This window comes from Hyperolius riggenbachi, chromosome 10 (genome assembly GCF_040937935.1).
Source record: "Hyperolius riggenbachi isolate aHypRig1 chromosome 10, aHypRig1.pri, whole genome shotgun sequence".
NCBI lineage: Eukaryota > Metazoa > Chordata > Amphibia > Anura > Hyperoliidae > Hyperolius > Hyperolius riggenbachi.
Genome location: NC_090655.1, coordinates 127,006,586 through 127,078,674, shown reverse-complemented (window position 1 = coordinate 127,078,674; position 72,089 = coordinate 127,006,586). Strand labels below are relative to the sequence as shown.

The 72,089-nt window shown below is 45.1% G+C and overlaps 1 protein-coding gene across 1 annotated transcript; it reads left to right on the top strand.

Moving 5' to 3' along the window:
• The first annotated feature begins 25,970 nt into the window (after window positions 1-25,970).
• Window positions 25,971-63,171, top strand: ELOVL3 (ELOVL fatty acid elongase 3). The gene is made up of 4 exons (XM_068257948.1): window positions 25,971-26,117; window positions 45,246-45,377; window positions 54,336-54,487; window positions 58,939-63,171. Exons 1-4 carry the CDS (start codon window positions 26,020-26,022, stop codon window positions 59,346-59,348), a joined length of 792 nt encoding a protein of 263 aa, XP_068114049.1. The 5' UTR covers window positions 25,971-26,019; the 3' UTR covers window positions 59,349-63,171.
• The last annotated feature ends 8,918 nt before the right edge of the window (window positions 63,172-72,089 follow it).

Genomic DNA, 72,089 nt, shown 5'->3' with positions numbered 1-72,089 from the left:
CCCCTCAATGTATTCCAAATTCTTGTGATCAGTGTAAACTGTAATCGTATGTTCTGCTCCTTCTAGCCAATGACGCCATTCTTCAAAGGCCAACTTAATGGCTAGGAGCTCCCTGTTGCCTATATTGTAGTTTTTCTCTGCTGGTAAAAACCTACGAGAAAAATAGGCACACGGGTGCAATCTTCCCTGCAACCCAGAGCGCTGAGACAGCACAGCCCCTACTCCGACCTCCGAGGCGTCTACCTCTACAATGAAAGGATAAGAGGTGTCCACGTGCCTCAAAATGGGTGCAGAGCAAAATAATTCTTTTAAAGTGGAAAAAGCAGCCAGAGCTTCGGGGGACCAGTGGTTAGTATCTGCCCCTTTCTTCGTGAGACTGGTGAGGGGTGCTATGACTGTGGAATACCCCTTTATGAACCTTCTATAGTAATTAGCAAGCCCTAAAAATCTCTGGAGAGATTTTAGTCCTACAGGCTGAGGCCATTCCAGAACAGCAGAGACTTTGGCAGGATCCATAGAAAGGCCCGAGGTGGAAATTATGTATCCCAGAAAAGCGACAGATGTCACCTCAAAAATGCATTTCTCCAATTTAGCATAGAGCCTGTTCTGTCTAAGCTTGTGCAGCACGAATTTGACATGAGCCCTGTGCTCAGAGAGGTTGTCTGAGAAGATTAGTATATCGTCCAGATATACCAGGACAAATTTACCCAACACCTCCCTGAAAACTTCATTAATGAGTTCCTGAAAGACGGCCGGGGCGTTACACAACCCGAAGGGCATCACCAAGTACTCGTAATGCCCGTCGGGTGTGTTAAAGGCCGTCTTCCACTCATCGCCCTCTCTGATCCGCACCAGGTTGTATGCACCTTGCAAATCTAATTTCGAGAAAATCTTAGCATGAGTGACTTGAGTGAATAAACCATCTATCAAAGGTAATGGATAGCGATTTTTAACTGTGATTTTATTCAGTCCCCGGTAATCAATGCATGGCCGAAGGCCTCCGTCTTTTTTTTTTTACAAAAAAGAAACCTGCTCCGGCAGGTGACCGGGAAGGGCGGATGAAACCTTCAGCTAAGTTTTCACGGATGTACTCCTGCATAGCCACTTTTTCTGGCCCAGATAAGTTGTAGAAATGACCTCTAGGGGGCATACAACCAGATCGGAGATCAATGGGGCAATCGAAAGGGCGATGTGGAGGTAGTTTATCGGCAGCTTTGGGACAAAACACGTTCGAAAACTCAGAATATTGTTCCGGGACTCCATCCAAATGAATCCTGGTCTGGCCCAAAGTCACCTTCACTAAACAATGACGAAAACAGTGGGCTGACCAGCTCATTAGCTGACCAGTGGCCCAACTTATCTGAGGGGAGTGAAGGTGTAACCACGGCATGCCAAGGATGACTGTGGAGGTTGCCATGCGCAACACAAAAAACTGCAATTTCTCTCGATGCAGCACCCCTATAGTGACTTCCACCTCTGGTGTCTGGGACAGAGGGCGGTTACGCTGCAGGGGGGAATCATCCACTGCCGTAACCTGGATGGGTGGTTGTACCGGGGTGAGCGGAATACCCAATTTCTTTGCAAATTTGTAATCTATAAAATTAGCCGCTGAGCCTCAATCAGCGAAGGCCTCAGAGACTTCAGATTTATCATCCCATGTAATCGTACAAGGAAGAAGTAACCGTTTATCCTCTAGGGGTAAGAGTTGTACGCCTAGGGTATTACCCCCAACTACTCCTAGGCAGTAGCATTTCCCGACTTCTTAGGGCAATTTCGTACTCTATGACCCCCCTCTGCACAATAAAGACACAACTGCTCAGAGATCCTGCGTCTCCGCTCCACTTGAGACAGTTTTGACTAACCAATCTGCTTGGCTCGGGTGGAGGTGAAACGGGAGGAGGTGGAGTCACAGGAGGCGCAGCGTAAGACACCATTTTAACATTGTTTCTACCCCGGGTCTGCCTTTGATAACGTAATCTGCGATCAATCCTGATGGCCGATGAAATGGCCTCATCGACGGTTTTTGGTTCAGGCTGACTTAACATAAGATCAGAGACTTCATCTGATAACCCTGATAAGAAACAGTCTAAAAGGGCATAGGTGTCCCACCTGGCTGAAACTGACCACCTCCTAAATTCAGCAGCATACTCCTCGACCGGACTCTTGCCTTGACGCAACAACTTGAGCTTCCGCTCAGAAGTCGAGGCAATGTCTGGGTCGTCGTAAATTATTGCCATAGCTTTAAAAAATTCCTCTACGGAGGTTAAGGCTAAATCTCCGGCGGGTAGACTGTACGCCCAGGTCTGAGAATCGCCTGACAACAAAGTCTTTCTAAACGTGACCCTTTGGGCCATAGTTCCTGATGATCTAGGTCTCAACTCAAAGTATGACAACACTCTACTCCTAAAATTTTGAAAGTCAGATCTGTGACCAGAGAATTTTTCAGGTACAGGCATATGTATGTCTGTACTAGGAGGGGATCGCACCTCATCCACAGCCGTCTGGAGGGTTTGTACAGACCCGGACAAAGCGTCAATCAATGCCCGGTGATTACCCAGCACTTGGTTGATGGTCTCCACCGAAGTGGTAAGTGCGCCCAGACGGTCAGTGTGTGCGTCCATTTGCATCTTTTGGGTCTGGCGTTCTGTAACGATCGGTGTAACACAGAGAGGGTCTGATTACCGGTGATCTGCAGTATCACCGAGAATGCAGATATATACCCGATTATTGATGATCTGCAGTATCACCGATAATCAGATATATCTCTAACCTCTGGACACCTGAGTGATAAGAGTGTTTTGGTGCAACAGTAATACTTTGAGGACTGCACCTGGAGAACAGATGCAAGGGCAGTAAGGAGTACTGCACAATAGCAAGTTCCTTCCGTTAGCCTGGACTCTCCTGAGGGAGGAGTCAGGCTGAGAGTGGGAAGGACAGAACGTGAGTGACACCAATAAGGGAGTGTCACTGACAGATCTGTGAACTATCTCTAACTGGGAGATAGTTCTCGAGGTCGGGCAGGCCAGGTCGTTAAAACACAGACAGATAAAGTACAGAGACAGGAGACAGATGCGGAATCCAGAGACTAGCTGAGTTTGGCAACAGAGTATCAGATATAGCGGAGTAATGTATCCGCCGGTTTGAACGCGGGGCCAGCCGCGGCGCTGTCAGAGCATGCGGCGGCTTCCCCGCGTTCAGCCACACTGCTGGTGGTAGACTCATGCGCGGAAACCGCCGCGTCGGACGCGGAATCCGCCGCTTTATTGAACGCGGAATCAGCCGCCTTGTTGAACGCGGAATCCGCCGCCTTACTCTGAGTACTGGCGGCGGCTTTTCCGCGTTTTCTCACAGGTACACTTTAAGAAAGAGGTTTTAAGGTCAGGCATTCAGGGTGGTGGTTAGGGATGGGTTTTGGTGGGGGAGGGTTCTGTGTGAGAGCAGGGTTAGGTTTCCGTTAAAAAGGTCGCCTGAACTGCCTGTATGAAAAGGGCGCCTCCATAGACATCAATGTTATTTCTGCAAATATGGGCTACAAGGTGATGAAAAGGGCGTCCGAGTTTTGATATAGGCTACAAGCGGGCGCTCCTTTGTAGCCCATATTTTTTCGGCTACAAGGTTTTCGGCTACAGTAGGCCGCCCCTTTGTAGCCCATATTTTTGGGGTCTAAAAGGTTTTCGGTTACAGTAGGGCGCCTCTTTGTAGCCCAGATTTTTTTGGGCTGCAAGGTTTTCGGCTACAGTAGGGCACCCCTTTATAGCCCATATTTTTTCCGGCTACAAGGTTTTCGGCTACAGTAGGGCGCCCCTTTGTAGCCCATATTTTTGGGGGCTACAATGTTTTCGGCTACAAGGTTTTTGATTCTGCTACAAAAGGGCGCCCATTTGTAGCCCATATTTTTCATTCAGCTACAGGGTTTTCGGCTACAGGGTTTTTGATTCTGCTACGAAAGGGCACCCTTTTGTTAGACATTACAAGCGGGGGGGGGGGGGGGGGGGTCTTAGGGTTAGGCACCACTAGGGGAGTTTAGGGTTAGGTACCACCAGGGGAGTCTTAGGGTTAGGCACCGCCTCTGGAGTCTTAGGGGTTGGCACCACCAGGGGAGTCTTAGGGTTAGGCACCACCTGGGGGGTCTTAGGGTTAGGCACCACTAGGGGGGTTAGGGTTAGGCACCATCAGGGGAGGGTTCTGTGTGAGAGTAGGGAGAAGTTAGGTCATAGTAATCACTTTTCTCAGCTATATCTAGAGCCTTTTTGTAGCCCAACAAATTTTGCCTATAACAGCATCCTTTTTATAAACTAAAACTATATGGCATATATGGGCTACAACAGGCGCCCTTTGTAGCCGAATTTGACATATATATGGGCTACACCAGGTGCCCTTTGTAGCCTAATTTGGCATATATGGGCTACACTAAGCGTCCTTTGTAGCCGAATTTGAAATATATGGGCTATACCAGGCTCCCTTTGTAGCCAAAGTTGGTATATGGGCTACACCAGGCGGGCTACACCAGGCGCCCTTTTTGTAGCCAACATTTGGCATATATGGGCTACACTAGGCACCCTTTTTTCCAGGGGCCCTTTTCAAATAGACGCGTAGTAAAATATTGGTTATATCTACTGATATTTGACTAATGAAAAAGAACATTCTTAACCTATTTTGGTTCCTGGACGTAGTTTCTACGTCCAGGAACCATGCGCGCTCCCGCGCGCTCCCGCGGCCGATCGCGCGCGTGCACGCGCACTCCCGGCCGCGGATTCGGTAGCCACGGAATCAATGTATCGGGCTATGGAGCCCGATCATTGATTCCTCTCCCCCGCTGAGAAAGCGACAGCTTCTCTCGGAAGCTGTGCCTTTTCTGGCTGTTCCCTACCCGATGCGTCACTCTAAGCGTGGGCTACGCTTAGAGTGACGTCATGGAAACAAACTCATGGCCGCCATCTTGTGGTCAAAAAGTAATACTACACCTGTAAGAAAAAAAAATAAAAATTAACACACATTTACATTATAAATCTATTGTTTACCTCCCACCCTCCCAAAACTACCCAAATAAAATGTTTACTATAAAAAAAAAACCATTACAATAAAAAAAACAAAAAAAAAACATGTAAATATTTACCTAAGGGTCTAAACTTTTTAAATATCAATGTAAAGATGAAATATTTCTATATTTTTTTTTATTTTAAACTTGTAAATAGTGATAGATGCAAAATGGAAAAAATGCACCTTTATTTCCAAATAAAATATTGTCGCCATACATTGTGATAGGGACATAATTTTAACGGTGTAATAACCGGGACATATAGGCAAATACAATACGTGAGTTTTAATTATGGAGGCATGTATTATTTTAAAACTATAATGGCTAAAAACTGAGAAATAATGAATTTTTCCATTTTTTTCTTATTCTTCCTGTTAAAATGCATTTACAGTAAATTGGCTCTTAGCAAAAAGTACCCCGCAAAGAAAGCCTAATTGGTGGCGGAAAAAACAAGATATAGATCAGTGCATTGCGATAAGTAGTGATAAAGTTATAGGCTAATGAATGGGAGGTGAACATTTCTCACGTGAAAACGACGGAACCTGAATGGGTTAAACAGTAGAATATCTGTAACACTTACAGATATTTGACTATCGGCTATATCCCGGTGCCCAAATTTTCCTTTATTTCACATGCACTCTTTTGGTACCATTATCTCATCAGAATCATTTATTCACCAAGTGCGACAGACATCGCACTCGGAATTATTTGTGGACACATGGCAGTTGGCATAGTGCAAATACAATGACAAAAGCATAATTTTAACAACAAAAGCATAGCAACAATAACAACAATGTGCCAGCGACAAAACTAAAATTGCAGATCGTGACCCCCCTGGGCAGAATATGCATAGAATAGCAATGTATGGGATGAGAGTCAGCCTATGGGCAAGCGCTCAGCTTGAGTTGAGGAGGGCGACCACTTGTGGTGTTGGAGGGGATAGACCTATAGTGGCGGCCTGAGGGGAGGGGGTTGAAGAAGCATCTTCCAGGGTGGGAAGGGTCGTGTGTGATCCTATTGGCCCTGGACTTCATTCTCGTTGTGTGGAGGAGGTCCAGAGGGGGTAGGGGTGAACCGATGATCTTGTGGGCGGCATTAATCACTCTCTGGGGTTTTTGTCTGTCCCTTGCATTTGCCCCGAGTACCAAACAATGATGGAGGTGCAAAGAACAGATTCAATTGTAGCAGTATAGAAACTGGCAGGGATGCTCGGATGTGCCTCATCCACGAATTCGGCAATCCGCGTGGTTGCAAAAAAAAATCCGCATTCGGCCCCGCCGCATGCGGATTTTCGTCCGCGTCCACGCAACCACGCGGATTTTCTGCCGTGAATGGCGTAATCACGCGTGGATTCCCGCCCGGAGGCGGATTTTCTTTTAACGTTAATAACAAAGCCCCCATACATGCTACAATCCCCCAAATTGCATGGATTATCGAGGTGATAAGGGGCAACATAACTTCAACATAAAAAATTCCCCCCAATTTTTATTTTTTTTTAATGGCTTTTAAAGACAAATCACCACTGTAAATGGGGCTATTAATTGGTAATACGTGGTTTTAAAAAGGGATATACGCGTTAAGCAGTCAAAGAGGTGAAGGCGAGTTCCAATGGCACTTGGCGGCGAAGGTACCGCTGGAGGAGGATGAGTGGCTGACGCCAAAAAGGCCCCAGAGAGGTTTTTGTAATTTATTTTTTTTTTGCAGCAATTAGCAATGACATCGCAGCAGAGTTGTCAGTGGACACGGGCAGTGTGAACGCAGAGTGCAGTGGTGGTAGCGACTGAGTCAGGAGAAGGACTATGCGGGCGGTCAGTTCAGCAGCACAGAAGGACCACGGCAACATACTGGTAGTAGTAGTAGCAGCACAGCGTCATAGTGCTGGCCAAAAAATTAAATGCACCCGGTGACCTGGGCAGTGTGAACGCAGACAGAGTACATTGGTGGAAGCGAGTGAGTCAGGAGGAGGAGGACAATGCGGGCGGTCAATTCAGCAGTACAGAAGGACCATGGCAACATACTGGTGGTAGTAGTAGCAGCACAGCGTCATAGTGCTGGCCAAAAAATTAAATGCACCCGGTGACCCGGGCAGTGTGAACGCAGACAGAGTACATTGGTGGAAGCGATTGAGTCAGGAGGAGGAGGACAATGCAGGCGGTCAGTTCAGCAGCACAGAACAGAAGGACCATGGCAACATACTGGTGGTAGTAGTAGCACAGTGTCATAGTGCTGGCCAAAAAATTAAATGCACCCAGTGACCCGGGCAGTGTGAACGCAGAGTGCAGCAGCGGGAAGCGACTGATTTAGGAGGAGGAGGACAATGCGGGCGGTCAGTTCAGCAGCAGCAGCACAGAAGGACCATGCCAACATACTGGTGGTAGTAGTAGCAGCACAGTGTCATAGTACTGGCCAAAAAATTAAATGCACCCGGTGACCCGGGCAGTGATAACGCAGACAGAGTACATTGGTGGAAGCGACTGAGTCAGGAGGAGGAGGACAATGCAGGCGGTCAGTTCAGCAGCACAGAAGGACCATGGCAACATACTGGTGGTAGTAGTAGTAGCAGCACAGTGTCATAGTGCTGGCCAAAAAATTAAATGCACCCGGTGACCCGGGCAGTGATAACGCAGACAGAGTGCATTGGTGGTACCGTGGTAGCGACTGAGTCAGGAGGAGGAGGAGGACAAAGCGGGCGTTCAGTTCAGCAGCAGCAGCAGCAGCACAGAAGAAAGGACCATGGCAACATACTGGTGGTAGTAGTAGCAGCACAGCGTCATAGTGCTGGCCAAAAAATTAAATGCACCCGGTGACCCGGGCAGTGTGAACGCAGAGTGCAGCAGCGGGAAGCGACTGAGTCAGGAGGAGGAGGACAATGCGGGCGGTCAGTTCAGCAGCAGCAGCATTTTTTTTTTTTTTTTTGCAGCAATTACCAATGACATCGCAGCAGAGTTGTCAGTGGACACGGGCAGTGTGAACGCAGAGTGCAGTGGTGGTAGCGACTGAGTCAGGAGAAGGACTATGCGGGCGGTCAGTTCAGCAGCACAGAAGGACCACGGCAACATACTGGTAGTAGTAGTAGCAGCACAGTGTCATAGTACTGGCCAAAAAATTAAATGCACCCGGTGACCCGGGCAGTGATAACGCAGACAGAGTACATTGGTGGAAGCGACTGAGTCAGGAGGAGGAGGACAATGCAGGCGGTCAGTTCAGCAGCACAGAAGGACCATGGCAACATACTGGTGGTAGTAGTAGCAGCACAGTGTCATAGTGCTGGCCAAAAAATTAAATGCACCCGGTGACCCGGGCAGTGATAACGCAGACAGAGTGCATTGGTGGTACCGTGGTAGCGACTGAGTCAGGAGGAGGAGGAGGACAAAGCGGGCGTTCAGTTCAGCAGCAGCAGCAGCACAGAAGGAAGGACCATGGCAACATACTGGTGGTAGTAGTAGCAGCACAGCGTCATAGTGCTGGCCAAAAAATTAAATGCACCCGGTGACCCGGGCAGTGTGAACGCAGAGTGCAGCAGCGGGAAGCGACTGAGTCAGGAGGAGGAGGACAATGCGGGCGGTCAGTTCAGCAGCACAGAAGGACCATGGCAACATACTGGTGGTAGTAGTAGCAGCACAGCGTCATAGTGCTGGCCAAAGAATTAAATGCACCCGGTGACCCGGGCAGTGATAACGCAGACAGAGTACATTGGTGGAAGCGACTGAGTCAGGAGGAGGAGGACAATGCGGGCGGTCAGTTCAGCAGCACAGAAGGACCATGGCAACATACTGGTGGTAGTAGTAGTAGCACAGTGTCATAGTGCTGGCCAAAAAAATTAAATGCACCCAGTGACCCGGGCAGTGATAACGCAGACAGAGTACATTGGTGGTACCGTGGTAGCGACTGAGTCAGGAGGAGGAGGAGGAGGACAAAGCGGGCGTTCAGTTCAGCAGCAGCAGCAGCAGCAGCACAGAAGGAAGGACCATGGCAACATACTGGTGGTAGTAGTAGCAGCACAACGTCATAGTGCTGGCCAAAAAATTAAATGCACCCGGTGACCCGGGCAGTGTGAACGCAGAGTGCAGCAGCGGGAAGCGACTGAGTCAGGAGGAGGAGGACAATGCGGGCGGTCAGTTCAGCAGCAGCAGCACAGAAGGACCATGCCAACATACTTGTGGTAGTAGTAGCAGCACAGTGTCATAGTGCTGGCCAAAAAATTAAATGCACCCGGTGACCCGGGCAGTGATAACGCAGACAGAGTACATTGGTGGAAGCGACTGAGTCAGGAGGAGGAGGACAATGCGGGCGGTCAGTTCAGCAGCACAGAAGGACCATGGCAACATACTGGTGGTAGTAGTAGTAGCACAGTGTCATAGTGCTGGCCAAAAAATTAAATGCACCCAGTGACCCGGGCAGTGTGAACGCAGAGTGTAGTAGCGACTGAGTCAGGAGGACAAAGCGGGCGGTCAGTTCAGCAGCTCAGAAGGAGGACCATGGCAACTTACTGGTAGTAGTACCATAACACCAAAATATTAACCAAGGTAGGCACTAGGCAGGTAGTAACTGTCTTTATAAAGGCAGGCATAGTTAACAACAGCACATGCAGCAGCCACTTCATGTCCCACTGTGTCCGACAATAGGGGCCAGGAACTCACCTTCCACCCAAGCCTGGTTGATTTTCAGGAAGGTGAGTTTGTCCACAGAGGCATGGGGGAGCCGAGAGCGCTTCTCTGTGACCACGCCACCGGCCGCACTAAAGCATATCTCTGAGAGGACACTGGAAGGAGGGCAGGATAGGAGTTCCAGGGCGTACTGGGAAAGCTCGCTCCAGATGTCCAGTCTCTTGACCCAGTACTCCAAGGGGTCCACGGGGCTGTCGGTGTCATTGAGCCCGCTGGATGACCCCATATAGTCAGACACCATGGTGGTCAGTCGTTGCTTGTGCTGGTTGGTGGTGGATGCTGTGGCGGGCACTTCTGTTCTGGGCTGCTGCACTGCATACAGGCTCTTGCTTAGGCTCTTCAGGTCTCCGGGGCGCCAGTTGCTGCTGCTGGTGCTGGTGGTTGTTGTTGTGCTGCTAGTGGCAATGGCAGGCACCTCTTGCTGGCTTGGCAGAGCAGTTACAGTGGGGGTGGAAGGCTGGGGGAATGCTTCCAGTAGTCTGCGCACAAGGGCCTCCTTCAACTCCCTTGTGCGTTGCTCAGTGGTGGATGGCGTCATTAAGTCTCCCAGCTTCCCCTTCAGACGGGGATCAAGCATCAAGGTAATCCAGATGTCCTCCCTTGAACGCATCTGGATCACCCGGGGGTCCCTGCGAAGGCAGCGCAACATGTGCACAGCCATGGGAAACAAGTGGGCCCTGCCAGCAAGATCTTCCTCGTCCTCGCCATTGTCCCATAACGCATGCCTGTCCTCTTCCTGTGCCATGTCGTTGTCCTCCTCAAACCGCCATCCACGTACAACGCCTGCTGCACTCTGCTCCTCCTCCTCCTCCTCATTCAGGTTAGGGACCTCCAACTCTTCCACTACCTGCTGTGAGCCCTCCTCTGAGCTGGACTGTGCTGCCATCTGCTCCTGTTCTTCCAACTCCCTCAGGGCTTCATCCCCACGCTCAATTAAATTGTCCATTGCCTGCTCCAGTAGACAAACCAAGGGCACCCACTGGCACACAGAGGCCCGCTCCTCACTGACCATCTTGGTTGCCTCCAGGAAGGGACTCAGCACCAGGCATACTTGCTGCATCAGTGTCCACTGAGTGGCAGTAATCATGGGGACTTGCTGGTTGCTGGGGACACTTGGGTCTAGCATGTAGGCCCTAAGAGCCAGCCTGTGCTGACACAGCCGCTCCAACATGGCCAGAGTCGAATTCCAGCGAACTGGCATGTCGATGATCAGCCGGTGTTGTGGCCTTCCATACTGCTGCTGTAAGGTGGACAAGAGTGCAGAGGCAGTGGCTGACAGGCGGAAAAAGCGTACCACCGCCCGGGCATCCTGCAGCAGCTCGCTCATCCCCTGGTAGGTGCGCAAGAAGCGCTGCACCACAAGATTGAGCACGTAGGCCAAGCAGGGGATGTGCTGGAGGTTTCCCTGCTGCACTGCTGCCACCAGGTTGGCCCCGTTATCAGCTGCCACATACCCCACTTCCAGGCCTCTGGGGGTCAGCCACCTCCTCTCCTGCTTCCTGAGGGCGGCCAGGACATTGGTGGCCGTAAGCCTCTCCTTCCCCAGGGTCACCAATTTTAAAAGGGCTTGGCAGTGCCGAGGCTTGGCGCTGCTGCTGCCGAGGCGGGCTTGCTTTCCGGGTGCAGAGGGAGTGTCGTGACAGGACCCTTCTGCATCCCCCCTGATCCCGCGTGGTGGCACCACTAGCTGGGCTGATGCGCTCTTGTCCTTCCTCCCTTCCATCAGTGTCACCCAGTGGGCCGTAAAGGACAGGTAGCGACCTGTCCCAAATCTGCTACTCCACGAGTCCATGGTCACGTGGACCCGCTTGCCCACAGAGTAGTCCAGGGAACGGGCCACGTTTTCCACCGCAAACTTGTGGAGTGCTGGGATCGCGCTCCTGCTGAAATAGTGGCGACTGGGGACTTGCCACTCGGGGATGCCAAATTGGAGCAGCGTCCGCATGGCGCTCCCCTCCTGCACCAGGGGGTAGGGAAGCAGCTGTGATGCCATGGCCTGGGCCAGCAAGCCATTTAGTTTGCGGATCCGCCTGTGGCTTGGAGGCAGAGGCTTGGTCAGACCCTGAAAGGTGTCGCTCAGCAGGGTCTGACGACGTTGGGATGCAGGGGAGACAGAGGAGAGAGACGAACACTGGCTGCCAGCCTCAATGTCTGTGTCCTGAGTAGCCGAGGTGGAAGAGCGCTTGCGTGCTACTACTGCTGCTGCTGTGGGGGATTCACGACCCTGAGGGAGGGATGATGCTGCTCCGCTGGTGGGCCTTCTGCTCTCAGGAACCCCTGCCAGCAGTGCCTGCTTCCTCTTAAAGTCCGCATACTCGCGGCAGTGGCGGCTTCTCAGGTGGCCCTGGAGGGATGAGGTACCCATCTTGCTCAGACTTTTCCCACGGCTCAATCTTTTGCTGCATAACCTGCACACTGCATACCTTTTGTCATCAGTACATTCGTCAAAGCAATCCCACACTGGTGACTTTAATTTACTGCGGCCCCCACTAGCAGAGGGTGCAGCGGAACAATGTGTGGTAGTAGTTGCCGGGGGTTGCATGGTGGTGGTGCCGGCTGAAGCAGTGTCCTGTCTACTTCCTCCACGCCCACTGCTGCCGATGCCCCTGCCCCTGCCTGACATATGGCGATATCCTTGCCTAGGCCGAGGTGACTCGTCATCCTGCTCTGACCATTCTTCCACGGACTCAGCAGGCTGCACATAGTTAGGGTCCACAACGTCGTCATCATCAGCAGCATCATCATAATCCAGCTCTTCCTCTGACTCCCCCGCCTCCTCTTCTGTCCCTACATCCCCAGACACAGACCCCTCTTCTTCATCACCAGAACTCAACAACGCTTGTGATTGTGGCCCGATCTCAATCTCTGCCACATCAGTCCCCAGTAAGTCCTGAGCTTCTTGCATCAGCAGGTTCCCAGATGCCGGACTGAGGGACAGAACGCTGTCATCCTGGGAGGGCTGCTGACCAGTGGGTGCTGGGGTGGATGTCACAACAAGCATGGGACGTTGGCTGCTGCTGCTTGGAGTGGTGCTCACAGTAGAGGTCTGGGAGGAAGTCATGATGTTCATGAGTACGTCAGGTTCCATTTGCTCAACCACCACACAGGGACCAGAAACTTTAAAATATTTGGACAATGGCGTACGCTGACTCGGCCCAGGCTTTGCTGCCCCCCTTTCTGCTGCATCACGACCACGTACAGCTGGGCGTCCTCTCCCTGCACGTGGAGCAGTCCCAGAAGTGGCTGAGGCAATTGAACTCCCTTTCCTCTCACCCCGCGAAACCCTGCCAAACATGTTGCTAGTAATGAATCACTGGATGCAGTGGGCACAGTACAACGTCACTGAAGGATGCAGTGGGCACAGCAGTGGGCACTGGATATACAACTAGGTCACTGAAGGATGCAGTGGGCACAGTACAAGGTCACTGAAGGATGCAGTGGGCACAGCAGTGGGCACTGGATATACAACTAGGTCACTGAAGGATGCAGTGGGCACAGTACAAGGGTCACTGAAGGATGCAGTGGGCACAGCAGTGGGCACTGAATATACAACTAGGTCACTGAAGGATGCAGTGGGCACAGTACAAGGTCACTGAAGGATGCAGTGGGCACAGCAGTGGGCACTGGATATACACCTGCACGTGGAGCAGTCCCAGAAGTGGCTGAGGCAATTGAACTCCCTTTCCTCTCACCCCGCGAAACCCTGCCAAACATGTTGCTAGTAATGAATCACTGGATGCAGTGGGCACAGTACAACGTCACTGAAGGATGCAGTGGGCACAGCAGTGGGCACTGGATATACAACTAGGTCACTGAAGGATGCAGTGGGCACAGTACAAGGTCACTGAAGGATGCAGTGGGCACAGCAGTGGGCACTGGATATACAACTAGGTCACTGAAGGATGCAGTGGGCACAGTACAAGGGTCACTGAAGGATGCAGTGGGCACAGCAGTGGGCACTGAATATACAACTAGGTCACTGAAGGATGCAGTGGGCACAGTACAAGGTCACTGAAGGATGCAGTGGGCACAGCAGTGGGCACTGGATATACAACTAGGTCACTGAAGGATGCAGTGGGCACAGTACAAGGTCACTGAAGGATGCAGTGGGCACAGCAGTGGGCACTGGATATACAACTAGGTCACTGAAGGATGCAGTGGGCACAGTACAAGGTCACTGAAGGATGCAGTGGGCACAGTACAAGGTCACTGAAGGATGCAGTGGGCACAGCAGTGGGCACTGGGTATACAACTAGGTCACTGAAGGATGCAGTGGGCACAGTACAAGGTCACTGAAGGATGCAGTGGGCACAGCAGTGGGCACTGGGTATACAACTAGGTCACTGAAGGATGCAGTGGGCACAGTACAAGGTCACTGAAGGATGCAGTGGGCACAGCAGTGGGCACTGGATATACAACTAGGTCACTGAAGGATGCAGTGGGCACACAAGGATGTCACACTGTGTAATGAGATGCTTATATGCCAGCGAGCGAGCAGTGGGCACTGGGCACCGCACAAGGTCACTGACAGAATGAATGAACAGCGCTGGCAGAGAGTGGCGGCGCCGGCGGTGTGACTGGCTGCCTGCAAATAGTACAAGTGTATAACTGTCACTGGAATATACAAGTGAACACTGCAGCTGCACTTACCTGCCTGCCTGCACTACACACAGATAATCCCCACTCCCACTACACTGACTACACTGCAGCACTGAACCTGCCTGCACTACACACAGTTAAATAATCACTAGACTCCCACACTTCCACTACACTACACTGACTACAACTAACTACAGCAATCACTCACTGACTAGCTAACTGTGTACAGTATAAGAGCAGTGTTAGCAAAAAAAACGCTTTGTTTTTAACACAATAAATGCACTTGCTCAAACAACAATGGCCTGGAAATAATCCTCTCAGCACCACAGTCTAGCAAGGACAGAGCTTTTCCATCATGGCCGCCGCTTTATATTCAGGAGGGGAGGGCATAGCTCCCCTCCTGTGATTGGTTGCTAGGGCCTGGCTGGGGCCCTCTGATTGGCCTGCAATGTGTCACTTCCGCATAGTTTGACGCATTTCCGCTAACCACGACTTCAGCGCCGGGTTTCACGAGCGTGAATGCGGATTTCTGTCCATATTCACGCGAAGCCGAAGCAGATTTTCGTGGTTGAAAACCTATTCACGGCTTAACGTGTCCGAGGCGGAATGCGTCAAAATGGTCGTGAATCCAGGCGTAAGCGTGATCACGACCTGGCGGTGAGCACCACTGGAAACTGGTCAGTAAATCTCCCTCGGCATTCCAAACTTCCTCAGCTGCCACAGGAAGAACAGCCGTTGCTGGTTTTCTTTTGTATTATTGTGGTATTTAAGTCCCATCTGAGGCATTGTTCAGGACGCCATACAACACATATAGAGGACAAGAAAAACCCTACATCAACCCCACTGAAAATAAAATCAAGGCCATCATCAAGCTGATTGGAGATCTGTGAACTATACTGGATTCCTTAGAATAATGGCTCTGAAAGTGTGGATCACTGCTGGGTCAAAAACATGTCCCAGTAGCCCTCAATATAAAGTTTATTAAGCGAATGAAAACATTGTGTTGGCTTTGGCTGTTCTGTCTGTTTTGTGTCACACAAGTGCCACTATTCACTGTGAAGGGTTGTGGAGTCTCTTGAGTGGCAAATTGGCAAGAAGCTCCTCTTCAACATGTCCTAGGAATGGTCCCCTTCTCTTTTGTTCTGCTCACATATCCTCCATCCTTACAAGATCGGGTATATTGCAGACACAGAATCTAATGACAGTGTTCACATTGATGTTTGTACTTGTAAGTTCAGTCAGAATGGAAAATTGCAGAATTGATGAAGCCCTAACGGTATAGTCGTTGCCAGTGTGAATCCAGCTGAAATGTTTCAGCAGCATAGAGAGGAGCTGGACAGTGATACCTGCTCTCCAGCTGGACAACCCCCACTCTGCAGTCCGCTCTATGCTTATTAGTAGGATCTCTGGGTCACATGACTGATTTCTCCAAAGTAAATTTCTCCAGAATTTCAGGTTCCCAGCCCTGAGGGTGGCTAAGATGTTGGTGTTGCTGTCTGACACCAAACAATATGAACCTGTGGGGGGGTCAGCCACATATTGGCTTGGTCCTGGATGATGGTCAGGATCTAAGGGGGATACTGGGCTTCAACACCAGCTGGTTGCAACAGTGCTGCATGCTGGTGTATGTCCAGGCCCACTTGATAAGATGTTTGGCCACAATGTTGGTGCAGTTTTCATACACTTCATTACCACTTGACTAAGGCCATATGATAGGAAACATATTAGCTATTTTACCATCTGTACCTTCCGTTGTCTTAAAGAAATCTTTTTGGGCTTTTTTACACCCCAGAGTGTGTGGATTCTGAAAAATACCACTTGACATCAGGTCCCTAAAGAAAAAAAAATTAAACATAAAAAATACCCATAGGCCTGAACATGATGTATAATCTAGGTTTAGCACAGAAAACCAGAATTTTACATTGAAAATTCCAGCTTACCATTTTCTGAATCATGAATTCGGGCCGAGGAATCCAGAGAAATGGAATTCCACCATTCATTCCTGGTCTGTGATATGTATCCATTCTCCTTAACCCAAATGCCGTCAATATTTAGAGGCAATACTTTGTTTTACAAGCTTTAACCTCCTGAGCGATAATCCCGAGCTGAGCTTTCCTAATGCTTCCATGGCAGCACCTACGGGTAGTGGTCCCGCCCCTACCTCTCATAGGACAGGTAACTAGATAAGTTTGGAGCACGCCCCCCCACACCTCGTCTATGTTTTTCGTCCTCGCCGTTAGAACAGGTAGCAGATTTGCTGGCACTCCTATCATCACTACCAGGGTGGCCTCTCCTGGTAGGGCTTATAGACTCTAATAGGGTCTCATGGCCGTTCCCCCCGTTCTGCTGGTCTTGGGGGGGGACCGTTCTATGGCGTCCTATGGGGCTGTCAGGTGGAGGGTTAAATACCTCTCCGTTTGGACGCCATAGCTTTTTCTCTAATAGCTGGCTAAATGCTAGTATTATGGCGCAGGAGGGGTACATGTGGTGGTTCTTTCTTATGAGCAACCTACTGCAGTCGGCTCACCTTATGGCCGTTCGCTGCTGTGACTGCCTGATGCAATGACGCTGACGACGTTGCTTCAGGCCGGCTTGCTCCCGGCAGTATCCGGAGCTCAGTGAGAGCGCGTAGGTCACTTCCGGGTGCGCGCGCATCACTTCCGGATTGCGTTCCGGAATCCGGAAGCTCCGCGCTGCTGGGTGGGAGTGGGCGGCCTGGAGGGCTTATTAGAACGCGGACATGGCGTCCAGCTTGTCTTCAGCAGCAGGAGGCGGCAGCCAAGGCAGCAGCAGCCACAGCACCGACCAGGACAGCACAGCGCAGGTCGAGGAGACCTATCAAGCTCTACCCCTCAGGACCCCAGGTTAGTACTCTGCCGATACCTAATAGGCTATCAAGGGGGGAAAGCCTGTGTATTAGGGATACTGATTAGGTCCTATCCTTCCTTGCAGACATACTGCATACGCAGGAATGGAGCAGGAAGCGCCCAACACAGACCAGCAACAGTTTGATAGGTAAGAGTGCCCTAGGTGAGTATATGTTTTAGGTCAACAAATTGAGGCGAAGATCTAAAGGACAATTTATTTGTCTCCTGACAGCCCCAGAAGATCGCAAGAGGGATCATCCAGCAAGTCAAGCTCCCACAAGAGAAGCGAGAGGAGTAAATCTCCCAAAGAAAGACGACACAAGCAACCCAAAAATTGCTGGGCATGTGGAAATAATACACTCCCGGATAAATTAGTATGCGGAAAATGCTTCAGTCAGATGGCCACCGAAAGACAGCCGGTAGAGGTGTCACACCTAATACAACGTGCAGTGCAAGAATCAATGTCCCAATTTATAGCGAATCTGCCTCAACAAGCATCAGACTCATCCACACAACCAGGTCCTTCCACCTTAGGGGAAGATGGAGTTACAATAATAGAGGATGAACCAACTGAAGCGGGGGAAGTCGGATTTGACTTCGCCCTCGTGGAACCATATGTAAGAGCAGTTCGCCAAGCAATAGAATGGGAGGATGAGGATACGGACACAGGGAACGACACTAAACAGAAGAAGACATACTTTAAACATTTAAAGAAAAAGTGTACTACCTTCCCGTTTATGGAAGAAATTAACGAAGTGATACAGGAAGAGTGGACCAAAGCAGAGAGGAAGATGGCCCTGAACAATCGAATCGCAAAACTGTACCCATTAACGGAGGAGCAGGCAAAACCGTTTGACGGTACCGACGGTGGACGCCTCGGTCATGAGGCTCGCAAAGCACGTGACACTACCAATAGAGGACGCCGTCGCCTTCAGAGATCCAATCGAAAGAAAGATGGATCAAGATCTAAAGAAAAATTACACACTTTCAGGAGGAGCCATTAAACCAGCCATAGCACTAACCTCTGTAAGTAGGGCCATTCAAGCATGGACGGAGAACCTGGAGAATGCTATTGCGCAGGATACTGACAAAAAGACGCTCATCGACTCACTACAAGAGTTTAAGTTGACCGCAGACTTTGTAGGAGAGGCCGCGGTAGACATAATTAGGTCAACATCAAGAGCGATGCTACATTCTGTCACGACTCGTCGCGCACTATGGCTAAAATCTTGGGCGGCTGACCCTACCTCCAAACAAAACTGGTGCAAGATACCATTCGACGGAAGAAACTTATTTGGAGAAAAAATGGACTCTGCCATAACCAGGGTGACGGGAGGCAAATCTGGCCTCATTCCCCAAGACAGAAGGAGCAAGAAGCCATATAGCAATCAACAACCGCGATATCAACAAAATAGATTCCGCAACGCAAGATCTTACAGACCAGGAAAGGACTTCAGGAAAAACTGGCAGGGTAGTCAAGTCACCCTCCAGAAATTAAACAAACAAAGAGCTACAACTTCCTCTACAACCCACGCGCCCAAAAGCTTTTGATGGTGCGCCCGCCCAGGGGTGTCCTGTGGGAGGAAGGCTACGCCTTTTCGGACACGTGTGGGCGGAACAGATTCGCAACCCCTGGGTGTTAAAGACAATCAACAATGGACATCGTTGGAGTTTTCGGGAGAGACCACCGAACAACCACTTTGTGCCAACAAGGTTTCCGAAATCAGAAGAAAAACAACATATAGTGATAAACTATGTTCAGGAGCTGATACTGAAGAGGGCAGTAACCGTGGTACCCAAAGAAGAGGAAAAAAGTGGAGTATATTCACCCCTCTTCCTCGTGAAGAAGAAAACTGGAGAATTACGACCAGTACTAGACCTGAGGTTATTAAATCAACACATAAGGTTACAACACTTCAAGATGGAATCACTGCAGACAGTACTCTTGGCTACACAAATATCAGACTGGATGTTGTCCATAGACTTGGAGGACGCATATTTGCATATTCCTATCCACAGAAAATTCCAACGTTTCCTTCGGTTTGCCATAGGGAACCTACATCTCCAGTTCACCTGCCTGCCATTTGGCATAAATACGGCCCCCAGGACGTTTACCAAGATTCTAGTCCAGGTAGTAGCTCTTCTTCGCCTACAGGGCCTAAGACTCCACCACTACCTGGACGACATAATTCTACTAGCACAAAGTCATCACTTGATTCAACAACACAGAGACATTCTCCTGGACAAATTACAGGAACTCGGTTGGCTGATAAGTTGGAAAAAATCTCATCTTCAACCAACCCGGGATATGATATTCCTGGGGGCAAGAATCCAAACACAACTGAATGCAGTGAGACTCCCCGGGGAAAAACTGGAATATATAGTGAAGAAAGTTCAGGGAGCGTTATCCAAGGAATACATGACTGCCAAAGACTGTATGAGTCTGCTGGGCACACTTACTTCCACCATACCCATGGTCAGATGGGCCCAGTGGCACTCGAGAGCGTTTCAGTGGGGGTTCCTGAATCAATACAGCAACACCAACCTATACCAGAGGATCCATATCACAGAGCATATGAGAGAAGGTTTGTCATGGTGGACAAATCCTGTCAACTTGAACAGATGCCTACCCATACTGGAACAGGGGAAGACAGTCATTACGACGGATGCCAGCCAGAAGGGCTGGGGAGCCTACTCACTGACGAAGGTAGTGCAAGGCATCTGGAAAGACAAGACCACGCAGATACCTGCCAATGTGTTGGAGCTGAGAGCAGCATATATGGCGTTGGAGATGTTACTACCGGATATCAAAGACAAAGCTATCATAATCAGAATGGACAACAGAACAGCAGTGGCCTATGTGGCCAAACAAGGTGGAACAAGGAGCTTCACACTTCTGCAGGAGACGGCCAAGATAATGGCGCTAGCAGAAACACATCTACAGAGCCTGACGGCCTGTTATATTCCGGGGGAAACAGAACATCACGGCAGATTATCTGAGCCGGCAAGTGATAGACAACAACGAATGGACACTGAATCACACCACCTACCTCGAGATCTGCAAGAGGTGGGGGTTCCCGGAGATAGATGTGATGGCTTCTCCCCTCAACAGCAAATGCAAAAGATTTATGTCCAGATACCAGCACCACCTGGCGGAATCGGTGGATGCAATTACCTCACCTTGGAACTTCAGCAAGGGTTATGCCTTCCCCCCGATACCGATGATTACCAGGTTCCTGAAACGTCTCAGTCAGGAGCCAGTCGTGATGATAGCAATAATCCCATTCTGGGCACACAGGCCTTGGTTCCCGATGCTATGGGATATGAAAATACAGCCTCCTTGGATACTCACGAAGTCACAGAGCATACTAATACAGGGGCCCATACATCATCCGAATCCAGACAGACTGAATTTAACGGCATGGTTGTTGAGGGGGAGAGATTCAGACAAGCAGGATGTTCAGAGGAAGTAATCAAAACTCTACTAAAAGCAAGGAAAACATCAACAAACCGAACATATCACAGAATATGGGATAGATACATTGAATATGCCAGAGTCAGGAACTTTGACCATAAAGCTCCGCAACCATGCCATATCCTTGCGTTCCTCCAGACTGGATTAGATAAACAACTCAGCTACTCATCACTAAAGGTACAGGTGACAGCCCTATCAGCGCTAACACACGTGAGATGGGCACAGGATCCACTGGTGGTCCAGTTTATGAAAGGGGTGATGAAGCTGAGACCCCCAACAAGAACAGTGTTCCCTAGCTGGGATCTACCAACGGTTCTAAATGCCTTTACAGATGCCCCGTTTGAACCATTAGACTCATGCACAGTATGGGACCTTACCCTAAAAAACTTATTTCTCACAGAAGTTGCTTCGGCAAGAAGGGTTTCTGAATTGCAGGCAATTGGAATCAAAGAACCTTCCCTGGTATTCTTTCCGGACAGAGTCGTAATAAGACCCATGCAACACTTCATACCAAAAGTGGCTACAACATATCACTTTAATCAGGACTGGACGCTCCCAACATTCCAAGATTCTGAATCACAAGACCCTCACAAATTGGACGTTGGTAGAACGTTAAGACAGTACCTAACGGTTACGGAAGCGTTTAGAAAGTCGGATAGACTATTTGTAATACCGGCAGGCTATAAGAAGGGTGAGCCAGCATCAGCAAGAACCATTTCTACATGGATAGTAAAAGCGATTGTCGCAGCATACAGGGCTGTCAAACTGGACCCGCCACAGCAGTTAAGGGCGCACTCTACCAGATCGGTAGCAACATCATGGGCAGCATATGCGAAGGTGTCAGCAGACAAGATCTGTCAGGCCGCGAATTGGAGGACAATACATACCTTCATGCACCATTATAAAGTCGATCCTGCCGTGAATTCAACGGTGGAATTTGGCAAGGCAGTATTAACTGCACAACAGGACTCTTATTGAGTCACATTCTAATAAATGTAAATACATTTTTTGTGTGTTCTGCATCAAATCTTCTCCCTCCCTTCATTTGAAATTTACTAGTTAGATCCCGTAGGTGCTGCCATGGAAGCATTAGGAAAACGGAAAATTGTATACTCACCTACCGGTAATTTTCCTTTCCTGATGCGTCCATGGCAGCACATAGCACCCACCCATGCCTCGGCGAGTCCGAAAAGTACAAGACGAGGTGTGGGGGGGCGTGCTCCAAACTTATCTAGTTACCTGTCCTATGAGAGGTAGGGGCGGGACCACTACCCGTAGGTGCTGCCATGGACGCATCAGAAAAGGAAAATTACCGGTAGGTGAGTATACAATTTTCCGTTATCGCGCAGGAGGATTTCTCAGGCCCTGGTGGGCCGATTTGCATCATTTTTTTTTGTTACACGCAGCTAGCACTTTGCTAGCTGCGTGTAACTTCCGATCGCCGCCGCTCTCCGCCGCTACCCGCCGTGCCGCGCAGCCCCCCCCCCTCCCCGACCCCTTGCGCAGCCTGGCCAATCAGTGCCAGGCAGCGCTGAGGGGTGGATCGGGACTCCCTCTGACGTCACGATGTCCATGACGTCGGTGACGTCATCCCGCCCCGTCGCCATTTCGACCGGGGAAGCCCAGCAGGAAATCCCGTTCTGAACTGGATTTCCTGCTTACTCTGATCGCCGAAGGTGATCGTAGTGGGTGGGGGGATGCCGCTGCGCCTATCATGTAGCGAGCCCTGGGCTCGCTACATGATTTAAAAAAAAAAAAATTTAAAAAATAGTGCTGCGCCACCTCCTGGGCGATATAATTGTATCGCCCAGAGGGTTAAAGGTTTGACAAAAAAGTTTAGGCTGCCCTATTTATTTCCTTTAAAACAATGCAAATGGACTGGCAGTCCTGCTGGTCCTCTGCTTTTAATACTTTAAGTCATAGACCCTGAACAAGTATGCAGATCAGGTTCTCTGACTGAACTATGACTGGATATGCCACACGCTTAATTTAGGTTTGTGATTCAGAAACTACTAATGCATAAAAGATCAGCAAGATGCCAGGCAACTGTTGTTTTAACAGAAATAAGTATGACACTCTCACTTTCAGATGTCCTTTAACATGGATCAATATGGATATAAAAATATTTAACCAATCAGACTAAGCCCACCTTCCACAGTGGATGGGTATGCATTATACCTCTAAACCTTTTTTTTTTGGCAATTAACATCCCACAAAACAAACAATTCGACTAATTTTTATGTTTTTAATCTTATTACTTTTGTTAATGTTAGTGAAAAATGCCTTTACTGGACTCAAAAAAGCTTAAAGAGGAATGTTAACCAAGGACTGAGCTTATTCCAGTCAGTAGCTGTTACCCACTTTCCCATGAGAAATCTTTACCTTTTCTCGAATAGATCATCGGGGGGAGGGGTCTGTATGACTGATATTGTGGTGAAACATTGTGGAAAATAGTGGCTTTTTCCAACTGCCTAGCAAGCAGTGTCTCTCTCTCTCTGCATAGAACCCTCAGTAACAAACATTCCGTACAGATCACCTAGCAGAACTGAAGCTATAACTACCAGTGATAAATTTCTGAATGTAAATCAGCGAGAGAAAAGATTTTACAATGGGCAAACACTGACTAAATAATGTTATTAATGATGTTATTTTCACTACAGTTCCTCTACTTTTTTTGTGTGTGTTGAAGTCAATACATTTGTCCGAAATTGGAAATTAAGCCATAATGTGGTCCAGAAAACCGGAATAGGAACTGAAATCAGATTTTCTTTTCAGTTTTAACCATCCCTAGCAACCATTGTATTGTCAACTGACACTTGGCTTCATGTCTGTGCTCATAAAATATGCCTTTTCTCAAATCAGATAACCATGCTATAATTCTGAATGGCACAGGCATACCACACATGTTATTGTTTCAGGCCTTGTCTCTACAGTACATAGAAACATGGTACAACAGTTGCTTGATCAGCATTGTCTTTCCACAGAAGCACAGCTATATTTATCTACTAAGAAAGGGTATCTGGGATATATTGTCAATGATCCCCTAAGGAAAGAACCCAAAGCAACATGAATGATTGTGTTTGTAAATTTCAGTACAGCTCTTTGCATACAAAGCTGAATGTGTGAGTTCAACCAGTAGAACTACTAATCACACTCTGGTCATCAGGAGCCGCAATTCAGAAGATTGACAGATGAAGACTTTATGGACACCAAGATTGATTCCAATGATTGGGACATTTGTCAGATTAAATTACGATTGTGACACTTGGCTTATATTGACCTTTTGACCTGGTGTATAGTGAAGGGCATAAATTGCACCCCTTCCCCCCTTGTAAGGAAATTCTTCAATGCAGCAAAGTATGTATCTTTGTACAGTACAGGAAGGGGTGGCTGTGTTCTGTCTGATACAGAGAAACCCCACACCATTTTTCCAGTTTTTTATTTAATGTTCATAATGAGAGGGTGGGAAAGCTGTACATTTTTTAAAGCTTTGATGAATCAGTCCCCAACAGCTGAGCCTGTGTGGAGCTGACACTGTGCAGGGCAGACACAAGCACATCATTGCATGGTTGTATGTATGCATTAATGTATATTTCCATCTGTGGCGTAGCTAGTAATCATAGGACCTCAGAGCAAAATTTGCTGCCTTCTATTACTCCATGAATGTGCTGGACATGGCAAAATACAGGCGTACCAATAATTAAGCCGCCGGTAAATTTGGGCACAGGGTAAAGCTGAAACACAGCTCACCCTGCTCCTCCAAAAGTCTCGGCCGTGTTAATTACTATTCCCCCTCCAGGTCGCCGTGGATAGTGGGGAAAGACGTAATTCTGCTTCCAGCTTTTGCTTGGTTTTATAGTAATTTGTGCTCCATCTTCTGACAGCACTAGATTAACTGTCCGAGTGCCACTTTAGCTTTAATTCCCATTATGGCCTATGGTGGCTACGGCTGCGCTGAAATCTCCGGCGCTGTTTTTACATGTTTTACAGGGTGGAGGAATACAAAAGAATGAAAAGCATAGTGAACACATTGAGGACCCCCTGGACTCCCCATGGTCCCGAGAACCATAGCAGCCACTACAACTGATATGGCTGTTACTATGCCCCTGATTTCCATTGAGTGTAGTGCAAGGTGCTGTGCAATATTGTGTGCATACTTCCAGAATTAGAGATATTAATTAGTGGTGAAATGCAGTATATATTTTCATGGATTTTTAAAAATGTTAGTGTTGTGTTTAGAGAAAAAAAAAAGGAAAAGCATCCTGTGTGAATGACCACAATGTCATGAAACCACACTTTCCAACTTTTTGAGATGAGAAAGAGGGACACATAAGCCACGCCCCTGCCACACCTCTAAGCACGCCCCCATCACACCCCTACCGTAAAGATTTTTCAAGCAAAATATAATAATTCAAACCATGCTGGTCCTGTCTATGCTGGTTCATTTTCAATCATATTAACGTTTAAAAATACGAAATATATCCATTTAAAAAATGGGAATAAATTTAGAGTTAATTAAACACATTTACCAGTAGAAAAAATCATATATTTAAACAGATATGTACAGTGGCGTAGCTATGAAGTTGTGGGCCCTGATGCAAGTTTTACAATGGGGCCCCCAAGCACTCTATACACAGCAATTGACACGGCGCACTAAAACCTGCCAATGGCAACTACAGTGTCTGAGGTGCAAGAAGGGGATGGGAAATAGCTTGTTAATAATTACCACTATTCAAAGTATTTATAGAAGTGATTAATTATTATGAGCACAGGACCAATAGAGTGCTAATACTGTAGTTGAGGGTGGGCCCTTTGGGGCCCCTCTGGCCCAAGGGCCCCAATGCGGTGGCTACCTCTGCAACCACTATTGCTACACCCCTGGATCTGTACATCAGTCCTGAAAGAGGTACAGATAAGGAAGAAAGAGGGACAGACAGATTCGGTTCCCAAACAGGGACTGTCCCTCCAAAAGAGGGACAGTTTAGAGCTACATGAAATGTGTAATCGGTTAAACACGTGTTGCACAAACTGAGTCCTGGAGATTCCACAGCAATAGATCAGTTGCCAAAAGGTCACATGATTTTTCATGAATAAAAACTGACTTGGAATTACACATTTCTTAAGACTGATATCTTAACCGTATGGATGGGCGTTGGACTTTAAGCATTGCTGTTGATGCATTACGTTGCTATTTTAGCTTATCTCTTTAAGGGCTGGGAAGCTCACATCATGCCATAGGCAGGTGTAGGCTGTAGTGTGTAAGGGGTGGAGTATCACTATTGTGATACTGGTTAAGCAGGCTTTTCTATAGCGAGTCCTCTCTCATTCAACAGACGGCACAGCAGAGGTACAGGCTCAGCCTGACAGGAGATAATGGGGGAGCACAACCTTTCGGTGATCCTCTTGCAGGAATATGAATTTGAGAAACGATTTGATGTCCAAGAAGCCATCCAGTGGATGCAGGAGAACTGGTGAGTTATAAGAAAAGGCTTGGCAGAAAAAAGAATAGACTTTGTCATAGAATTTCATGCAGTTCTCCTGTTACTGCACTCATTGAGATCTGTATCACTTACAAACTGTACATCTTTATTTCTGGCTTCACCTCTTGTAGATTGTAGATAAGTTGCCTGGTGCAGTAATGGAATTTTCATAAAACTTCATGCTTTAAGCAAAGGCAAAATGCAGGAGAATATCAGTAATGCAGCCATTATGAATGAAAGTTACTTTGAGATACGTTTCTAAGCATCATGCTTGACAATTGTTCTATGCATTTCCATATAACTTGCAGTGGTGATGGCCCCTTATGCTGCACACGTGTTGTCTGATAATGCTACTGTTATCACACAATGCAGGTGTGATGGAAGAACTGCTGGAGAATCGGTTGAGCTGTCCCTATGATGCTAAATTCCCTACCGCAGATTGTCAGCTTTGTTCTTTATAAAAGACAGGGATTTCCAAGTACCACACTGAGTGGATCAGTTTGACTCTAGGTCACTTAAAGAGGAACTTTAATGCAGGATTGCACTTCATTCCAATCAGTTACTGATGCCCCCTTTGCCCCATGAGGAATCTTTAGCTTTTCTCAAATAGATCATGGGGGGGGGGGGGGGGGGGGGGTGACTCTGTGTGGCTGATATTGTGGTGAAACACTTCCCAGAGAGCGATGTCATGACAAGGATCTTGCATTGCATTGTGGGGAAAAAAAAAACTTTTTCCAACTGCTAAGTGAGCAATATCTCCCTTTGTGCATAGAACTCTCAGTAAACAAACATTCCATACAGATCACCCGGCAGAACCAGGTCACCACCAGTGATACATTTCAGAATGTAAATCGGGTGAGGAAAGATTTTACAATGGGCAAATAACTGAATAAATAATCTATACATTTATATTGTAAAAAATTATCAATTTTATTTATTATGTTATTTTCACTACAGGTTCTCTTTAAAAAGTGCCTGGAGGCAGATAAAGAAAAAAAAGATACTTAAAGAGGAACTCCAGCCTAAACAAATATACTGTCATTTAAGGGACACTGTAGGGGGGTCAGGGGAAAATGAGTTGTTATCCGGGGCCCGCTGATGGCACCAGGAGCGTACTGCGCAGGCCCAGTATGGTCTGTGCCTGCGCTGTGCGCTCCTGGTGACATCAGGGGAAGCGAGGACACGACAACTCAGGTGCAGTGGTTTTCAGACTTTAAAGTCTGAAAACTCCAGAAATGAACCGGAGGCGGGGCCGGAGCATCGGTGAGTGGCTGCGCAGGCACATGATGCCTGCGGGGGACCATTAGAAGCCCCAGATAACTTCAACTCATTTTCCCCCGACCCCCCTACAGTATCCCTTTAAGTTACATTAGTTATGTTAATTAAAATAGATAGGTAATATAATCTCTTACCCACACTGTTTTAAAAGAACGGTCAAATGTTTGATTTCATGATGGCAGCCATCTTTTTGGTTGAAAGGAGGTGATAGGGTGCATGAGACACAGTTCCAACTGTCCTGTGTCCTGAGCACCTCTCCCAGTTGCTAGGCAACGTGGTTAACAACATAGGAAATTCCATCATGCTCTGCACAGCTTTAGGGAAAAAAAGCCCGGGTTTTTTTTTCTTTGATGGGTGGAGCTCAGCTAAAAATGCAGCTAAAAATGATGCTTTGGTAAGAAAAACAAAGTTCTGATGCTGTGAAACTGTTAAAGAAACACCAAGCCTTTTCAGTTCTGCTGAGTAGATTTTTAGTCCGGAGGTTCACTTTAACCACAGTTGCGCAAAGCCTCTGGAGAGATCTGCTTCTCCAACCTGCTAGTTCCCTCTAAACATATTAGACTAGAGCTGGGACAAGGTCCTCCAGCACCCAAGGCTGATACACCAAAGTGCACCCCCTCCCCCTCATCCCTCCGAACCCCAGCCATCACACACTGATTGCTATTAGACTAATGCCGGGCATACACGGCAGCGATTATGCGCTGGATCGAGCCGCAGGCTCGATTCCGGTGCATCCCCGCTCGTCCGCACGTGCGGCTGCTAATCAGCCACTCGTTTCTTCTATTGTTCTCCCCGCCGGTATCGAGCACACTATCGATCCGGCGGGGTATCGAACACGTCGGATATTATCAATCGAGCCATCCCAGGAGCCGTGTATGCCCAGCATAAGAGGCGCAGTTACTGCCATGTATCCCCTTTTTCTTATTTATCTATATTTCAAACACAATAGGGGAATGATAGCTGAATGAGTTGTGCACTCCTACACTGCGCCCTGAGGCTGGAGCCTCTCTCGGCCCATTACTGTATTATGCCTCATACTCACGAGGCACATTTGTGGCCTGTCGCTAGCACACGGGAGCGTGTGCGCGACAGGCCAGCGACAGCTCATCGCCAGGTCCCTCCGCATACACACGGCGGAGGGACCTGGCAACTGATGTGGCGGAAGCTGTCGCTGTTGCTCCTCCCCCCGCCGGAAGCCCAAGGTATTTACTTCTCGTTGCTGTCGCTAGTCCGCATACCCACGCGGACTAGCGACAGTTGCGGCGGAGTTGCGGCGGCGACTGTCGCCAGGCAATTGACCACGTCAATCGCCTGGCGACATCAGCGATGAGCGACGGTTCGGGGTGCACGCGCGTGCAACATCGCATACTCACGGGCGACCTGTCGCCGCAACACGCGCGCAATTGTAGCCCGTGAGAATGGGCCATTAGACAAAATTGATGAATATGTTGCTGGTGGCCGAGCTCCCCTCTATGTACAAGCATGGACTTCCTGTGCATGTGGGAATACAGGCTGTGCCTGAGCAATAGTACGAAACCGCTCGTGCATGACTTTTTCCTCTGTGCATGACCGCTGTACTACTGTGCAGTACTCGCATGGACTTGAAGAACAAGAGGGTCCCAGAAGGCCAAAAGGGGGTAAACCAGAGACTTCCCTCTACTGAATTTAACAATTTTCTTTTTTTATTTAACTTCAGATTTGCTTTAAAGTGTAACTGTCGGGCATAAAATCAAAAATCAATTATTTATTTTTATCTGGTAAATAAGTATTAAGGATGCTAACCAGGCAATCCAAAAGTTAAATTCACTATTACTTTTCTTGTTTATGAATGATCATTCCCCAGTTTACCTGACTCTTATTTGGTACACACAAAACTTGGTACACAAAGAGGAAGTTTCAGGGCATGCTGGGTTGTTCTGTTTTGCTTTTCTACTTCCCCTCAGACTTAACTAATGCAGCCTGATTGTCTGAACCATCTTTCCCTCCTGTTTTCCCCTCCCACACCTCTGTTCATCCCTCGATGTCTCATGCTGAGACAATGCACGTTCTACAGTGAAGGGCACAATCAGGCAGAGGAGAGTAAGGGAGGAAATGACATCAGCATTGGCTTCAAAATAGCCACAGTTAAAATGGGAAATGCTAAGGATTTTCTCTTTTTTCACTGTAAAATAATCACTAAAATAAAAACGTGGACAGTGTGTTATGTAAGTAGAGTAAGTATTTATCTACTTATATATGTGTTGTTGTTTTTCTGAGATAGTATGGATGACAGCTCCTCTTTAAAGAGAATCTGTATTGTTAAAATCGCAAAAAAGTAAACATACTAGTGCGTTAGGGAACATCTCCTATTACCCTCTGTCACAATTTCGCCGCTCCCCGCCGCATTAAAAGTGGTTAAAAACAGTTTTAAAAAGTTTGTTTATAAACAAACAAAATGGCCACCAAAACAGGAAGTAGGTTGATGTACAGTATGTCCACACATAGAAAATACATCCATACACAAGCAGGCTGTATACACCCTTCCTTTTGAATCTCAAGAGATCATTTGTGTGTTTCTTTCCCCCTGCATCTCTCATGCACTGAAGTTTCAGGCTGCTCTTTTCTTCCTGCAAACAGCTTTGCCCTAGTCTCAATTTCCTCAGTATGTGAAAGCCCAGCCAGCTCAGAGGACGATTTATCCAGCTTGTAAAAGATAAGAGAGAAGCTGCCCTAATCTAAATAATACACAGGCAGTGTGCATAGAGGGGCCTGGAAGGGGGAGTTCATAGCAGAACCACAACACTGAAGAACTTGGCAGCCTTCCAGACTAAGGCCGACAAGTCTGACAGGGGAAAGATACATTGATTTATTAGAGACTGTGATAGCAGAAAGTGCTGCAGTAAGCCAGAACACATTAGAATAGCTTTTGGAACTTGTAGGATGATAAAAAACAGGATGCAATTTTTGTTACGGAGTCTCTTTAAGGATCTGTTCATAATTAAAACCAGTGGACCATAATGATTATTTTCATAATAATTTCATTTAGGCTTTGTTCACATCTAAAATCGAAATCGATGACGGCAGTGATTTTCATTTTTTTGTATGTTTTTTTCCTCCTCCTGGAGCTTAGCTGCGCACTGTGATTTTGTATAAAGAAGTTTTCAAAGCGCTTTTGCAGAGCAATTTGTTTTTTCACTTCCTGACGCAAGTCAGCAAGTGAACTCTTTGACCTGGAAAAGAATAAATACAATGTATTTATTCTTAAAAGCGCTGGGGAAATCGCTATACAAATCGCTTTTTCAAACGCTTTACGATTTCCCTATACCTTCCATTGAACAAAAACGCTCAGAAAATGGTACAGGCAGCGCTTTGCTGAGCAGATCGGAAACAAACCGCTCAGATGTGAACTCTCTCATAGGGAATCATTGCACAAGCTTTTTTGAGTGATTTTCAAAATCGCAGGCGCTTGAAAAAGGCAAAAACACCCTAGGTGTGAATGAGTCCTTATTTTTGATGGAATATTGAAATAAATTTGGATCACTTTTATATGTAATTTGTTATTGAACAGAAGTGGCTAATATGAATTTACTTTAAAAAGAACCCGAGGTGGGTTTGAAGAATATTATGTGCATACAGAGGCTGGATCTGCCTATACAGCCCAGCCTCTGTTGCTATCCCAAACCCCCCTAAGGTCCCCCTGCACTCTGCAATCCCTCATAAATCACAGCCACGCTGCTGACAAACAGCTTGTCAGAGATGGCTGTGTTTATCTCTATAGTGTCAGTCTGCTGCTCTCCCCGCCTCCTGCAGAACTCCAGTCCCCGCCTGCATTACTTCCCTCCCTACTGATTGGAGGGAAGGGACGGGGGCAGGGACCGGAGCTATGCAGGAGGCGGGGGAGCAGCCGAGACTGACACTACAGATGTAAACACAGCCTCACAACACGGCTGTGATTTATGAGGGATTGCAGAGTGCAGGGGGACCTTAGGGGGGTTTGGGATAGCAACAGAGGCTGGGCTGTATAGGCAGATCCAGCCTCTGTATGCAGATAGCATTCTTTAAAGACACCTCGGGTTCTCTTTAACAAGCACTGAGCCAGTTGGTTGCACCCTCTTAGGTACACATACTACTGGTTTTGTTTGACCTCTGCATATCATAACACTAAAAAAATGATTGTCATGTGGACATCCATAATTGGTTGAGGATCACTGGCTCAGGTGTATACTGTGGGAAAGGAAGTGGAAAGGTGAATCCATGAACAACCAGTCAGTTGATGGCTTTTATTTTAGCTGATTGGTTGCTCTGTGTCTTGCCTCGAGTTAAGTGGAATGGAATTCTGGAATCTGCATCTTGCTAAACGTCTATGACATTTGACAAGGCCTCATTGGTGAGGTCCTGAAAGGACAATACCATCTGTTTAGGCACCCGTGGAGTGAACTCACTCTACCTTGTTAAAGTGGAAACTCCTTTAATGCCTTGATTATTCCCATGAAATATTCCCATTATCTATGCAGAGAGAAATAATATACTCCTGTTACTGAAACTAAACTCATTCATTCAGCTTATAAACCATAAGCCACAGTGTGATCAGTGTGATGATTGAACGATTACATCACACAAGGAAACTGTGGGTGGATGAAGTAGGGTGTGAAAGCATAGTCTGGCACGCATAAGCAAAGAGATGAATATTCATTTCAGATTGAAAATGAATGATATACCCATATTAATCTACTAAAAAAGTACAAATAGCCTGGTAGCCATATTCTATTGTGCAAAGTGTAACATAGACCCTGATACACTAAAGGTTTATCCTGGTTTCACTTCTGTTTTTCTCGCCTTATCTATACAATATCCTTTTCTGAGCATAGCAAGGGAAGTACACATAATAAGATATTACACAAATAAGTATGACATCATTTCCTCATCTGACCAAGTACTAAAAAGGTATTTGGGCCTTCCTCTTGTTTGTCCTATCTAGCAATGAAGAGCCCCCCCCCCCCCATTATACTTACATGGATGTCTCCGGAAGTTCCAGTGATGACATTACTCTGGGGCATCTGTCCAGGTCTCCATTAGCTTCTGAATCAGTGGAATAGAAATCGGGGGAGCAGAGGTTGCTGTCCTCAGTTCACTTCCCTGTGTAAGTCCAGCGTGTCTCCCTTACTGACTAATCAGGGGCTGGAGAGCATGCGCTTAGATTTTATAGTACCCAGACGTCACTCGGTCTGTTATACATGTCCCACTCCTATCACCCTGCTTTGTGATTAGCTCTTTTCCCCTCTGGCTCTCTATCTAGCCCTGACCGTGAATTTCATCAGAGACGTTAAACATTCATCAAATAGATCCACTTCTACTCTGACCAAGTATAAGAATCTGTACCATAGCCCTTTTTCATCATGTTATGAGCTTTAGACATTGCTTTCCTGGTGGCTGCGGCTGTATTTGCGGTGTATCTCCCACCGCATCTATCATACCGCCGTACTTTCCATGACAAAATCATCTTCATGCATGACAATGCACGAGCTCATGCTGCAAGGAATACCTCTACATCATAGGCTGCTATCCGTATAAGAGAAGAGAAACTCTTAGTGTGGCCCTTATCCTTCCCTGACCTCCATCATAGTGAGAACCTTTGGAGGATGCTGAAGCAAAAGATATATGAGGGTGGGAGGAAGTGTACATCCAAACAGCAGCACCTGACATCCTGCAATGAAATTCAAGCAGAAACTCTAAAAAAAAAACAAGTTCAATGGATGTTAATACCTAACTTGGTCTGTTACATGTCTTTGATTGAAATAGTGTTTGATTATAGTAAATATGACCTCCTAATGCTGCATATTCAATAAATGACCATTTTCAGATCTTTCCGGCTATAAATGTTTTAAAACTTTGTTGTGCGTAATAATTTGGAACACTGCATTTTATGTTTTTTTATTTTTGAAAAAATGTTGTTGTCATAAGAAGGTTTGTTCAGTAACATTTGAATTATGGTCTAATGGTTGATGACTAAAAGATGATGCTGACTGCCACTTGCATCCACTATTTAGGAAAATCAGAGGGAAATATAATTTGCATAATAATTTGGAATGTGGTGTATACAACCAGGACGATCTCGCACACAGAGCATTCCTATCATATTTTGTTGTGCACTGTAATTACATAACCGCCTACATCCTCAGTATTACCATATCAATTGCGCAATATACAGTATTTGACAATGGGGTTGATTCACAAAGGTTGCTTATTTTTCTGTAAGAAGTGCTAATGCCTGAGATAAACAAATAAGGAGAGATGATTAATGAGATGTAGATAAGGAGAGAGAGACCCTGGCCCATATGCAATTCCCTTTTCACCTGAGTTTTCTCCCAGGTGATAATTTTAAACTTGTCAATAAAATGCCTTTGAAGCCACCAGAAAGCAAGAAAATACTCAAAATAATATTGATAGCACTTTTTCAGCTACTTTTTGGTATTATTTTAGTTGAAAAGTGCTGGAATGTTATTTTAAATCAAAGATGAAAAATTATCTCCTAGGAGAAAACTCAGGTGAAAAAGTGATTGCATATGGGCCCATGAGTTATGTCAAATAAGGGGCCATATGCAATTCACTTTTTCACCTGAGTTTTCTCCTAGGAGATCATTTTTTCATTTTCCATTTAACCATTTACCAACAAGCATACATATTAAAACGTCATGCTTTAGCCTATTAACGGCAACATGACGTTTTAATACGTCGCGCGATCCCGCTGTCGCTCCGCACGTGTGCGCGCCGCTAGCGCCGACGTTTCCATCGGGATCCCGTGTTAAGTGATTGGGGAGGAGGACCTCTACCCAATCACAATGCCTGGAGTGAATGGACGTGACCGTAAACATCGGCCACCTCCATTCACAAAACAGGAAATTGTTACAATCAAATAAAGTGTAAAAAGAAAAAAGTGATCACTTCCTATAACGGGAGTGTTCACTAGCCCCATCTTGTGGCCAAAAAGTATATTACACACACAAACACATACATATACAAGTACATACACATTATCAATAAAATTACACTTCCAACCCTCCCCCCCCCCCCCCCCCCAAAAAAAAAAAACACTTGTAAAAAAAATCAGCTTGAAATAAATAAATAAATAGTTGCCTTAGGGACTCAGCTTTTTTAATCTATATTTTATGAGGGAAAATTAATTTTAATTTATTACATAGGGGCTTGTAATTATGGGCAGAACAAAAAAAAAACAACAGAAAAATGACACCTATATTTTAAAATAATATATTGTCGCCATACATTGTGATAGGGACATAATTTAAACTGTTGAATAATCGGGACAACTGGGCAAATAAAATGTGTTGGTTTTATCCAAAGGAGAACGTTTAATTTTAAAACTAATGATAATGATTTTCTTTCTATTATTTTTGTATTTTTCCCATTAAAACGCATTTAGAATAAAAAAAATGCTTAGCAAAATGTACTACCCACAGAAAGCCTAATTGGTGGCGAAAAAAAACGAGGTATAGATCATTTTCTTGTGATAAGTCGTAATAAAGTTATTAGGGAATAAAAGGGAGGAGCACTGACAGGTGAAAATTGCTCTGGTCCGTTAGGGTAAAAACCCTTGGGGGTGAACTGTTTAAAATAACTTTTCAGCACTTTGCAACTGAAAAAGTACCAAAAGGTTGGTGAAGATGTATTATCAAAATAATTTTGTGTATTTTCTTGCTTGCTGGTGGTTTAAAGAGTATTATATTGACAATTTTGAAACTATCACCTAGGAGAAAAAGCAGGTGAAAAAATGAATTGCATACGGCCCAAGGAGAGCTAAACCATAAGTTAAGTTAGATAAGGAGAACTAAACCATGAGTTAAGTTAGATAAGGAGAGCTAAACCATGAGTTAAGTTAGATAAGGAGAGCTAAACCATGAGTTAAGTTAGATAAGGAGAACTAAGCCATGAGTTATGTTAGATAAGGAGAGCTAAACCATGAGTTAAGTTAGATAAGGAGAGGTAAACCATGAGTTAAGTTAGATAAGGAGAGCTAAACCATAAGTTAAGTTAGTTAAGGTGAGGCAAATTAAGAGTTAAGTAATTTAAGGAGAGGTAAATTGTGAGTTAAAAAATAAGGTGAGATAATTTAACAGAAAAGCTTTGTGCATTGGGGCAATGTCTCATGGGCTACAAATAATGTGTTAAACCCACACACAGCACATAGATGTCAGTATTCACTCTTATCGATACACATATTGATCTTGATAAAAATCAATTCTAAGATATGTCAGAAAACCAGCTGTACTCACCTATAGTTCTCCACTGGGCTAGAACTACACGCCCACAAAAAAAAAACACACACATATATATATATATATATATATATATATATATATATATATATAAAATCAGTAAGTGGCAAGATAATCAATGGCGTCAATTCACCAGAGGTTACCAACCTATTTATCTCTTGGGAGGTAATTTACCTCCTGTGATATCTCCAAATAGCAATTCTCTAGAAGTATAGGGGAAAATATCGACAGAGAGAAATGCAAGAGATAAATGTGAGATAAGTATGAGATAAATAAGTGATAGTTAGTAGTTAGTTTTTCTCCAAATCACAATTCACCAGGGAAGAAAGGGGGTGTGGCCATTCGTTATTTTCTCATCTCTTTATCCCCTGAATGAACCTGGAGATATCGTGGTTTTCACACAGCAGCTGCTGCTGTGGAAGATGGAGCCTTTTGAGCTTACTCTGTTAGGCCTGGTGCACACCAAAAACCGCTAGCAGATCCGCAAAATGCTAGCAGATTTTGAAACGCTTTTTCTTATTTTTCTGTAGCGTTTCAGCTAGCATTTTGCGGTTTTGTGAAGCGTTTTTGGTGTAGTAGATTTCATGTATTGTTACAGTAAAGCTGTTACTGAACAGCTACTGTAACAAAAACCGCCTGGCAAACCGCTCTGAAGTGCCGTTTTTCAGAGCGGTTTGCGTTTTTCCTATACTTAACATTGAGGCAGAAACGCCTCCGCAATCCAAAATCTGCAGCAGCCCGGGAGTATGCGTTTCTGCAAAACGCCTCCCGCTCTGGTGTGCACCAGCCCATTGAAATACATTACCCAAGCGTATCCGCAGCCGCAAGCGGATCGCAAAACGCAGCCGAACCGCTCTAGTGTGCACTAGGCCTTAGAGCTTGCTTCTATTATGAGGAGACGAAGGCGCAGGAGGAGGGTCTGTTTAATCGAGAGAACAGTTCTTGATAATTTTACTGAGACAGAGGTGGTGAAGAAGTTTAGACTCACTCGTGATATGATTTATGATATGATCCAGCAGTAAAAGGCGGGAATACTCTGGTCACGTAGTGGTAAAACTCCGCCTCCTACCCACAATGCTTCACTTTCAAGCTTACAGAGAGGAAAAGTATCCCATGTAAATCATTAATACCGATTACCTAACTCTCTGCTTTCTCACACTTTCCTCATGCATATCTCTCCATTATCCCCTGCTATCGAACATTTTTCTCTCTGTCCTCTCACACTGGTGAATTGACTCCAGAGTGTTAAAATACCTCATGAGATAAACTACCTACCTTTTTTCTCTTAGTAAATCCTCTCTGGTGAATTGACGCCATAGTGTTTCCCGACACTTTAAGTAAAAACATGCCAGCAATCTGGCAAGTTTGAGTGAATGCGCCATAAAAAAAACTGGAGCCGTGCTGGAGGGGTTGCCATAAACAATGGAAAATCAGCTAAAAGGAAACAAAATGGATCTATACATTGAGGAAACTCAAACCTGAGGGGATGAGCAGAGATATATATATATGAATTGCTTTTTGACCAATGATTAGAGAACAACATGATAGGATAGACTGGATAATATGTAAATGAGTATTGTTAGTACATGTGGTTAGCATGGATTGGAGGTGTAGTAGCATCTAAGTATATCGTTATTGGTATGATTGCTGTGAAGAGTGACTTAACACACACGGTCCACGTATGGTAAATAACTGATTGCACCCCATTGTAAGATATAACATATGCTGACGGTAGTAGTAAACATATGGGATTAGCTCAGTGGAGAACTATAGGTAGGTATGTTTTTCTGACATATCTTAGAATCAATTTTTATTAAGGTCGATACATGTATTGATTAGCGCGAACATAAATGAAGAAAGTGAGAAGGATTATCGGCACTGCCGGTGCTTTATTCCATAGCGAGGCGCAATATGCAGTACACAAATATCGTTGCATAAAAGTTCACATACCATTGTAGTAGAGTGTGGAGGTGCGGTGGGTGCTGGGGACTGGTGCCTGACGGCCATTTCGTGCTAACAATGCGCTTCCACGGAGGCTAGGATCCTCATCCTAGCCTCAGTGGAAGCGCAGTTGGTGATAGATAGAATATGGTAATTTTGCTAGAAATAGGGAGAAGGTGGTATGATAGACACGGTGGGATATACACACCACTAATAAAGCCACATCCGCCAGGAAATCAATGTACAGTATAAAGCGCATAACAAGATGAAAAACGGCTATGGTACAGATTTGTATATTGTGGATGGGGATCTATTTGGTGAATGTTTATATAATTTAACCACTCTGAGGAAATTCCCGGTGTGGGCTAGATAGAGAACCAGGGGGGAAAAGAGCCCATCACAAAGTCGGAGGATAGGGACAGGACATGCATAACAGAATGAGTGATGTCTGGGTACTATAAAATCTAAGCGTATGCTCTCCAGCCCCTGATGAGTCAGTTCGCTGATGAAACCGGGAAGCTAAGGGAGACATGTTGGACTTACACAGGGAAGTGAGCTGAGGACAGCCACAGCCAGTACCGCTTCTGAGGAGACAGTCATATAATTGATATGCAATTTTAAGGATTTTCTCATGTACATATGATGATTTTAGTGCCTGTTAATTAAAACGCTGATTTTACACATGAGAGGCTGTGGCTGAGGTGTGACTGAACGCCTGAGAGGGAGCAACAGCAATCTGATATATTTGATTACAAGGAGCTATCGGATGAGCAGGGAATCAAAGGGGGGGGGGGGGGGGGGGGCTGACCCTGATATCCTGGTGATGGATTTGCACACCCTGGGCTGACTTGCTGCTGCATGCCGTGCGGGTACACGTGTGTGGAGAACTCAGTGGGCTAATACATCTGCACTATGATTTGCTTTTTTAGTCTTATGTTTTAAAGTTGTTTCTGTGATCAAAGGAGTATGTGGTAGTCTGGTGCTACACCACTTGAACAGTGAGCGCTGATAGATTGGATTTTATTTTCTGTTGTGGACTTTGGGTGGCCTGGACTATAGCGCTCCACCAGAGGGTAAGACTCAAAAATAACTACAGCCAAAAGCTCTACATGACAACTATGCAAATGACATTGTTTATAAGAGAATGCAAATGGCAACCTTAATGCTCCTCTCACTTCAGGTTCCCTTTAAAGCCTTGTAGTCAAGTATGAAGAGGGATTGGAACCCAATCCCTCTGTGACAGTTTGGGGCTAGAGGCTAGCAACACAAACTGTGGAGCGGGCAGGAGGTAAGATGCACAACGCATGACGTTCTTTCCAAAAATATGTATATGGTTGAGTTGACCTTTGTCAAATATCCTAATCTTGACATTATACATTTTTCAAACTGCATACAAACAGTATTATATATTGTAAACTTTTTGCGTAACCAACCATAAAATAAAAAATGTTTCCTTGGTCACTGAATTACCACACACACCCACATAAGACAGAACCTTGTAGAATATGAGGCTAAACCTGACAGACATGTGTCTTTTTTCTAACTCTTGAGCTATGTAACTATGCAGTCTTGCAGTGAGTGCGTGCAGCTACTTCCTGGAGCAAAGGGCAACATTCTTCCATTTACAGTACTAACCAACAGCAATTCTGATTCCAGCAGTTTGACTAGGAGGTGTATAATTAAATGCCAATGCTTTTCCTAACTTTTACGAGCTATGACTAAGCAAAAACATGCTGCGGGCAAAAGTTATTATGAACAAGTTGACTTATTTCAGGTGTCTAAACTTACATTTAGAAATGCCTCAATATTTTTCATTTACCAATATGGGGTGAAACAAAAGGAGAGTTGATGCATTTATCTACTCCTGCCTACCAAGAACAAGGATGCAGATGTTTCAGCTTTTGCTGCTTCTGTGCTTATTCTATGTCAATGACTTACCAGGCATTGATTCCAGAATCAGAATGAAGTTTTCATACTTAAAAACAAACTTAGCAAAAACAGGTCTCTTATTTCTTTCTGCACAGGGCACTTGACAGAATAATAAACGTGTCACAACTCCAATAACCTCATAGTTATTGCAGCAGGCAAGATTTTAGTGAATTGATGAACCTTATGGACTAGTTTAAAGTCAATAGGAACCTTTAACAACAACAACAACAAAAAAGCCAGATACTTACCTAGGGAGAGGAAAGGCTCTGGGTCCTATACAGCCTTCCCTCTCCTCTCCCAGTGCCCGTTTCAGCGCTGGCTCACCCATAGCATTATTTGACTAAATTAGTCAAATACTGCTCTCTCCGCTGCCGAAGGTAGGCTTCAGAAGTCTTCAGGAGCCTGAGTGCTCCCAAAGATGGGCCGCCCCATACTGCGCATGTGGGGGCGCCCTCTCTTGCGTGTGCTCAGTATGGAGCCGCCTGTCTTCGGGAGCACTCGGCTCCCGAAGACCTCAGAAGTCCCCCACGGCGGGGGATTTAAACAGGGAGGCCAGTGCTGGTTCGAGGGCACCAGGAGCGGAGAGGGAAGCCTCTATAGGACCCAGAGCTTTTCCTCTCCTAAGGTAAGTATCTGGTTTCTGTAAAAAAAAAGTCTCCCATTAGCTTTAAGTTTAATTTTTTTCCCCCCATTAAGAGAAGTGTGGTTTAATGAAGTATACTGTGGCATTGCTCTTTACTCCAGTTCTGGTTACTAGTAGAGAGAAGGTTAATTTACCCCAATCAGGTTACAACCCAGAACTTGCATAACTGATGTGTACTCTGATATCAGGGAATCTTGCCTTAGCAAATCCCATTTTCCCCACCCCAAGGAAATGCATTGGATTATCCTATCCTCCAGTTTCTGTTAGGAGCTGTGTGGAATCAAACCTTATGTTGTATATACGCATAAAAACAAAGTGATCAACAAGAAATTATGTTTGCTAAGAGGGCTTTTTGTTCTTTTGTAGCCCCTTACATACTCCAAGCACTTCTTGTTCACCATGAGCTAGCTGGGTAGTCTGTAACTTTGGGTATTGTAAGTCTTACCTCATAGAGCCATATTAATCCATGCCATGCACTGATGAGGATCAACCAATCCGAAACAGTCTGTATGCATGTTGGATTATTGTGGCTCTATACAGTTATCAAGCTGACACTTCATTGCATTCCAGCGGTTCTGAAGGTGTGTTTAGCTTTCAGGGACAACAAAGGATGATTTGCATATTCAGCAGTGATGCATCGTGGGTGACATCATATGCTCACTCCAATCTGAATAATCACAAATACCTTCTGTAATAAGAAGGCAAACTTGGAATGTATAGAGCCAAAATGTCTTCACACAAGCCACATTTCCTTTGACTTCTGGCCTATTGTTTGTGTAGGACATGATAGTGTCCACCACTATTGTAGGGACCTCTGAAAGCGATTGGCCTTGTCGCTGAGTAGGGTGCTTCCCATGTATCCATGGATATGGGGAACTCACAAATCTCTTATTATTTTGAAGGTGTGATGTGTGTATGTATGGCTTTTATAGTGAAGGCGTATGTCAAGGGGAGTAGAGTTCCATGGTAACAGTAAAAAAGGGCGCAGGAGGCTAGTGGACACATCGGGCGCCGCCATTCACTCCCATAATAAATATCGTTTAATGGGCGCCCGATAGGAAAAAAGGGCGCCGGAGAAAAATAACGTTTTAAAAGCGGCGCCCGGAGACTTAATGTTTTATTACTGCTTCTCATGATTACACATTATTTAATGATTTATACATTTTTTAATATTATTTTTAAACGAAAAACAGTACAATATTTTTTCAAACATTATTTTTAAACGAAAAACAGTACCATTTTTTTTTTACATTATTTTTAAACGAAAAAAACGCACAATATGTTTTTGAAACGTTATTAATGCTTATCACAGGGGGGTCTTAGGTTTAGGCACCAACAGGGGGGTCTTAGGTTTAGGCACCAACAGGGGGGTCTTAGGTTTAGGCACCAACAGGGGGGGTCTTAGGTTTAGGCACCAACAGGGGGGTCTTAGGTTTAGGCACCAACAGGGGGGTCTTAGGTTTAGGCACCAACAGGGGGGTCTTAGGTTTAGGCACCACCAGGGAGGGTCTTAGGTTTAGGCACCAACAGGGGGTCTTAGGTTTAGGCACCAACAGGGGGGTCTTAGGTTTAGGCACCAACAGGGGGGTCTTAGGTTTAGGCACCAACAGGGGGGTCTTAGGTTTAGGCACCTACAGGGGGGTCTTAGGTTTAGGCACCACCAGGGAGGGTCTTAGGTTTAGGCACCAACAGGGGGTCTTAGGTTTAGGCACCAACAGGGGGGTCTTAGGTTTAGGCACCAACAGGGGGTCTTAGGTTTAGGCACCAACAGGGGGGTCTTAGGTTTAGGCACCAACAGGGGGGTCTTAGGTTTAGGCACTAACAGGGGGGTCTAGGGGTTAGGGGTAGGTACAGGGAGGGTTACTTAGGCACCAACAGGGGGGGTCTTAGGTTTAGGCATCAACAGGGGGGTCTAGGGGTTAGGGGTAGGTACAGGGAGGGTTACTTAGTAAAACAAATTTTAAACGTTATTATACGTTTCACTATTTAAACGAAAGATTAACGTTTTTACAATTGCCGATTTAATGCACATTATTTAATGATTTATAACTTTATAAAACATTAATTTTAAACGAAATACAGTACAATACATTTTTAAACGTTATCCATGCTTATCGTTTAAAACCCCGCGCCCTTTTTTCCCAGCGCCCCTTTTTAATGTACGCAAATTCCATATTAAGGGCCCCTATCTTTATCTGGGAGAGTGGGCTCCAAAGTATGAAAGCACAAAGCTGCGTTCCCACTACAGTGGTAAACTGAATATTTTTTGTCCATTTTATCTAATTGGAAAACTGACAATGAGTATATCCTAATTTATACATACGAAATTGATGTTCACACGTGTCCAATGGATCTGTTGCGGTACGCAGACCGCATTCTTGGGCTGTCCATGATTTTTCTGGGAGTTCGGATGCTTTTCCCATATAGCCTGTGGTTGAAACGCATCTGCCCCAGGAACCCACTGGACCACAACAGAGCATTGGAGCAGACAGTGCAATGTCCGCTCCCGCTCACCGTTTCGGGGTGCACTTCAAGTGGACATTGGCAAAGCAAAATTAAAAAAAAAACTCATTCTATTGTCCTCCAGGCAACTGTGATTAGAATGAATGTGGCAAAAGCAGAGACAGGGTGTTATTTCGCTGCTAAGATCAGGTTGGCAGACATTAAATAATCTGGGGAAAACAAACACCTGCTTTGCATCACATATATATGCAACACATTTCTAAAAGCACAAGGTGTTCTTCTGGAGCTTTTTCTCATAACAAAAATCTGATTACAGTTGCTAATGAAATAGCTGCTGCATGAAAAAATCAGATAACAGGGTGTCATGCACATGACCTCACTAGAGATAGTAAATAACATACTGCACTAATTATTTTGAGTTGATGCAAATTATATGCTATTGTTATGCAAATTTATGCAGCTTGGAAGAGGACCAGCTGATTATTTTGTGTGATCCAATTCCATAAATTAGCCTAAACTTAGTATTGTTGTTGTTATTCTTGATGTTACACATAGATAAGCATTTTTCACACGGGAGGCTGAAGGCGTGGAATGCACTTCCTGTAATCTGCTGCCATGCAACTGCAGGGCACTTGCTAGCACATGGTAGGGGTGGTAAATAGGCACCCCCTCCATGGAGCCACATCTAAGCGTGGCCAGGCTCAGAGGGACTTGTGATTTTCTGCTGCTGAGTAACACTACAGGGTGTCAAGCACTGACATGAATGGTGTTACAGACACTACAATTTTAATTTGAAATGGTAGTATCTGAATTTTAATGGCACCCGAATGGTGCTCATGGCCAGGAGGCTGAACTGCCAACAACTTTGCAGTTTAGTCTCCCGTCTGAAAGACCCCTTTCGAATTGCAGTTGGTGTACAGCCATTGTAGTTAAGTTTCGGGGCTCATATTTGTACCACAACAAAACACAGCAAGATTAAATACAAGCGAATGTAGCCAACTGCTAAAATGATTTCACTAATAAATTAGGGATCATTAAAAGAATTACGGTTAGACTTCGGTGAAAGGGGAAGGTTATGGAGGTATGGGTATAGCTTGATAGCCATATCATGATGGGAAGTGCTTCTTCCTAGGCTGTGTCTCAGCTAACACAGCCTCCGAAGAAGAAACAGCAGGAGCAAATTGGTTGTTAGGCTATAGCCCTCGTCCCATCACTCATTGTCCACCACCTCCCGGTATGTTTTACTTTGCCATTTCATTCTTGTATGTCTCAATGATTCACAATAAATGAGCACCTGCAACAGGGCTGAGATTGTCTTTCCTCATTAGTAGAAGTAGTTAGATGATTGTCGTTATTTAAATCCCTGACTGCACTGCTCATCCTTTAAACTGGGATGGTATACACCATACTCTTGTAAAGCCAATGAAAGCATACTCTGTAGTGCCTGTTTCATTCTTTGAAGTTTTGAGAACAGCCACAGAAGATTTCACCCACCACTTTAAGAAGCATTCTGCATTTAGCACCTACCCTCCCAATACAGTACAGGAAGCAGAGCTGACCGTTCATGTCTGTACTGACATTTTAGCATACTATCACTCAAAATAATTGTTTTCTGCAGGAAATATCTCTTTTCAGTACCCAGCCTTAGGGCTAGGATACACAGACCTTTGACTAGTTTGCTTTCACCTTATGTTCAGTTTTACAACAGTTCATGACAAACTAAAAACAACTTGAACTTGAATTGAAGACAAACTGATCAACATTTGAAATGACCTTGAACCAAAGTCAAAGTTCCATATAATCTATCCTATAGGGAGTTGGAATATTACCTAAAAGTATGTTTTGAAAAGTTCAGAGCTAGTTTATATCCGGTGGGCCATATACCATCAGCAAGCTTGTTTTTAAATGCATGTAAGGTAAATTAGGAGGACTTCAGGATTGGGCTGACGCCCATTAGAAATTGCAAATAAGCAAACACAATCCTTAAATGCTTTTTTATGGTGATTTCAGCAGCATTTTCAAGGGCAATGTCCGGTGATTTCAAAGTGCTTTTGAATTGAATGCTAAGAATTTGGACAGTGATTGCCATTTTGCTTTTTTTCCCTTATTTTAGTTCTGGGTAGTAAAGTCACAGCAAAATCGCTTTGTATAAGTGATTTTTAAGTGTCACCATGAGAATTAGGCTGATGTGTACCTGCAGGATAGAGCTTTCAGGTCTTGCAGGGACGACACAAGTACAGGACAGAGAGTTCAAAGGATAAAGCTGTCTTTGTAGATAGGGATGGCTGCATAAAACAGCTTTACTGCCCCTCACTGAGCCGCCCCTAAATTTCTGGTGCCCTAGGCCATGGCCTATGAGGCCTTGCCAGAAATCCGGCCCTGGACATGGAGCTCTTACAAAAAAGGTATCCTGTAATTTTTTTCATAGTTATTTTTCTTCAGGAGATTTAAACACAGGATCACCAGATTCTAGGTAAACTCATAGGATGTTTGAAAAATTAATAATGTGAAAAAAACATTCATATCAGATGCATGAAATCGTGTCTGGACTACAATTGTTCCCTAAGGATAATGTTTTATGTTCTTCTTTCACAGGAGCAAGTCCTTCTTTTTCTCTCTCCTGTATGCTGCATTGATATTTGGCGGCCAGCGTGTTATGAAAGAAAGAAAAAAGTTTGAATTGCGGAGACCACTTGTCCTTTGGTCTTTAACACTTGCTATATTCAGGTGGGTAGCCACTCTTGAGAATGCAAAAGTAAATATGGTTATGGTTATACTGATATTCTAAATCCCTGTGCTTGTTCTTCAAAATTCACTACTGCAGTCAAGTATGCTAGCCACCATTATAACAGATCATTGGTAAAGCTGCATAAGACACCACCCAAGAAGTAGAGGCAAAGTTGGATTTACCATAAGGCACTGTAGGCTCATGCCTACAGGTGCCTGTTGATGGAAAGGCTGCTCATTCCATTCCCCGAGCACCCCCCTCCTTCTCAATGCATTGCAAAGTCCTGATCAGTGTTTAAATGAGAGGTTACTTACCTGGCTCTTGGCATTCCACTGATCAATCTCCTTTCAGTCCAGGGCACCTCTAACTACTTAATACTAAGGGTATGTCTGGCTACCTAATACTAAGGAGCACTTGTAGCTACTTATGATGGGCAAGGGAAGTAAGGGAGAAGTAACAGCAGAATGTGAAAGATCTAGTGGAAATAAGTTGTGTTTGGGTTACAAAGGAGTGCTTGACTGGACTGTGCAGCAGCTGCTGGCATGTGAGGAGCAGTGCAGGTCAGTCAGTCCATTGGAAACAGCAGGAGATTATTATTATTTAGTATTTATATAGCACTGACATCTTCTGCAGCACTGTACAGAGTATAATGTCTTATCACTTAACTGTCCCTCAGAGGGGCTCACAATCTAATCCTTACCGTAGTCTTATGTCTATATCGTTTAGTGTATGTATCATAGTCTAGGGTCAATTTAGGGGGAAGTCAATTAACTTATCTGTATGTTTTTGGAATATGGAAGGAAACCAGGCTGCCCGGAGGAAACGCATGCAGACATGGGTAGAACAAACAAACTCCTTGCAGATGTTGACCTGGCTGGGATTCGAACCAGGGACCCAGCATTGCAAGGTGAGACAGCTAACCACTATGCCACCGTGCTGCTGCCCACTATGCCACTGTGCTGCCCGTTTGATGACAGTTTCTCCAAAACATTTTCTATACTCTCTGCCTAACACGTGTCTCATGACCAGAAGTCGCTTCCTCAGAGGCAATATCACTCTTAATGCAATTTGTCAACTCGTGACCCCCAACCCCAGGAATGTGACATGTGTGACTGACATCCATCCACTTTGACATACATTGCACCGTAGAGGCCAAACTACATTTTTGCAAGTAAGACCCTTCCAAGGGCCTTCTGCATGTACTTGGAGATAAGTACTGTTTTTTTTGTAGGAATTTCCAGTGGCATACCTAGGGTATTTGACACCAGGTGCTGATTATTTACAGCCCCCGACCCCCAAAACACTTTAATATAAGCACAGATAAAATGGTAGGACATTAGACTATGACTATGGTAGGATTAGATTGTGTGTTCCTCTGAGGTCAGTCTGTGGCTTGACTATGTATTCTGTAAAGTGCTATTAATATGTAATTAAAATAATATGGTAGGACATTAGACTATGCTAGAATTAGATTGTGAGCTCCTCTGAATACAGTCAGTGACACGACTATGTACTAAAGATGTCAGGGCTCTATAAATACATACAGTAATAATAATAATATGGTGGCACATAAATCCAAAACAACACATGGATTGGCACCGCAATAAGTATTTAAAGCTCTTTATTCCATGTGCTGTGGTGGTGGAGGTGACAAAAGACTATGACTATTGTAGGATTAGATTGTGAACTCCTCTGAGGACAGTCACTGACATAACTATATAATCTGTAGAGTGCTTCAGAAGATGTAATCTATATAAATACATAATAATAAATTAATAATATGGCAAATACAGACTATGGGCTTGATTCACTAAGCTGCACTGCTACATCAGCGCAGCTAAATGACTACAGGGAGTGTTATAATTCCCTGCACACACTATGCAGCCATACCTTGGGTCAGTCCAATTACACTGGGCTCAATTAGTTTAAAGAGCGCTTAGTTACATTTAATGATTGCTCCACTGGACCCGCCCGGAGCCCAGTAGGTCCAGTAGTTTCAAAGAACAATATTGCTGCACGCGGGTTCAGTGGAGCCATCGTTAACCATTTCAGCCCGTGGGTATTTTTCACCTTATGGACAAGAGGAATTTTCACATTTCAGCACTCCACACTTTCATTCCCCAATAACTTTATCACTTCTTATCACAATGCAATGATCTATACCTTGTTTTTTCCGTCATCAATTAGGCTTTTTGGGGGGTACATTATGCTAAGAATTATTTTATTCTAAATGCATTAAAATGGGAATAATAAGAAAAAAATGGAAAAAAAAATCATTATTTATCAGTTTTCAGCTATTATAGTTTTAAAATAATTCATGCTACTGTAATTAAAATCTGCACTTTTTATTTGGCAATTTGTCCCACTTACTGCAACACTAAAATTATATCCCTAGTATAATGTATGGTGACAATATTTTATTTGGAAATAAAGGTGCATTTTTTCAGTTTTACATCCATTACTAATTTTTAGCCCATAATATAATAATAATATGCCCTCTTGACATACATATTAAAAAAATGTATTCCATAAAGTCAGTAGGTGTAATTTTACTATTTGGTCACAAGATGTCCCCGCTGAGCACTTCCTATTAGCGTACAATAAGTACGCTACAGGAAGCAATGTGTTGCTACATTGTAACTAGGGACGTGACACAGGTATCAATGGATGCCTGCAATCATGGTGGCCTGCGGGGAGATTAATGAATGGGAACTTTGTTCCCATTCATTAATTTTAACGAAGCAGCGGAAATCGGCAGGGGGGGGAAGCGCGGCGGCTCTATTTCAGAATGAACACTGTTTTTAAACTAAAACTCTTCATTCTCGGCGGACATGTACGGATTGGATCAGGGGACTTTTGTCCCCTACAGCCAATCCCCCCTGCTCCTGGCAACATCGCCCTGGCGATCTCCCGCACAGCACCTCAAACTGCAGGGCGTGACTAGCGTGTCCCTGCGCCTCTAGCAGCTGCTGCGGACGTGAGGCTCACGTCCCAGCGTCAGTAATGGTTAAATGTAACTAAGCATTCTTTAAACTAATTGAGCCCAGCGTAATTGGACTGCTTCCGCTATGGCTGTATAGCGTGCACAGGGAATTATAACACTTCCTGTAGTTATTAAGCTCTCAGTGAATCAAGCCCTATGACTATGGTGGGGACAAGCTGCTTCTGTGATGCAGAACATGGCTTTCCATACTCTGGGAGTGTCCTACTAATTTTTTCATAGTATGACAGTCTGCTTTAGGTTAAAATGTGTTCTGCGGTGCTCTACAATCGCACTGCATACATAGCAGCAATATACTGGTTTAATAGTTCAGCAATAATGCAGCTGGGTGAAGAGAACAATAAACAAAAGTGTAATGTTAAAAAAGTGCAGAGTATTGTGCATTGGTGGAGTGCAAGTGAGATAACAGAGCATGTTTTCCGCATTTCTCAATACTCTGCATCTCAACTGGGGTAGCACAGGATGTTGGGGCACAGCGGCAGGGCATGAGCGGGCAGTTCCACAGGACTTTGTGTGTCATTCTTCCCACCATGTTGATCCCAGGGCGGCCCGTCCCCATTGCTTCTCCTTGGTATCCCACTGGGAAGATCCATCTAAGAACCTTCTCCTTCTACCCTGAGTCCCGCTTAAAGAGAATCTGTATTGTTAAAATCGCACAAAAGTAAACATACCAGTGTGTTAGGGGACATCTCCTATTACCCTCTGTCACAATTTCGCCGCTCCCCGCCGCATTAAAAGTAGTCAAAAACAGTTTTAAAAAGTTTGTTTATAAACAAACAAAATGGCCACCAAAACAGGAAGTAGATTGATGTACAATATGTCCACACATAGAAAATACATCCATACACAAGCAGGCTGTATACAGCTTTCCTTTTGAATCTCAAAAGATCATTTGTGTGTTTACCTTCTGTCCCCTTCTTCTCTCATGCACTGAACATTACAGGCTTCCTGCAGACAGCTTTGAATGTGCCTGTGTTTGTAATTCCTCAGTATGTGTCAGCCAGCTACTTTCACAGCCGAACAGAGGAGGATTTTTATCCAGCTCTCTTCTATCACTGATAAAATAGCAGAGAAGCTGCTGGCTTATGTAAATAAAACACACACTGGAGTGTGCATAGAGGAACAGACCAGCACAGAAGAGTTGGCAGCCTTCCAGACACAGGCCGACAAGTCTGACAGGGGAAAGATACATTGATTTATTACAGAGACGGTGATAGTACAAAGTGCTGCAGTGAGCCAGAACAGATTAGAATAGGTTTAGGAACTTGTAGGATGGTAGAAAAAACGTTCTAATTTTTGTTACAGAGTCACTTTAATGTTTGAGGCAGACCTCTCCAAAAGCCTTCTGCTACTGTACCTTTTTGCCCACAGCCTGTGTTGAAATAAGGGGTTCATGGGAGCAGACCAATACACAACAAATGCTAAACTGATACTGGTGGAGGCTAAGACTAGAAGAGAAAGTCATTTGCCTTACATTAATAATTCTTCAAATAAATTGTTCCTGTGGTGTTGCTAATGTTGTGTGCAAACCAATGAATTGTTGACATGTATAGCAAAGTACTGTATGTGCCACCAGGGTACAGTTTCACCTTTGGAAGTCCCAGAAATGTACCTAAAAATACTCAGGAACGTTTCAGTATTTTCATAAGACGTATGTTATACTTGATCAAATCCAAATAAAATCTAAAACTGAAGGCCCTCTAAATCAATGTTTGATCATTTTTTTGTGTTTTATTGGTTGAATGTAGCCTGGCCAGAGTGTGGGGGTAGGGTGGGTGGTGACCATGAGTGGTAGCAGTGTCAGATCGATGGTCACATAGCAATTTGCTGCATTGAGTGTCCTGCTAGTATTTTATGTAACATCAAGCAGTGCAATTTGAAATAAGGCTCATACACATGGGGCACAACTGTCGCCACAAACACGTGGCACGCGCATGTTGCGGCGACAGGTCCCCCGTGTGTATGAGGCGCGCGCCACGAACCGTCGCCAGTCAGAGCTGTCGCCAGGAGATTGACGTGGCCAATCGCCGGCAACAGCTGTCGCTGCAACTTCGCCGCAACTGTTGCTAGTCCGCCACGCATACTGCGTTTGTATGCGAACTAGCGACAGCAACCCATACTCCATGTACGGAGCTTCCGGCGGTGGGGAGGAACCTTTGGCGACAGTTACCGCTGCATCTCTGTCCCTCTGTGCGCCGTGTGTACGGCTGCTGCACAAAGGGACCTGGCGACGAACTGTCGCTGCTTTTTTTTTTTTTCTGTCTCTTGTGAGACATTTGTGCCTCGTGTGTATGAGGCTAGGTAAATGGTCAGTACCAGGGAGATAGTGATTGTTTACCCAATGTAATAGTCTGTAGCTACCTTTTGAAGCTTTGTTACATAGAGCTGTTTGCTAGTTGGATTTATATGCTGCTATGTTGCATGCAACCATTGTGTTTGATGTAATTGTTCAACATGCTACAACTGAGTGTTTGTGTAATTTAAGAAGTTTACATTCCATGTGTGTAACATGTTCTGTTTGCTGTTGAGGAGGGAAACCTTGATGTTTCCATTACTACCAGACCTTGTTTTGCTATGCCATTTCTTAGTTAATGTTGCTAGTAAATAATTCAGTGGACTGGTCTGCCCTCAAGTGCTTTAAAGATTATTTGCAGCAGTGACAACGTAATGTATTTAATAAAGCTATAAGATGTGGGCTTACTTGTACCACTGTCATTTTTCCCATTAGTGTCCTGCTTTGGTGTCACCTTTGACTCTGCACTGCCATTAACTTTCATTATCTAGAACAGAGTTCCCCAACCCTATCGTCAAGGCCCACCAGCAGTACATGTGTTGCAGAAAACCACAAACATGCACAGGTGAGGCCAGTTAGTGTCTCAGCAGAGCTAATTAACTACCTTTGTGGATTTCTACAAAACATGCACTATTGGTGGGCCTTGAGGACAGTGTTGTGGAACACTGATCTAGAACACCTCTAGAATTTACAGTATCCTCATACTCAACAGGGGTGCTCATCCGGATTCCGGATATCCGGGTAACCCGGATATCCGAACTTTTTTCAGCTATCCAACCTCTGATCCAGATTCCGGATACTGGGCAATCCGGATAGCTATCTGTGGATAGTTGGCTGGGCTATGCGGATATCTGGCCGATATCCGACCATTGAAATACTGTAAGAGGTCCAGGACGTCCTGGGAGCCAATCAGAGGGCTCCCAGCAGAAGCCCTAGCAACCAATCACAGAGGGGAACCCTGGCCAGCCCCACCTGACCTCATTGAGCCAATCAGAGGGCTCCCAGCCTAAACCCTGGCACCCAATCACAGAAAGGAACACTGGCCAGCCCCCCTGTATAATAATGAGGGCTGCCATGATGAGAAATAGCGTCCCTTGCTTGTGAATGCTCACTGAGAGACATGCTCCAGTGCTGCTAGCCTAGCAAGCTTACACAATGATAAACCACCTAAAGCTCTTCAGTGATTAACCCCTTCACTATCACTACACTATTGATAAATCGTTAATTAGTTTGATTTCATTGTGTGTTAGACAGTCAGAGTGTGTGCTCCAGTGCTGCTGGCCATAGCAAGTGTTTACACAGTGATAAAGCTGTTCAGTGATTAACCCCTTCACTATCACTACACTATTGTTAAATCGTTAATTAGTTTGATTTCATTATGTGACAGACAGTCAGAGTGTGTGCTGTGCTGTGCTGCAGGGCTGCAGGCAGCTGCTATGTTTCTGTGTGTGTGCTGTGCACAGACCAGGCCAGCTGCTGCCTGCTGGCAAGCTATTAGCCTTAGCTAGCTACAGTATAGGTTAGGTTAGGGATTAGGGAATAGCATTACTGTGTAATTGTGTAGTTAGTACTGTACTAGTGCAGTTAGTGCTAGTAGTTGCTAGAGTAGTAGTACTACTGTGTTAGCTTACTACAGAACTGCTGTGCTGCTGAGCAGTGCCAGTGTGACAGTTAGTGTCCTCTCCTCTGCTGTCTGACTGTCACTTGTCGCGTGGCACTTGGCACATCGTACTTGCCATGTGGCACGTGCAAAGTGCCACGTACAAAGTGCCAGGTGCAAAGTGCAAAGTGCCATGTGCAAAGGGCCATGTGCAAACACGTGCAAAGTGCAAACTGCCACGTGCAAAGTGCAATGTGCAACCACGTGCAAAGTTCCATGTGCAAAGTGCCACATGTAAAGTGCAACGTGCAAAGTGCAAAGTGCTACGTGCAAACACGTACAAAGTGCAAAGTGCCTTGTGCAACCACGTGCAAAGTGCCACGTGCAAACATGTGCAAAGTGCCACGTGAAAAGTGCCACGTGAAAAGTGCAAAGTGCCACGTGCAAAGTGTCCACGTGCAAAGTGCCACATGCAAACACGTGCAAAGTGCCACATGCCACTTTGCACGTGTTTGCATGTGGCACTTTGCATTTTCCACGTGTTTGCATGTGGCACTTTGCACGTGGCACTTTGCACATGGCACTTTGCACGTGTTTGCACGTTGCACTTTGCACGTGTTTGCACGTGGCACTTTGCAAGTGGCACGTGACACTTTGCACGTGCAAAGTGCCACATGCCAAGTGCCACGTGCCAAGTGCCACATGCCAAGTGCCACCTGCTGCTGCTGCATTGCCCTGCTCCTGCTGCCTTTGCTGCTCGCACCGCCAGGGTGCCACAGGCCACTGCTGCTGTGCTGATACATACCACCTATATTTAACCCAAAACACAATTGCTGCGTACTTTTTTGGAGGTGTCTGGGCTGAAAACTGCCATGTCCCAGTTGTGCGGTTGGACTTTGGACACAATGTGGGTTGCACGACCGCTGTCTGGAACCTAGGCCTGATGTTAATTGACAACCATTTTTTGTTGTTTTTTGGGGGATTTTAAGTCACCACATCATTAATTATTGTTTCCCTTTAAAAAATAATACTGCCACAGGCCTCATTTACCCTCAAAACGTGTTTTTAAAGCAATTTAAAGGCCACTTCCGGGTTTTCTACCCAGATATACGAATTTGCTCGGATATCCCGGATACTAGGGTCGAATATCCGATCCGGGTCGGATACCAAAATGGTCAAATCCGGATATCCGATCTGGATCCGGATATCTGGGTATCCGGATCCGGGTCAATCCGGATTTTGAAAAGGGGTATTCGAGCATCACTGATACTCAATATTTGCAAAACATGGCCCTTCAAAAACTATTCTCCAAGGACCACAAACCCCTGGAATACTTGGTCACTGTGTCTTGTCTACTACAAGATTCTCCTGTCTGGCATTCTTCTAAAGGTCCATACCCACCAGAAGATATTTTGATAGATTTTTCGTAACAAACTATCATTGTTTCTGACATAGCGCAACTTTGCTTAGTGAAAATTTGCTAAAGGATGTTTAAAGACACCTGATTACCCACAACGAACATCCCAAATGATTGTTAAGATTTTCGCTAGAGCCATTGTTCTTTAGTAAAAAATCTACGTTTTTCGCCACTCCTCCTGTCAGTGCTATATAACAACACAATGACATTATGATAGGACATTAGACTTAAATGCTAGGTACGCACCATACAATTTTCTGTTAGATTTTCTCTTAGATTTACCTGCCAGATAGCTTATTTCCATGTTGTAGGTAAATGTAACAGAAGGATCTAACAGTAAATTGTTGAGATTGTGAGGGACGGTCAGTGACATGACTCTGCACTCTGTAAAGGATAGCAGAAGATAGCAGCATTGTGTAAACAGATAATAATTAACTTTATATAAAATGTAGTTTGAACGTACCGTTTTAGCTGTAATTCACTATAAATCTTTCAAAGGTTAAAATGTATTATTCTTTATGTATATGTTTGATTCACAATACAATTGACCACTACAAACATTGTGCATGAATTTTCTTTAGGTGTTGTCAGTGTAATATATTGTATGTGATTATTGTTTATTTATTTATTTATTTTTTGCTTTCAGTATTATTGGAGCTATTCGCACTGGCTGGTTCATGATTAACATACTCCTCTCCAGTGGCTTCAAGCAATCAGTGTGCGACCGTGCGTTTTATAATGGACCTGTTAGCAAGTTTTGGGCATATGCCTTTGTTCTTAGTAAGGTACCAGAGCTTGGTAAGTAAATGACTTGCTGAAGATATCTTCCTGTTCTTTAAAAATATTAATTGAGGTGCACATCTGGGCAACTAATGCTGGGCATACACTTTAAGACTTTAACATTTTGCATTTCGATTTGTTTGTGATTTGCATTCCCCTTCCGATCCTGTTCGGGGAAGAGGAATCGCATTGCTATTGCTCCAAAACTGCTACATGTAATGGTCCCATTGAGGTACATTGTACACATCGCTTTGCCAATCGCCGCTGAAAAAGCGACTCACTGTTTCACGCCAAGCATGCTTTTAGAGAGCTTTTCTGATTGCCAGCTTTTTCCAATGTTTTGAAAAACTCTTGAACAAGGATATCCTATGGGCTATTTCACACCAAATCACTATATAATCACACCAAAATTGCTAGCACTTTTTGGTGTGAAACAGCCCTTGGTTTCTAAGCCAAGGTATAAATCTCACTATCTTTATTTTGGTAATTATGAAGTCTGCTCAGATTTATAGAGGTGTTGATTACTTATAGTGTGTGAGTATACAGGCTTGGCAGTGCAGGTCTGTAAACTGGCTGCTAATTAGTTACTTACTTAGTTACTTTATAGCTACATGTGAGAAGCACAGTGTATATAAATAATATATATATTATAAATCAGCTGTGGCAAAGTGATACAGAAGGCTGATAGCATAGCAGTTAGATGAAAGCAGGGAACAGGCAGCGATCGTGTCCCCTTCAGGTACAGCTGATTTAGTGACGCAGAACAGCTGTGTAAAAGAGTAGAATTGGTGTTAGGAGCTGTTTTTTTTTTACAAAAGCTCTATAGAGAAATTTATGCTGTCCCTGTTAAATAACTGATGTTGGGGATGATGGAACAGCATCATTTTCGCCATAGTGTCCCAAGCACACTCAATCCCATAGGAGACGGTTTATGGCAGACACTGTACAGGCAAGCTATGCATTCTGATACTATGGAAGAGGGCGTGGGGGCGACCCGGGGTGCACAGGAGGAAGAGCAATAGCTCCAGCAGGCCGAAGCTCTCGCTGACTCATCAGGTAGGGCCAAGGGCTGCTGTACACATGCTAGCTTCCCTTCCGATGTGGTCTTTTTCGACCGACTTGACCACGTTTAATCTAGTGTGTGTGTACATATTTTTACACATTTTATAAGCCAGATTAATTCCAAAACTGCACCTTGATTAACTACCTAACGACTCACGCCAATGGGCATGAACGCGGCGGCAGCCCCAGGACCGCCTAACACCAATTGGCGTCAGGTCCTGGAGCCGGCTACTGAAGCAGCAGCAGCGCTTTACTGGGGACAGCCGTGTGACACGGCTGTCCCCTTGGGGGACAAGAAAGCGATCGGCTCTCATAGGCAGAAGCCTATGACAGCCGATCACTGTGATTGGCTGGCATGGGGGTGGGCGGGATAGTGGGAAAAAAATAGATTTATTTAATAAAAATAATTACAATAAATATTTACAAAAAGAAAACCCCAAACAACTGGGGGGCGATCAGACCCCACCAACAGAGAGCTCTGTTGGTGGGGAGAAAAGGGGGGGGGGGGAATCACTCGTGTGCTGTGTTGTGCGGCCCTGCAGCTTGGCCTTAAAGCTGCAGTGGCCATTTTATTAAAAAAAAGGCCTGGTCTTTAGGGGGGTTTAGCACTGTGGTCCTCAAGTGGTTACAAAATGTTTTTTCTGCTGCTTATATGTTGTTAGGTCTGTTTGCACTGGGTACGTGTCTGTCCCATTCAGCTGTGCAGGACTTACAAAGGAACTGAAAAACCATATATTAGCTTCATTTGCAGCATGTGTAAATTTGATTCTGCCCCACCTTGCTTAATTATTGTTAGATGTCTGGCATTCCAACATTAGACCTTTCTGAGATGCGGTCTGATTTTTGTCCTTGGGCTGTACTACTAGCATGAATTAGCTCACCAGGAATGCAGAAAAACTGGGCATTCCTCCACAATAAGAAATGGAATCCTTGCAGGCTGTGATAAAACCAGAAGAAAAATCTTTCTTTTATGATAACCCTTTTTACATTACAGAATGGACAGAACTGAGGCAAACCCCTGTGTTTATTGAAGTGTTTTAATCTGCTTTGTCCAGTCTCTAAAGACGTGTACACGCAGATGAGGTATGTCGCCCGGTTGTGAGTGACCACCCTGGCCGAGAACATGGTTCTCCCCACTCACCTCTGCCATTATGTGACACTCCTGGTCTGCCACTCCATTGTCCCTCCTCCCCACCGCAAAGCAACAGAGCATGTCACTACCCTGTAGAGTAGCATAGCATCTGTATAGCCTCGGTCCTGCAATATTGCTCGAAGCATTGAGTCCTGACCCCTGCCAGCGACACGCATCGTGCTTGTGCACAGGGCTGTATTCACTTGCTTGGTCATCTTCTCCCTGTTATAGCAGCAATTGCAGTTGGCCTTGTAGCTGATCAGCGTTCACAGTAGTGAAATTGGCACCATATTGTGTTTGGTGTCACAAATAATCTTTCTGCCCAGTTACCCTTCTACCAGTCTACGAGATGTGTCAGAATCATGAGCCCACAAACTAGATGGTTAGTAGTGGTGGTCAATGAGATGCAAATAATTTCGAGTTCATGTAGGATTATGCAAATTTTAGATGCAAATGTATGCAGCTTGAAAATGAACCTATCAAATCGTTGTGAGATAAAATGTGTCAGTTTTCAAGCTGCATCAATCTGCATACAAATTTTGCATAATCCTGCATCAACTTGAAATGATTTGTATCTCATTGACCATCCTTAATGGTGAGGTTGGATGGCCACCGCTGTGGAATCCTCACTCATTGCTTGTAAAATCATGTGATGACGGCTGGGAAAAATATGGATTCAAAATGGTTCTTATTCCCAATTTGTTGTATCTAGTCTTCCTTCTATGGTCCTGAAACACTCAAGCTACTAGCATTAAGTAATTATCGCAAATACCTTCTGTTTTCGATAGCATTTTAGTAAGAGGGCTTTTGGGTCCTTTATAGCCGACACACTCCTAGGAGTTCTAGTTCACCATGAGCTTGCTGGGTAGTCTGTATCTATGATAGACTAATAAATCTTACAGTTAAAGTGATCAAATGTATGACAGCAGCACAGATATTGTTTTACATGTATTAAGTCCCTATGTTTAATTACTGTTGGTATGTCCTCTAAATCCATATCTTGATTCTCTATAAATTTATATTGAAGCTGCATTTTCATAACCACGGTCCATATTTTCTAAACAAAAACCCTAGATATACTTAAACTAAATAATGGTTCAACTGTAACTACAAGTGTACATACTTGTTACAGTCATGCAGATCATGGAACATAGCCATCATTTATCCCTTTATGACAAGAACATTTTCCACACTGTTTGAACTATGTACAGAGATCGTTAGGAGCATGAATGAAAAGTGTTTTCACTGTTGCTCATATAAAGAGTTGTGCCATCATAATCTTTTGCTGAGTAAAGAAATGTGTTGTGAGTCATATGATTAGCAAATAGATGATGCTATATAATTTTCTGGGTGAAAATTACAACATTGTTAAACCCAAGAAAGGTACAAAAATCAACTCACATTATGTTATTGTAGATACTTATCCTGAGGATGAGATAAAGATGGACATACTGCTATGAAAGAGTAGGATAAGGAGGACCCTGCTCAGATCGTCCGCAATGCAATGCCTACTGTGAACGATGCTTGAGTATTTTTCTATAGCATGTTTGTTGGCTTGAAATAGTGCTGCTCAACTGATAGCTATTACTATTAACAAGTGGGCAATGTGACAGAAACATAAGGAACTAGAGTCATATGCAGTCCAGTAAGTACTACGCTTAACTGTCCAACCACCATATGCTCAACCCATGCACAAGTCAGGCATGCAATTTTATAGACAAAACAACCCCAGAAGCAGTGTGAGGTAAGATTATGCCCCATTAAATGAAACAAGACAACACTTGCACATGCAAAAAATAATAATATTAATAAAAAGAATAATATTAACACGACATTCACATCTCAAACTGTTGTTTTTTATTCTTATTTTTGGTATCTTCTGTTACTCCTCTCATACAGTCAGGGCCTCTGATAGTGATGTTGATGCTGATGCTTGATGCACCTAACTCATCAACAACATAACCACCTAATGTTGCCATGGCAATGTGAAAATAGTATGGCGGTTTCAAAACTAACCATCATATTAAATTCATTCACTATAAGTTATACAAATTGTATACAAACATTGCAAAAAGAAGAGAACTTTTTTTAGACCAACCTCCTTGCTCTCGATTACCAAATGTTTATTTTGTTTATTTTGTATTACAGCTATACTTAAAACAAAAAACTAAAAAAAATCTAATTATTCCACATATGTAGTAAAATCTATTAAGAGAGCGTATCAGTCTTCCCAAACACAGAGGCTAACATTACTGCTTTATACCTTCCTACACAGGTGATACGTTGTTTATTGTTCTTCGGAAACAGAAGCTGATCTTCCTTCACTGGTATCATCACATTACCGTCCTTCTTTATACCTGGTACGCCTATAAAGAAACAGTGGCTGGAGGAGGATGGTTCATGACAATGAATTACACCGTCCACGCTTTCATGTACTCTTATTACACACTGAGAGCAGCAGGGATCCACGTGCCACGGCTCTGTGCCATGTTCATCACCTTCACCCAGATCCTGCAAATGATTATGGGCACCTTGGTCAATGTTCTGGTCTATCACTGGACATGCGCAAGCACAATGGAAAATGTATTCTGGTCAACCCTGATGTACTCCAGCTACCTAGTGCTTTTCTGTAGCTTCTTCTACAATGCTTATATGAAGCACCCTGGCAAGAGTAAGGGAGACTAACCCATATTCAGGTGCAAACTGTGAACTTGCCATCATACATTTCCCACTAAAATGAACCCAGGTATCATGTTCGATCAATGCGCTTTCAAGGACCCAAAATTTTTATACCCAGAATAAGTTCTTCCTTTGCTCCATGGTATAGTTGTGATGCTTATTTGCCCATTGTAGGCTCATTTGACGGAGAACAGAGTTGTCTGCGGCAACACAGCTGGATACCCAGCAATGAGCTGTATGGTCAAGCATCTTTCTAGCATGGCTAGCATAAGGCCTATTTCACACAAGGAGGCTAAATGTTGTAAATTCACCGCCTGTCAGCTGCTACCATGCACCAGCTTGTTATCGCTCACATTGAGTCACATCTGAGTGCAGCAGCAGCCATGCTCACATGTGACATGAAGTAGTCTTTTGCTGCTGAGTAAGTACTGTGTACCAAACACTCATAAGCGTGGGGCTACAAATTCTTCCATTTGGCTGCCTAAAATTGCAGGCAAAAGGTGCTTAGTGGCCAGGAGACAGGTCACAAGTTTGTTGTCAGTAAAGTATAAAAACATAAGGGGCCCCACATTAATTTTTTCCCCAGGCCCTAAAACAATACCTGCCAGCAGACGGGAAGCTGAAATGCTGGAGAAGCTGTGTTCTACGTCTTGTGGTACAGTACAGGCGCCCTTGATGGCAATGGAGAAGGATGCAGAACATAGGCAGGGCAGTTTCTAAGCTAAAATGCACCCAGGGTAAAGGTTTAAAAATTGTGCCCCCCCCCCCGCGGAGCCAGGTATAGGTGCTGGACGGCAGTATAGGTTAGCCAGGTCTAGTTGCACTCAGTATAGGTCCCGCGCCATCCCTGTAGATCTTCCATTCCCCGACGCCGGTCACGGTGTCATTATTCGTCTTACTAGACGAATATCACTGCGGCTGCGCAGCCAGGGCCGCGTGTGTCCTCGCTCACGATCGTGTCATCGGGACTTACTGTGCAGTACAAAGCTGTCTCGAACTGCTTTTGTGCAGTAAGCTCCCGATGACACGATCGGAAGCGAGGACGTGCACGGTCCCGGCCACGCAGCCGCAGTGATAATGACACCGTGACCGGTGGTGGCAAATGCAAGATCCTGCAGGGACGGTGCGGGAGTTGATGTCTTCAGGGGGCTTGTAGATGCCCCTGGTAAGTGTACGATTTTCTTTTTAGAAAAACCCACAGTACTCCTTTAAAGGGAACCTGAGGTGAGAAGGATATGGAAGCTGCCATATTTATTTCCTTGTAAACCATGCCAGTTGCCTGGCAGCCCTGCTGATCGTCTGGCATAAGTAGTGTCTGAGTCAAAACCCAGGAACAAGCATATGGCAAATTCAGTAAAACCTGAGTCAGAGTACCTGATCTGCTGCATGCTTGTCCAGGGTCTATGACTAAAATATTAGAGACACAGGGTCAGCAGGGCTGCCAGGCAACTGGTATTGTTTAAAAACAAATAAATATGGCAGCCTCCAAATACCTCTCACCTTGCCAGCAGTGATAGTGGGTGTGTGAGGACACATGGCCAGCAGTGATAGTGGGTGTGTGAGGACACATGGCCAGCAGTGATAGTGGGTGTGTGAGGACACATGGCCAGCAGTGATAGTGGGCGTGTGAGGACACATGGCCAGCAGTGATAGTGGGCGTGTGAGGACACATGGCCAGCAGTGATAGTGGGCGTGTGAGGACACATGGCCAGCAGTGATAGTGGGTGTGTGAGGACACATGGCCAGCAGTGATAGTGGGTGTGTGAGGACACATGGCCAGCAGTGATAGTGGGTGTGTGAGGACACATGGCCAGCAGTGATGGTGGGTGTGTGAGGAGTCTGAGGACACATGGCCAGCAGTGATAGTGGGCGTGTGAGGACACATGGCCAGCAGTGATAGTGGCTGTGTGAGGACACACGGCCAGCAGTGATAGTGGCTGTGTGAGGACACATGGCCAGCAGTGATAGTGGGTGTGTGAGGACACATGGCCAGCAGTGATAGTGGCTGTGTGAGGACAAATGGCCAGCAGTGATAGTGGGCGTGTGAGACTAGGAGTTATTAACTTTGTAACCAAAGAGCTGCTGCTTATGCTGCTGTAGCCTGATCCCTCACCCTCAGTGAGCTGGGAGGAGTTGCTTCTCTCACTCCAGAGACTCCCTAACTCTTCACAGCTCAGCAGAAGCTGCAGTTCCTGTTTCTTCCAGACATCCACTGTGAACCGAATCGTTCATTGTGATGATCCAGGTGATTCGACTCACAAAAAAGATCCGGATCAAATGAACGATTCGTTCATGATCCGGAAAACACTACCAGGGAGGTGAGTAGCTATTTACAGCGCTTCCCTGCGGATTACTCTGCATCTAGGGGGGAGCACAGAAGGAAGCCCGGGGAGAGGAAGGGAAAGAGAGGTCGGGCTGCCCTCCCCGCGGCTGCGGCTCCCCCCTCCGTTACAGCGCCCTCCTCCCAATAGCGCTCAGGGCAGCCACACAGCTGCACGGCCCCTAGAAACGGGAGGAGGCATGCCAGTATACAGATGAGCACAGCCTGAGGGGGAGGGGTACACATTACATGGGGGAGACCTGGGGGCCTAGCAGGCGGAAGTGGCGGCGGTAGTATGGTAGATGTCCAATAGAGTTCATACTGAAATGTTTGAAAATCTGTGTGCAGCGTGTGGGCAGCTAATAGATCCCTCTCTGATCAGACAGAGATCTATCTGATAGTCAATCTTGAGAGTATGGAGTCATGTATGGGCACCTAGTGTTTTTCAGCAGCTTCTGCTGTGGTGTCTCTTATGTGGGACCATACCAGATTGGCTAGTGTTTTGTATTCCTGTGCACATTACCGAGCATTGGATGTTCATGACCCTGATATATTGGTTGGTTAGTTGTCCTTCATTGCCCACTTTTAGTAGGTGCTAATCAATTGCACTGAGAACCCCCAGGTGACCAGCTGTTTAAGAAATGTTTTGACCCAGTTGTCTAGCTATGAGAATTTGGCCCATGTCAAAATCACTCACACATTACCCTGAAAAACTGACTGTTTACATGCTGCCTGACCCTTGACAAAGTATTGTAACAAGATAATATTCGTTATTTACTTGTCTTCACATGTCAGTGGTTTTAATGTTGTGGTTAATTAGTGCATCATTATAATGCTCCTTGTCTTTATAGCAAGCCTCCTTTCATCACCTCTTGAGAAGTAATCCAACTAGTTTAACAAGGTATTTGTTAAGGCTTGAATGGCAGAAGCAGAAAGACACTTTGAATCAGTGGTTAGTGAGCATATTGTAAGTGAGACATAAAAGGACTAATTGCATGACTACTCATGCGATTCACAATGTGTAAAGTAGTTAAGTCACCTTTTTTTCACAAATCATGAGCTGAATGGACAACCAGTCTCAGATGTTATTACACACATTAAAATAGAACTCTAGACCTTTCTTCTGTTTTTAAACTTGAAGTTAAGAAAAAAGTTATCTATGGCGAGCAACAGATCTGCACACGTCGCCATACTCATTGGTCAGATTTACATGCAATTCATCTAAAGGTTGTAGTGTGTGGATAAACATAATAATGGGCAAAGATCAATGGCTGAGGCTTGCAGTACAGAGATGTAGTCCTGAGGAAGAGGTCTTTGCCCCGCCCACATTATTTCTCTGTAATTCAAGCTTTTTGTCCTCATAATGAAGCAAATCCCTCAGGGATGCTATGAATTCTGTCTTAGGCCCATTGCACACTGGGCGGATCCGCCGGCCGCATCCGCTTGAAAATCCGCGTGGCTAATGTATCTCTATGGGCTGGTGCACACCGGCGGTTTGAGGTTTTTAGCAAGCTGCAAACGTGCCTCTTGCTGCACGTTTGCGGTTTGCTTAAAACCTCAAACTGCCGGTGTGCACCAGCCCATAGAGATACATTAGCCATGCGGATGCGGCCGGCGGATTGCATACAAAATCCGCTCGGTGTGCACCCCGGCAAATATCGGCTCTCTGCTCCCAAAACCGCTAGCGTTTTGTGGATCTGCTAGCGGTTTTGGTGTGCCCCAAGCCTCACTTCGATTTTTAGCAATTCTTGACAGCATTAAAGCACAGAAAAAAGGGTATGTTACTGTGAATAAAAATGATTTTATTAACATTTTCAAAGATGGAGAGATGTCTGTTTGCAGTGCTATTTACTTAGAATAACAAAAGTTCCCCTTTAAGAGAAGTGGCAAGCAATGATGTCACTTCCTGTACAAATGCAATACTTGTACTCCAAGCACTAATATTCATTTTTGTGAAGATCACAGTTATAGTTTCTCTAATTGAGATAATCAGATCCAGATTTCTCATCATGGCTAGTAAAGCAAAAAAGCCAGCCTTTCTTGCATAGCTATCATACAAAAAAATGCTTCCACTTTTATAATGGACAATACATCTTAAAACCTCATTTCATACAGGTGGTTCTTGGTGAACCAAAGACTGTGCTAGGCCTCCAGGCTGCTGAGATTTGGTCTGACTGATCAGAATATAGGTGCTACTTTTCTTGTGATATTTATATGCCACTTGTATTTATTAAATACAGCAGTATTTATATGCAGTGTTTGACCTGATCTACATGTATGTCTAGATAGCAGTTTAATGGTTTTTGTATATTCAGTGGACATGCAAAGGCTGATTAACAAAATAATCACTTGTCAAAGTTTGTGGAGATGTACAGAGGCGCCAGAAGGATAAAATTCACTAAAAACGTTTAAAAGGTTCGGGAAGGTGGTAGTGGACCAGCCAACCCAAAACACACATAAAACTGTTGATTTCAATAGAAAAGCATTTATTCACATACCCCTAAAACAATTGGCAACGCATTTCGCAGGCACAATCCCGCTTCTTCAGGCAATAAACAATCAGGAGTAACACACAGCTTAGGGTCCAATCAGAGCTTGGCACCTCTGTTAAAGTGGACCTGAACTCTTGCACAGGACAGGAGGAAAACAGAGAGAAATGTACTCTGTATGTATTTAGAGAGTTTAGCCTGTCTAATTTCTCCTCATCTGTGACTTATCACAAGTTGTAATTTGATTTCTTCAGCTGTGTCAGCTCAGGAATCTCCTCTGCCACAGCAGAGCTGCTAATTTGTGAACAGAGGATGTAAACACTATCCCTGCTTCCCTGAAAGCAGGAATTAGACACACTGCAGGATTATTGCAGGATTTGAATCAGCTATAACAAAGAAATGTTTTTCTTTAAAGATTATTATGCTGTTGCGTATCTTTTAGAGCTGAGAGGAAGTTCTGAGTTCAGGTCCTCTTTAATTCAGTCTATTGAGTGAATGTTGTTCCTGTGACCAGGCAGTGTAAGAAATAATCACTTCTAGTACAATTTTCACTGCAGGAGAATTTGTGAAGAAGCACCTGATCTGTTTGTTTCGGGACTGCTTTGTATACAGCTGACTGGTCGTGATGATCCAATCATGTCTCACATATTGCCGATTTAGCCCACACAGGAAGCAGACATGAGAGATAATCACATGATTGTAATCAACCAATCAGAATGGTACAAACTAGTCAGTTGATCAGGTACCTCACCTGTTTCTTCATGAATTCTCCTGCAGTATATCATTTAAGATTTTATAAAGTGTGTACAGAAGTCCCCAAACTTCCCTGGCTTTTTCTATTTTTCGAAAAATTGCCGACTGCAATTTTTTTTGTGTGAATTTGTAAGAAAGTTCCCTAAGCAGGATTCCGCTTTCTCCTCTTCTCCATCCTCTCTCTGTTGAACAGAACATGGTGCTTGGCTGAGAGCCCAGCACTGTGTCTGTACAGCACTCATTATTAAACTGCCACCCAAGTGATCTAGAATTATTACTCTTGGTAACAGAAATAGAAAGTATAGTGTGCTCACTCTGTCCATGCCCAGACCAGACACATTTTCAAATTGTACCCTCCCCCCAATCCCTCCCACCCACCACCACCACCACCTTTGTATAAATGTCCTAAATTATTGACCATCTGTTCTAATCGTTGTGATCGATCAGAAATGATTGTTTAGGCCCACCGACACAGGGGAATATGAGGAGCAATCCAAACAAAGTAAAATAATCATTCTGAAATGCAGATCAAAGGAACGATTGATACAACAATCCATCATCGATTGGCATCTTTAACGGTAGCCGATCAATTGTACAATTTATTGTTGGGGAGATTGTACAATTAATGGGCACCTTTAGGGCCCTTTTATACTGGGGCGTTGCAGTTTGGTAAATTTACCGGTAAATTTACCACACCACGCCCCCGGGCAATGAAAGTCATACTCCCCATGTTACGGTAGGCTGAGCTGGAAGTTTTCTATCTAATGTGAGTGCATGCCTACGTTACCATGCGGCTCCTGTGTCGGACCAGAAGTCATGTAAGTCTGTGGTGACACAGGGTTCTTTAAAAAGTTGGCGGCGGTGGTGTAGTTGTGCATGTGCAGAAGCGTCTTTGTTACAATACGCTTCCCTGCACTTCCGTATACCCAAAACAGGAAGTGACCGCAATCGCTTGTTACTTTGTGCTTGGACAGATGCCAGACAGGGAGTACCGTGTAGTAGCGCGGTATTTCCTGAAGGCCGGTTTTTGACGGCGCCGTGCAGCTGCCGCACCGCACTGCTGATGCCAATATACAGTGTGAAGCCGGCCTTAGTGTACCCTCATAAATGCCACTTCTAAGTAATCTACTCGCCATTCTTGCCTGCTAGGGGTCACATTTCCCTTTGTTTTGTCACAGGGGTGTCTGTATCCCAACCTTCTTCAGGGTACAAATCCTTGGGGGAGTATAACCATTTGCATGTGTGTATTGTGTATTTTATAACCCAACAAAGCCCAGAACTGAACAAAGCTAATTCTAACAACAATCACAATAATAAGTACTGTAGATATAAACAGTGTTTATAAGCAAAGCGTTAGACAGTACACTTTTCTTTTTATAGGCTTAGTGTGCTTTAAACTGCAGTACAGCCCGTTTTCTCTCCTTGTCAAGCATGCAGCTACTGGGCAGGTCAATCTGGTGTGCCCACGAGATACAAACAATAGGAAAAACAATAGATGCCAGACTACATTTCCCAGAATTCAAGCAATATCTTATAGCTGGGATCTTGAAGCACATTTCACAATCTAAGCAAGGAAATTGGGAGCAAATCTGGTGCAAAATGTGCAGAAGTGGGGCAGTTGCTCAGATTGATCCATCAAAATCCTGGATGTGGACATCTGCTTCATCTTCGTATGAATTATGCTCCATTTTTCTTTGCACAGCCAGTGCATGGAAAATTAGAGAAAAACTAATGCAAAACTGGTTTAAAGTGAACCTCCAGACTAAGAATCGACTCCGCAGCACTGAAAAGGCCTGGTGTTTCTTTAACAGTTTCACAGCATCAGAACTTTGTATCTCTTATACAAGCCTCCTTTTTAGCTGCACAGAAGAAAACTGCCCGGGCTTTTTTCCCCTTATGCTGTGCAAAGCATGATGGGATTTCTGATGTTGTTCTCGTTTCGCTGTTTTGGTGCAATTTTTTTTTTTTGCATTTTGAATTTGACATTTGAAGCCTAGTGTGTGCAGCTGGGAGGGGTAATCAGGGCACAGGACAGTTGGAACTGTGTCTCCTGCTCCTTGTCACCTCCTTTCAACCAAAAAGATGGCTGCCCCATGACAAAGATGGCAGCCCCCATAAATCACAAACATTTGCCTGTTCTTTAAAAAACAGGGTGGGTAAAAGATTATATTACCTATCTATTCTAATTAACATAACTAATGTAACTTAATAACAGTATGTTTGTTTAGGCTGAAGTTTCCCTTTAAAGCACACCTAAATAAAAATAAAACCATGATGTGGCCATACCTAGGGCTTCTTCCAGTCTGCCATAATCTTGTGGCTCCTCAGCTTCAATGGCTGCTGCTCCGTCTCCGTGCTTTGCCCCTCTTTAGTTTGCTGCTCTGTCCTCTCTGCATGCTCGAGACTGAAGGGGTGTGCACAACACATTTGGCCACGGAGTGTTCTGGACATGCACAATTACAATTATTCCAAACTGAGCATGTCCATAACATTACCAACTACAGCTCCTGTACACAGCCAATCAGGAACGTGCACGAGTAGAGAGCATGGAGAGGACAGAACATGGCTGTGACAAGGGTGGGGTGGCCAGCAAGGCTGAGAGGGCACGAAGATTATTGGTGACTGGAAGAAGCTTAAGGTATGGCCACATCATGTTTTCAGTCCGGGTAGTCTCTACGTGCCCAGATTAAGGATTCTGATTGGGTGATCTGTACAATTGCTCTACCATTGCACCGATTTTGCTCCAATATTCCATGCACTGGTGTCATAAATATGAATGAGTAGATGGGACCTGTAGTCATAGGAAATAGGTATGAAGAGCCAAACTCTGGTAACAGTAAAGTAACAGACTCAAGAAGCATTGAGCCTGCATGGCTAGCTGTGCAGCTGCACAAAGGATTTTTTTTCTAATTTGAAGAGTAATTTTCCAGATGCAAAACTCACTGTTTACAGAAGTCGTCATGATTGCTATCAGAATTTGCCATGTTGAGTTTTGGGTTTAGTCCGGTTCCAGCAATGTATTTCTTTACCTGCAAATAAGACATTTTAGCTCCATCCAGTCATCCTGCTCTAGTTAAATTAATCTAATTCATAGCATATAATTTATCATAAATCAGTACTTTCTAGCTAAAACTGAACAGGCGGGGCACATACTGTCAGGTAACAGACAGAAGCCTTCTGCATTGACTCCTAGATGAAGACATGGGACCCTTTAACATGATCAGATTGTTTCCCAACACTCTGTGACGTACCCCAGGGTTGGATAACGGAGAGCTGAGACAACCACTGTGTAACTGGCTAGCCTTTTCTTTATAATGTAAATTGTACTTTTATACATATTATATAAATAGTCACAGATCTCTATATATTTTATTTTCCATTTTGAAATAACTGTTAAATATTTGTACTTTTATCCTACAAGAATCAATGTTTTTATTGGTGGAACTAAAATTATTTTATATTTTGAAGCTTTGCACTACAATAAAGTTGGTTTTTGATGTGTATAATGAGTGCATGATCTATGTGTCTGCCAGTACCTGCCTTCCCTCATACATTTGCACAGAAGGAGCCCATCCTATGATGATATTAGCCACACCTTTCTGTTTGAACTTCTGTCACCTCACTCACTAGTCACTACCCAACAGGTTATTCTTGCTCCTTTGTGGAATGTTGTACCAGCCAGCAGGCAACTTCTGATGGAGACAGTGACAAGGATGCCAGCTAAAAAAGTATGCTATAGGTGACATTCATAAACTAAATATGTAATAATACTATATTATATTTAAAGCTAAATAAAAGAAAAAAACAGACAAAGCAGCCCAGAACATTACAAATCTACTGTACAAATCTAGTGTTGTACCTATAGTGAACAACTTTCTGCTTTTTATTCTGTCTTATGCTGGGCATACACGGTTTATGCGCCGATATCGAGCCGGCGACTCGATGCTGGCGCGTCACCGCTCGTCCGCGTGGATCGATTCCCGCTATTGTCCACCCGCGGGTATCGAGCGGGGAATCTATCCGGCGGGTCATTGGACCTGTCGGATATTATCATGCGAGCCATCAGCGGCTCGATTGATAAGGATACAAACTTACCGTGTATGCCCAGCATAAGATTCTTGCTCCGTCTGCCAGTGTTTTTTTGTGCACCTGTGTTTTAAGGTTCCCCCTCTCTATACCCTACTGTAATGCAATGAGTGCTTAGTCAGCAATGCCTATATATAGTGCCTCAGCTCTGCTTGAAATTTGCACCAGAAAATACAAAGCAACAGGGCTGGTTTAAGCCTCAGTGCGGCCCTGGGACAAAAGTAACTTGGAGGCCCCACGACCGACCTCCCCCCACACCCACAGAAAATTCACCCACTAGAGCACCCCGTCTCCCTCTGACTTTTGGTCCCCTAGGGCTCCTGCAGCGTTTTTGGCAGCATAGCAACTCACCTGTCCAGGCCCATTAGTCCGTGCACTCTTGTCTTCTTCCTTGCAGATGCGCCTCTTTTCAGTGACTCAGCAGCATGTTATTACATGATGACAAGCACCAGGTCACAGGGAGACCATGTGGCCATCGAGGATAAAGCCTGGGAGCATGGACTAATGGAGCAGCATGCAGGGACAGGTGAGTTGCTATCCTGCCAAAAACTCTGCAGCTGCCCCAGGGAGCACAAGTCCGGGCCAGACCTGGGGTGGCACTACAGCACTTGAGGGCCCAGGTGCGACTGCACTGGTTGTCCCTATGGTAGCACTGGCCCTGCAAATGTCTAGGTTTCTCTTTGTCATCACAGTGCACTAATATTTGCAGGGACTGGTCTTTCTTTTTCTCTTGAAAAGCCTTACTTCAAGCCACTGGTCCACAGGTAACCCAGAGCAGAAATTCTTGAGAGAGAGAGAGAGAACTACAACTAAGGGTGGAGTGGACACAACTTGGAGAAGGCATTTATACTAAAAAGGATTGCCCCAGAGCTCCAACCACTGACAGTTGTAGCCCCAGGGATTAAACCAGCATACACCCGGATCCCACGGGGGAGTACAGTCAGATGCAAAGAATAGAAAAAGCTGGATCTCCACCTGGATTTTGCAGTATTAGCTTAATTTATTAGTTAAAAACATAGCCACAGAAAGCACAATGTTTCCGCACACGGGCCTTTGTCAAATGGAGCATTTATAAATTAAGCTAATATTGCAAAATTTGGGTGGAGACCCAGCTTTTTCTATGCTTTGCAGAAAGCATTTACACCCCAGGCTACTGACAGTTGTAGCCCCAGGGATTAAACCAGCATACACCCGGATCCCACAGGCGCAGGCGTAGTTGCCGTGGACTTACAAGTCGACGGTAACGAAACTAGGTGGCGGCGGGAGAACAGGATCGTGGGGGACAGGAAGGCTGCAAGGAGCTGGCAGAAGCCCCAGGTAAGTGAAACACTTTGTTTTTTTAACTTCTTAACAACCGATCCACGGCGTGGAGGCGGCAACCCCAGGGACCGCCTAATACCAATTGGCGTGCAGTCATGGGGGCATGTTTTGCAGGAGATCATGCATCTCCGCTTGAATGACGGTGCCTCGCTCCGTCATCAGTGTCCCTGATGCAATTGCCGCTAGGAGACTGTTAGATGGCGAAGCCATTGTCTGCCCCTGGGCGGCAGGGAAGAGATTCGCTGTCATAGGCTGAAGCCTATCACAACCGATCGCGCTGATTGGCTGGCGGGGGGAGGGAGGAATAAAAAAATTAAAATAGCCATATTTATTAAAACAAAAAATAAAAAAATATTTATAAAAAAATAAACATCCTTGGAGCGATCATAGCCCACTAACTGAAAGCTCTGTTGGCGGGCAGAAAGGGCGGGTGTCACATGTGTGCTGAGTTGTGCGGCCCTACAGCGAGCCCTTACATTTGTAGTGGCCTTAATTGACCGTGGTCCTTAAGTGGTTAAGTTCTTCAGTTCTGTTTTAAGAAACAGATTTGTACCCATTTTTACTAGTTCACACTAGTTTTATGACCCTTGTAAGATGGACCCCCAGGCTGTGAGGCTCACTAGCGGGCAATGGTGTGTGAACATTGGTTGGCCCCATGAAAGTTTTGCTGGGGACCCCATGATTTGTAGTTACTCCCCTGCCTTCCACCCAATGACATTTAGCTTAGGCTGCGATGCCATGCAGCATTCTCCCCCAGAGGGGCCCTTATTCAAATCACTTTCTTGCCTAAGTCTCCTCCTAGGTGATATTTTCACACCTTATCAATAAAATGCTGTGTAGGTCACCAGCAAGGAACACAATACTCAGAAGGATTTTGACAGTGCTTTTTCACCTACTTTTTGCAATTGCAGAGAGCTGAAAAGTTATTTTAAACAGAAGATGAAGAATGATCTCCTAAGAGAAAACATGAATTGAATAATGGCTTGGGAGATCGTGTGATGCTCCTGTGCACGTCACTCAAAGTCACTGAGGTTGTATTTTATTGCACAGTACTAAGGCTAAAGCATTGCACATATAGCAGACTTTCCTCATGTAAAACAATTCGGCTGATAATCTATCATGTATAGTTGTCATTCAACATCAGCTGCTTCCTCTTTAGCAGTCCACGTAGTCCTAGATGGGGAATCGTTGTCTCACTGCTGTTTTAGCTCCCTCTGCAACTTCACTCCCCTCTCCCCATACTACAGGATACGCTGTACAAAAAAAAAGAAGGGAAGCATATTTGTACAATGATAATTAGCAAACTGTCAACCAGGAATGATCATGAGCAATCAATTCATGCCACAGGCATCTTGCATCTGCACACAGCTTAAAAAGTGAGAGCCTGATAGCAGAGGGTGGAGAAAGATGGATTTACGCACCTGTACTGTGCAATAAACAGGCTGCAGGAGGCGACAAACAATTGAACATAGAAGGGGGGGAGCATGAAGGTTTTGCAGGGGGGCCTTCTGAGTAATAGTAATGCCCCTGTCTATTACAGGCTCATGAGAACCAGAACTCAGTCCATTACTTGTCATCTCTATCTTGGGCTGGGCCCCTTGCGGAGTACACAGTTACACACAGTTATGAACATTCCATTCTTCACAATACAGATAAGTAATTTCTGGAATAAGACAGTTTTAGGTCTGGGACCCACTAGGCAGGGGCGCCTGGTCCACCAGGCCAACCAGGTGGTCACCTGGGGCGCTGTCGTGGGGGGGAGGGGGCGTGCCCACACGT

What these genes read in the sequence shown, in the direction of transcription:
- ELOVL3 (XM_068257948.1), top strand. Translation starts at nt 26,020, where the DNA reads ATGGGGGAGCACAACCTTTCGGTGATCCTCTTGCAGGAATATGAATTT. An exon ending in CAGTGGATGCAGGAGAACTG is followed by an intron (nt 26,118 to 45,245) that starts GTGAGTTATAAG and finishes CTTCTTTCACAG; the next exon opens with GAGCAAGTCCTTCTTTTTCT. An exon ending in TTAACACTTGCTATATTCAG is followed by an intron (nt 45,378 to 54,335) that starts GTGGGTAGCCAC and finishes TTTTGCTTTCAG; the next exon opens with TATTATTGGAGCTATTCGCA.